General features: G+C 47.0%; 1 protein-coding gene and 1 pseudogene across 1 annotated transcript; both read right to left on the reverse strand.

Moving 5' to 3' along the window:
- Positions 1–18,294: 18,294 nt before the first annotated feature.
- LOC110321963 lies at positions 18,295–19,099 on the reverse strand (annotated as a pseudogene).
- Positions 19,100–27,394: 8,295 nt separating this feature from the next.
- Ndufa10 (NADH:ubiquinone oxidoreductase subunit A10) lies at positions 27,395–59,382 on the reverse strand. Its single transcript, XM_021198206.2, has 10 exons — positions 59,237–59,382; positions 56,650–56,818; positions 55,717–55,932; positions 53,248–53,334; positions 50,326–50,447; positions 49,009–49,088; positions 48,225–48,279; positions 46,333–46,418; positions 39,884–39,992; positions 27,395–27,800 (listed from the first exon to the last, which is right to left on the reverse strand). The coding sequence occupies exons 1-10, from the start codon at positions 59,309–59,311 to the stop codon at positions 27,732–27,734; spliced, it is 1,068 nt and encodes a 355-aa protein (XP_021053865.1). The 5' UTR covers positions 59,312–59,382; the 3' UTR covers positions 27,395–27,731.
- Positions 59,383–66,377: the final 6,995 nt, after the last annotated feature.

Raw genomic sequence — 66,377 nt, forward strand, 5'->3', positions numbered from 1 at the left:
AACTCCTCCCAGTAACACCATCTGACTGCAACACTATCAACAGTTTAGTTCATGGTCCAGTCACTTACAAGGCCCCAGCACTGAACAGTACTGAATAAAGAACCCGTGGCCTGATCTCATGGAGGCGCTCCCCAATGAGGCTCCTTCTCCTCAGATGACTCTAGCTGTGCCAAGTTGATATGGAGCTAGCCAGCACGATGCAGCTGATGTCCCTCGGCGGGAGAAGGAAGGAGATGCCACCGCACATGAGACAGAGACTTTGAAAGTCAGAGGCTAGGAACTGAGGCAGTTCTGGGATACAAGGTCTAGAACTAGCAAAATGGCCACTGGTGACAGGGCCATGGCTGATGCTGACAGAGGATCCTGACAACAAGGAACAAGGGCACTTGGAACACAGAGGGAGATGTCTGAGGCTCCACTGGGGCTGCAGCACCTCAGATCTGCTTCAGCCAGAACTCTGTTGTATTGTAAATAACTTTGGCATCCATAAGGTAATGTGAGTAGTTTTAGTCAGGGTTTCTATTCCTGAACAAAACACCATGACCAAGAAGCAAGTTGGGGAGGAAAGGGTTTATTCAGCTTACACTTCCACATTGCTGTTCACCACTAAAGGAAGTCAGGACAGTAACTCACACAGGGCAGGAACCTGGAGGCAGGAGCTGATGCAGGGGCCATGGACGGGACGCTGCTTACTGGCTTGATTCCCCTGACTTGCTCAGCCTGCTTTCTTATAGAACCCAAGACTACCAGCACAGGATGGCATCACCCACAAGGGGCCCTGTCCCCTTGATCACTAATTGAGAAAATGCCTTGCAGCTGGATCTCATGGAGGCATTTCCTCAACTGAGGCTCCTTTCTCTGTGATAACTCCAGCCTGTGTCAAGTTGTCACACAAACCCACCAGTACATGAATGTTCCTGTTTTGCTGTCTCATTTTTTTCCCCCAAGTCACCTGTCTCCCAGACTGGCCTCCACTCGCTACATAGCTGCTTTCAGCTTCTGACTCTCCTCTACCTTCCAAGTGCTGAGATTACAGGTGTGTGCCACCACAGCCAGCTACAATCGAAGGGTTTGTTGTTGTTGTTGTTGTTTTTTAAGATAGAGATGGGAATGTAGGGGGATGGGTATTGGTGGCAGTGACCTCGTCTCAGGGTCATGTGACCTGTCCCATGTTATGGTAGTCAGCTGTCTATTGCTAGACAAAAATACTCGAAAGAAAACCGACTAAAGCTCTTAAGCTCCTGCTCTCTCCTTGTCTTTTACCTCTCGATCTTCTCTACTTCCTTCTCCCCTCTCTCCACATGCCATGGCTGCCCTCTGCCCTCTACTTCTCTTCCCTTCTCTCTCTATCTCTACCTTTCTACAATAAATGCCTTCAAACCAAAACAAAAATAAAAACAACAACAACAACAACAACAAAAAAAAACAACTACCAGGAAGAAAGGTGTAGTATTTGGGCTCACGGTTTCAGAGGTTTCAGCCCACGGTCACTTGGCTCTGTTGTTTCTGGGCCATAGTGAAGCAGAGCATCATGGGAGGAACGTGTAAAAGAACACAGCTGTTTGGCTCATGATGTCCAGGAAACAGAGAGACCACTGGAGCAAATATACCCTTCAAATTCACATTCCTGGTGACCTCCTTTCTCCAACTGCGGCCCTACATCCTGGTAGTCCATTTGGCTATCAACTCATCTGTGGGTTGATCCATTGATGGAATCAGAGCCCTCCTCATCACCTTTCAAGAGCCTTTAACACATGAGTGTGTTAAATCTCTTGTGTAATGTATGGAAGCTTCACCTGTCAATAAAAAAAGCCTATGGCCAATGAGCTGAGGCAGGATGAGAAGGTGGGACATCCAGGGGGAAGAGAGAGAGGTGGGAGAGGAGGATTCTGAGAGGCATAGTCGGGCACAGGGGATTGGCTCCAGACACAGAAGAAGATGGTCACATGAAACTGAGGGCCAAGTACCCAGCCCCACGGCATGACTTAGGATAAAATAGATGGGTAATTAAGTTATGAGAGAGTCGGGGAACAAGCAAAGCCTTTGGCATAAGCATATAATCATGAAATACTAAGTCTCAGAGTTGTTATTTCTGGGAACAAAATGGATGGAAGAAAAACCACGAGGTTACAGACGGCTTTGACTACACATGAGCCTTGGGGGCTATCCAGACAAACTGCTTATGGAGTGTGGCTATTTTGGACTGTATGGTACCAGTCGGAGGTTAGGAATGAGTGGATGGTCTATGACAAGCTGAGAGCAACAATTCCTTATTGAGGAACTATTGTATGCCAGGCAGTCTCTCCTGGGCAAGAGAATACACGATGGGCAAGGCCACATCATTTATTGCAGCCAACGATAAACAAAAGAAACAAACACTTGACTTGTCAAGTTAGGACACAGGCTGGGCAGAAAAGTAAAGCTGGAAACAGGAAGGAGACATGGGTGAAGCCATCATTGCCACACCTCTCAGGGAAGGCTCTGGTAAGGGAATATTTGTGTTGAATTCTGACAGTGGAGAGAACAGAGAGGAGGCCACACCAATGGTTCTCATGTAGAAGAGGTGCTCCCAGGTGGAGCAGAACCAGACAGGCCCCACAGCAAGTGTGTCTCAGTTGCAGAAGACAGGAGTAACAAGCTGGTAGGGTGGGTGAAATGTGGCTGGAGGACCTGAGTCAGTATGGGAAGAGGCGAGGCCTAGTACCATGTCCTCAGCCTGGGAGGGTCTCGTCCTCACCGTAGGACAGCAGTGCGGGTGAGACGAGGCTTTCACAGATGATCCCATGCTCCAGGACATGTGCACCTGCTCACAGACTCCAAGCGCACAGTCATTTCAGGCAGAATTGCCTGGACCAGAATTGCCATCACCCAGGGCAAAGGCCACGATCACTCAGCAATAAGTAAAAGATGTCTTCCAAATTATTGGCTGTCACGTTGGGCAAATGTCATGTGATGTGAAGGGAGGGTGACATGGGGTGGGGTGTCGGAGTGGACCTGGTTGGACTGCAGACCACACATCTTCACAGAAATTCTGCTTCTCCATGCCAAAGAAGGTGCAGGGGCAGGCATAGTGCTGCTCTGGGGCAAGGGCCCTGGAGGAGCTGGCAGTGCAGGGCCAATCAGAACCTACAGCCACTGGAGCTACCGAGGCACAAGGTGCACAATTGCATTGTTGATTGCTCTGCTCTCTTGCTGGCTTGAAACATAATTGTTATCTCCACACGGCATTGCAGCTTGTCACAACTGAAGGAGGGAAGATATGTGGGGCTGCAGTATGGCAAGCACAGAGGGGAAAGGCCCAGGCCTGAGGATCCTTCGCTGCTTTAGCGGAATGCAGGGCTGTGAGCTGACAGACAGGAGTCTCTCAGCCTTGCGGACATGTCAGCTTCCTGTGGTGATGGGAGATGGGGCTGCACCTGAGCAACAGGCACATTCTCAAGTCATACACAGGACACACCCACCAGATGATAGTAGGGAATCCTGCAGTGACAGGTGCACCCAGGAAGGCCACAAACTTATGTGATGGCAAGAGACTGCTCACCCTTGGTGAGCAATAACTCCACAGAGTAGGGTGATGTGGACACCCAGGAACTCTCCATCGCAGCTTAGCACATGCCCTTGTGCACGCTCCACCACTTCTGTCAGTACAGAGTGGGGAGTATATAGATGCTTTATGAGTAGGTATAGGGGAACCTCATGTGGCCAAAATTCAATTACAGAGCTGTGCCCAGCAGCATGGGATATGGGGGACAATCCAGCTGTGAAGTGAGGCTCATGTGAGCTTAATGGTCACTTCCCAGAGCAACCGGACAGGGATGGGGAGAAGGAAAATCCACAGCCTACAGATTTCTGAAGCCATGTGAGCATGATCTGACCCAGAGGGAGGACAGGGTCTGGGCCAAGCCACAGGGAACCAGCCATAAAGTCAGGCAGGAGTCTTGCTGTCCAAGCTCACAGGTCACAAAGAGGTCTGTGCCTGATGGGGTCAGAATCCCATAAAGCATCACTCTCAGTGGGGAAGGGACTGGGGTGGATCTGGTCAAAACATGTATGAAATTCTCAAACAGACAAGTGAACAGAGATGCTGACAAGGACCCAGGGAAGAAACAGGAACTGTAGAGCCATACAGACTGGACCTAGAAGCCAAGGGCCACAGGAAAGGGATATCTTGCCACAGTGACACCTTCTTCCTTCCTTTTTTAGGCCATCTCTTGCCCTTTCTGATGGCCTGTTGAAGCTAGCACACAGCTTTCATTAACTCCTGGCTTCTTCAGCTTCTGTAATTCTTCATCAGTTATGGAATAATGGATGAGTGGTTACTAACGGACTTCTGCTTCCTTCCTTCACACGGCAAGAACAAAGCCGGGCCCTGTGGTTTAACATGAAAAACTTACATTAGCACTTGTGAGGTGTTGTCCTATAGTCAAACCTGGGTGGGAACAGGAGTCTGGGGACAGCGGGGTGACTGCACACTCATTATGAGCACAACTCCTAGAGGTCCTGCGTTCTGATAATCCCACCACCTGTTCATCAGACTGGCGGACAGGGCTGTTCACCACATATAAAGTGAGACATCCCTTTCCTGTGGCCCTCAGCTGCTACATGTGGCTCTACGGTTCCTGCCTCCTCCTCCCTGGGTCCATGTTAGCATCTCTGTTTGCCGTTTGAGAATTTCACACATGTTTTGATCAAACTCACCCCGTTCCCTTCCCTACAGTTTCTCCACTGCTCCCCTCTCTACTTTTCCCTCCCACCTCCACATGCTCTTGTTTTAAATCACCTGCTGAGTTCAATTTGTGCTGCTTGTGTGTGCATGGGGCAGGACTGTTTTTTCCCTAGAGTGTGGGTGTCACCTCTTGGGGTTGGCATCCCTGAAAAAAGTTGACTCTTCTTCACACAATGCATGCCAGCCATAAAGTGAGAAGACCACAGCAGTCCTCCTACCAGCTGGATTTGAACCAGTGCTTTGTCCCAGGCTGACCTTGAACTCAGAGATCTGCTTGCCTCAGTCTCCTAGGATTAAAGGCATAATACCACCTTGCCTGAGCCTAAGCTTTTCATAACCACTATGACTCAAGATCTCCAGGTCAAGATCTGGGTCAAAAGCCTGTGTCTTCTTGCCTCAAGATCTGGTGTGCCCTCCATGTCTGGACTGTACTTCATTCCAGATGTAGTCAGGTTGACAACCAGGAATAGCCATTACACAGTATTAAACATGGTAGGAGACACGAGGTTCTTGTGCTCACAGATAAGCACTAGGCAAACCTGGAGTGTGAAACGCGCAGGATTGTTCCTTCAGAGGAAGGAATGCACAGCCTGTTACCCACACAGAAGGCTGGGATGCCATGAGAATTTTTGTTTTTGTTTTTGTTTTTTTAAAATAAAACCAGTTATGTCATGGGAATGCTTTTCTTTTAATCCTAGGTGTGGGATATGGGATTTTTTTTTTCAGATTGTCCACAGCCTCTAACTATGATTTGTCTCATGCTCTAGGAGGGGTGTGATTGTGCGAGCTACAGACAGTTTACATTTGGAAGTCTGGGGACTCTCAAGAGAGTGTAAACAAGAGAGCCCCAAGGGTGCCTGTGGCAGCTGCTGCTGCTGGTTCCTGCTGCTGCTGCTGCTGGTTCCTGCTGGTTCCTGCTGCTGGTTCCTGCTGCTGCTGCTGCTGGTTCCTGCTGCTGATTCCTGCTGCTGCTGCTGGTTCCTGCTGCTCCTGCTGGTTCCTGCTGCTCCTGCTGGTTCCTATTGCTGGTTCCTGCTGCTGCTGCTGGTTCCTGCTGCTCCTGCTGGTTCCTATTGCTGGTTCCTGCTGCTGCTGCTGGTTCCTGCTGCTCCTGCTGGTTCCTGCTGCTGCTGCTGCTGCTGGTTCCTGCTGCTCCTGCTGGTTCCTGCTGCTGCTGCTGCTGGTTCCTGCTGCTGCTGCTGCTGGTTCCTGCTGCTGCTGCTGGTTCCTGCTGCTCCTGCTGGTTCCTGCTGCTGCTTTTGCTGTTGCTGAACTGCTGAATTGTTGAATTGCTAGTTAGAGATATTCTGACAACAAGACTAGGCTTCTCCCAAGGAACTCGATGTCCCTAACCATCAGGAAGTAGTCTAAAGAGGTCTACATCCCCCCCATCACCTTTAATATTCTGTCTCTTCTACGTAGTGTTAGGGGATTGGAAATGATTGAGGTGGAGAAGGGTAGTAGATATAGGAACTCAATAGAGTATCCAAAAAGTATGGTTACACTGAGAGCAGATGTGGTTAATAGCTTGGTAACCTTTGTGCTAACCACAGGGTCAGGGATCACACCGGATCCTCCCCAGACCCTTATTCTAAGTTTGTTTTTCTCATTCAATCTCTAAAAGCCATATTTATGGAAGGTTTCACATGTACTTTACAAAGAATTTCAATATAGTCAAGTCCAGTCTTTATCTAGCTCACTTTGTTCCTTAAGGAGATGTATGTGTGCTTTACTCTGTACACAGGATTAAGTTAATTATCACCAGGAAAGTTTTCATCAAATTGTGCTATGCTTAAATATGTCTAAATAAACTACTCGGGTCAGATTACCAAAGTTTGAACCAACACCAGGCACTTAGTCATGTTGAATCAAACTACTTTCTTGTCTCTCCTGGCCACGGTGGGCACAGAAAACTTGCAAAACATCATGTGGGCAGTGGTCTTCTTGGCTGGTATTGGGAGTGTCCCACTCGGGATGCCCTGTGCTCACCTTCGGCTCCAGCTGCCCAGGCACCTCTGATTGTTACTGCAAGCCCTGCCCTCTAATTCCAAGATCCTGTACACTGGGTGTAAGTATGTTTTTAAAATCAATGGCAAAATCTTCTGGATCCTAGAGAATATCACGTCTTCTTCACACTCGCGAGTCTCAGAGCCTGGATGCCTGTGGGTGTGGCAAGAAAGAAACTATTATGCCAACTTCTCTTAAGGAATGTACTGCTGTCTTAGGGTTTCTATTCCTGCACAAACATCATGACCAAGCAGCAAGGTGGGGAGGAAAGGGTTTATTCAGTTGATACTTCCACACTGCTGTTCATCACCAAAGGAAGTCAGGACCGGAACTCACACAGGGCAGGAACTGGAGGCAGGATCTGATGCAGAGGCCACAGACCGGTGCTGCTTACTGGCTTGCTTCCCCTGGCTTGCTCAGCTTGCTTTTTTATAGAACCCAGGACCACTAGCCCAGGGATAGCACCACCCACAATGGGCCCTCCCCACTTGATCACTAATTGAGAAAATGCCTTATAGCTGTATCTCATGGAGGCATTTCCTCAACTGAGGCTCCTTTCTCTGTGATAACCAGCTTGTGTCAAGATGACACACAAAACCAGCCAGTACAAAATACCTTTCAAGATGCCAAATGAGCCCACCATGCAGGACATTAGGCTGCCTGTGCAGCCCACCATGAGCTGAACTCAGGTTACAATAGACATCTGGGAAATATCACCTATGGTCAGTCCACAGTCACTTTTAAATGTCAATTATCTTCTTCGTTCCCATGGCTTTCTTGACAGTGTATCTGGACTCATAATAAAGTTTTCCTACTTTACTGTGTTGTTTTTCATGCCAAAGGCCATTCACTCCTTTCTTATCCCTGCAGAGTCGTAAGAATAAGTTTCAAGTGCCAAGCAGTGTCACTGGAGACTTGTGAGGAAACCAGATGTCTTATCACACCCAACAGTGACAAGGACCCTCACCAAGGTTATTAATGGAGGATAAGGAGGGAGCATGGATTTCTGTTCACACCAGAAGTAATGGGGCAATCGGTCTCCTGTTTAAGGAGTTAATCAGTACCGGATCTGAGTGAGAGCCAGAGTTCAATAACGCAATGGAAACACACATGGGTTTCATTGATAGTCACTTGTTATTCCAAGACCCAGGAGGATTTGAAACTGAGTGAAAACCAGAACATGACAGCAGTGAAGTGACAAAGAAGTCAGAATCCCACCAAGGTTGCAAAGGCAATTGTCACGACTACGCATCAACAAGCAAATGTAAATGCACTTGACGTAAATTCAAAACAAAGGCAAAACTAGGGCATTCCTGCAGACTAAACAGAACATCCCGACTGAAGATGCTGTGAATCGCCAGCTGTATCGAGAACAGGGAGGACTAACGGGACACACACTTCACCTGAAATAAAGATGCGCAGAGACCATGACAAGTGCTGTGTGTGCCGTGTAACATCTGAAGCAAATCCTAAAATTGCTGGAGCAAGACACAGGCAATACTGCACAGCAGTCAAGATGGAATGCTGGACATGTCCAGGGGCCAACAGACACTGGAGGAAGAAAAATTAAACAAGCAACAAAAACAAATGCATAAAACATTGTGTCCACATAACTGTGACTATCCTACAGCACAGCCAAAGGCTCTAAACACACCAACCAAAGATAGGAAACGACAAGCCAACTAGAGCAGAGCTTAAGCCACAGGAGATGTTCTTCACATGGTGTGCTGATTTGAATGAGAATGGCCGCCATGGATTTATATATTTGAATTCTTGGTCACCAGTTGGCAGAAGTGTTTGGGAAGGATTAGGAGGCATGGCCTTGTTGGTGGAGGTGTGTCACTGTGGATAGACTTGAGGTTTCAAAATCGGTCGCTCTTTCTAGTTAGTGCTTCTCTGCCAATGTGTTGATCAGGATGTGAGCCCTCAGCTTCAGCACCATGTCTATCTGCCTGCTGCTGTGCTTCCAACCATGATAGCTATGGACTCTAACCCTCTGTAACCACAAGCCCCAAATAAACTCTTTCTTCTATAAGTTGCCTGTGTCAGGGTGTCTCATCCCAGCAATAGAAAAGTAACTGAGACACATGGTGATGTAGAGAAGATAAAATAGACACATTAAGAGTAAGATACACAGAAGATTAAAAATAGATACATTGAACTGAAAAGCAACATATTAAAATTCATGTGTGAGATCTAGAGCCACAGAAAGATGGGGGACAGAGGGAGGGATGAAGACACAAAGAGAGAAGGAGAGAGAGAGAGAGAGAGAGAGAGAGAGAGAGAGAGAGAGAGAGAGAGAGAGAGAGAGATCATAAAATACACTCAGTAGATGAGAGGTCTTGAGACCTATACTATAGCTCAACAGTAGATCATTTTTACCTAGCATGTGTGTGACCTTGGGCTTTATCTCCAATACTAAGAAAGACATGGAGGGAAGGGAAAGAGAGAAAGGAAAAAGGGAGAGAAAGGAGTTGGGGCAAGAGAAAAAGAACAAAATTAAACACATCACAGTAAAGATAAAAAAAAAAATCTAAACTTGAAACAAAAAGTGGAAATGATCAAATTGAATCTTAAGATGCCCAAATACATTCTGGTAAAAGAAAAGGACAGGAAAGTCACACCAGGTAAATATTATTTTCAAAAGCTGAGCTGAAGGGATGAGGTTACTATTACACAGAGAAGATCTGTGGGGAGAAAGACTGCTATTGGAAATGGGAGTGTGAGCCTGGAGAGGTGGCTCAGTGATTAAGAACAGTGGACACTCTTGTAGAGGACCTGGTTTGGTTCTTAGCACCCTCATGGTGGCTTGCATTTTCTGTTAACTCCAGTTCCAGGGGATCCCACACTATCTTCTGGCCTTCAGGTGTATTGCAGGCATGTGGTTCAGAGATATCTGTGCAGCCAAAATACCTATAAACATTACTTATTCTTTTCTTAATTTATGAGGAATATGTCAAAGCCCTAATTTTGTAAGCACTAAGCCAAGAGACAAGTTTTTTTTATAGACATTCTTAGAACGGGGCTTCAGAACACACAAAGACAACTGATAAAGCAAAAATGTGAAAGCATATGAACCCACATCTCACTCAGAGCTAACATGTCTCTCCCCATAATTAATGTCACAGCCGTAAGGAAATAGATAAGGGTAAAAAGATGGATAAACAAATGCACCACCATGAGCTTCAAGTTTACAGGACCCTTAAGGGCACAGCCACACTTCTATTAGCTGAGGAATACTGGACAATTCCCAAATATTTAGAAGCGACATGAAATCTTTTAGCCAATTGTCAGGTGAACTAAAAAAAATAGTCACTAGGAAATCCAACACAAGACCCCAGTGTTCCAAGCAGAGCTCTGACTGTGGAGAGGGGGATCTGAGGCACAGTCTGTCAATAAGGTAGGTGACCTCCAGAATCTTCAGAATAATAGCGTGCATCCTCAAACAAGCATCAGGAATTAGATAAATATAAAACCAAAACTCAACAAAACTGTAACAGAAATAGAAAAAAAAATAGAAACCAATATGCAGGTTATGAATGTCCTTCTGCCTGAGTGAGGAGGGAGGCCCCCCGCTATTTACTTCAGGTGATATGCTCAGGCTCTAGAAGCAGCTGACACCAAGGTCAGTGGTGAATACACTGTGTTGCCATGGTGAGAAGGGCAAGGGGTCCCAACCTGAGGTCAGGGAGCAGGTAGACTCCAGCACGCAGGCTGGCGGGCGTTGGATGTCAGCATCAAAGACTGGCGTGCTTGCTACTGTAGGAAGCACACCCTGGGGTTTCCAGAGAGGCCCAGGGAGACCTGCTCTGAGTGTGAAAGGCACCATCCCACAGTCTGGAGGCCTGGGTGTGTTGACGAGGGAGAGGCGAGGAAGTCCCATAGTACCGGTCTTTCCTTCTCTGCTGTCTGGGCACATGTGTCAATGGCTTACTCCGTCATGCCCTCTCAACCACCACAGCCTGAAGACTCTGAAAATGTGAGCCAAGGCAAACTTCTCCTCCTTTTAACATGGCCTCTTTCTGTGCTCTGGTGCTGGAAAACTGGCCGGCAGTCAGCTTTTCCAAAGACGAATGCCAAAGACCATGTCCAGGCCTGTGAGAAGGTTCCATCTAAACCAGAAGGTAAATGGCCGGGCAGCTTCCTCCAAACTCTCTCTGGGCTTCACCATAGAAGATCTTGGGGAGTCCCAGAAGCAGGAGGACCAGAGTCTCCCATTGGGAAGACAAATGAGAAGGTTTTCCGGGACTTCCAGAGGCTACTACACCACATGCTAAGTCTGCAGCGCACAGTGGGACATTCCAGGGACCTTGCAGACATCCCAAGATTTCAGCTTCACCTCTGCCCCACCCTCCTCCCCTGCGCAGAGGGCTGCCTGGTGCCTGGTACTGGTTTGACTCCGGGTGAAGTGTCTCCATGGTGGCCAGCAGGGTCCTGAGAGATTGCGTAGGCTTCAGGACCTCGGGGGAGTCAATGATTCTATACAATGTTCTAAGTCAGACTGGTCCTGGGGTATGGTATCAGGGACCAGAGATCTCTGGCAGCCTTGGGATTTGGTGGCTGTGTAGAACAGGATTGTGGACACCTACTCTGGGCTTTTGTGTCCCTGAGGTGAGGTCATCTTGGTTCATGCCGAGGAGGCAAAGTGTCCCCGAAGTACCTGCAGTCTTTAGAAGCTCAGCTTAATTTGAAACAAATTTCCATAATACTAGTTTCCTTGTGGGAAAATCAGCTTCAGAAATGCAAAAATAAGAGGCCAGCGAGGGCCTGGAAGGATCCACCTCCGGGCACAATGTGAACACTTTCTGCAAAGGAACTGAAGGGGACAGTTCTCAGCATCTGAAACAAAGTGTGCTGGTGGGTGATAGTTCCTGAAAGACCCAGGCTGCTGCTACCCAGGGGACAAATAAAGCAGCTGGCACATGCTCCCTCGGGGCTCATCTGAGGGACAAGGAACAGCCCCAAGCACAGGCACTGCCAGGGCTCCGAGGGAAAATTCCTGTCCTCAGGGGAACCAAGGAGAGGAGCAGAGTGTATGCTCTGAAAAGCAGAGAGAGCAACAGAGGCCTATGGAGAGGGGAGCTTCCCGTGCCTGGATCCCAGGGAGGGCAGGGGTGCTGGGGGGTGAAGCTGCTAATTATATAGGACAAATTCATCAGAAAAACACGAAACAGGGCTCTGAGAAAAATGGATTGGTGTGGTACCTACATGTACATGAAGGGGTGGGGGTGGGGGAGGTGGAGAATCAGCTGCTGAAAATGGATGCAAATGGATTGGGGGGGGGGAGTGCCCTTAATGCTCACAGGAGGAATCCCAAACCATGAAAGCCCTGTTCCAGTCAGAAAGGGGGAATGTCACATGTCCTGTCTCCAGTCTGCTCCAAGAAGGAAGCATGCCTACCCAACCATTGATGCAGATCCTGTGTCCCACAGAAGCTAAGGATGCCCCCCACCCCCACCCCTACATCACAGAGCAGAGGAGCCTCCATGCCACAGAGCTGAACACCTGAAGGACACAGGCCAAGGTCCCTTCCGTCCTGGCTATGATAGAAGAACAGCCCCTGATAGCGGGCTGGATGGGAGAGGTTTGCTTTGAGACCAGCACGGGTTCTGAGAGAGAGGCTCTGGGGGTGGTGCACACAGTCTTGAGTGGGCTGTGTCCTCCTTTGTGCTTCTGGACTGGCGAGGACAGCAAGGTACCTAGGACTGTCATCTTTGGGTTGTTTGTGTCTTGGCTTGGTAACAGTTCTTCCGCTTATCCCCGGACAGGATGTTTGTCTGGTCACTGGATGTCCTCTCTTTTAGGTGGATGAAGACTGCTGCAGTGAGCAGTGTGCAGTGCCCCACAGTGAACTGTGGTGGCGGTCATCTGTATCACCCGCTGTGTTAGTCATGCTGCGCCTGAGCCCTCCTCCTCGAGCCCACTCACTCCTCTGCCCCTGGAACCCTTTTTCCCCTTTCAACTCTCCTCAACTTGCCAACTGCTTCCAAAAGTTTAAAGTACGATATCTGGCAACAAAAATCAACTTTAAGAAGAAGGGTTCATTTTGGCTCACAGTCCGAGGGTACAACAGTCCATCTCGGCGGGTAAGGCCTGGCTGCAGGAGCAGGCAGCCTCTGGCCACCTGTATCCAGTCAGGAAGCAGAGAGGCGATTGCTGGCGCTTAGCTCTCTTTCTCCATCTTTTTTCAGTCTAGGACCCCAACCCACGTGATGGTGCCACCCACAATAGGTACTCACAGGTGTGCCCGATCCTCATTTCCCAGTGACATTAGTTTGTCAGGTTAACAGTATCAAGTGTCACATTAGCTTAGCACTTGAGAGCCAGAAGTTCAGCCCGGCCAGGCTGGGCTCGCTTCAGGGTCGTAGGAGGCAGGAATCGGGATGTGGTCCACTCCTGTCCCAGGAGATGTTCCCAAGAAGACCGTGTGTCCAGGTCATCAGGTTGTGGCCTTGTTCATCTCCTTGTGTCTGTGTGATGGAGGACACTATTTCTTGCTGTCCATAAGCTGGGGCTGCTCTTTCCTTGAAGTTCCTGACACCCCGACCCCTGAGATTTGCTGGCAGTTTACAGTATGGTTCCAAGTAGGTCAGTGGGAGAGGAACAAGTGACCCTGGTATATTATATAATATATTGTTTTAAAGTGCTACTCTTAACACACACACACACACACACACATACACACACACACACACAAACACACACACACACAGAGACAGAGACAGACAGACAGACAGACACACACACACACACACACACACACACACACACAGAGGCAGAGGAAGAGAAGAAGGGACGGTGGCATCACCTCAGGCAGCAACACAGCCCAGGGGAGCTGAACCTCAGCTAGAACTCGAGAACACTGAGATTCTGATCAATCTGAGCAGAGAGCACGACTGCCTGGTTCCTGATCACTGACAGGACCAGGCTCATTCAAGCTTGGTAAACCCTGTTCATAAAGGTAGGCCCGGAACTCCCTTCTGCTCCGGAGTCCTCTCGTGGGCCTGCAGATATCCTGGGGATCACAAACAGCAGAACAAAAGCTTACCATCTTTGCAGCTTAGATGCTGGGTCAGAGTCCTGCTCAACTCTGCATGGATAAATCAAACATGCCTGGGGTGTTCACGTAGAGGGTGTTCACACCAAGCCAGTAATCCTCCAATTCAAGGTCAAAGACACCAAGGGGCCCCGTCCCATGGTGTCTGGTGCTGATGGTTCTCAGCTGTCTGCTAAGTCAGTAACCTACTCACTGCCTGAGGTTTGCCTGACTCCAGCACAGCACAGTACACAGGGGATACTCAGGTTCTGCATCTGGCCCCACTGCCAATAGCCCCCGGTATGTGAGGCCGGGATGGTGGGCAGGCTCAGTGTGTGTGGCTCTTTCTCCCTGTGCCCACTCTGCTGACTTTCAAAAAACTCTAAATTCCAGGATAAAAGTCGCATGATGCAAAGCAGGAAATGGCAAGCAGATGAATCAGTGTGAAGCTCTTGAGAACCTGCAGCTGCACACCTGTCCTACTGTGTGCCTGGGGAGCAGGGGAGAGCCTGCCGGTGCTCTAGAAGGAACCGGCATGGCTCTCGTGGAGCACTTGAGTGGATGGTACATGTGACAGAGTACAGCTGCCGAGGGGATCAGGATGCTGTGAAGGGGATGCTGTAGGTCTCTGAGGCTGGACACCTGCTACCCCCCACAGCCAAGTTTCTCCCCGTCAAAGTCCCTGAGCACAGCCTGCTCCGCTCAGGACAAACCCACTTGCTTGGACTGACCTGAGAAGGGTCTCTGACCTGTTCACTGTTGGCTTCCCCCCCCCCCCCCCNCCCCCCCCCGCTCAACTCCGCTCTCCCTCCTGTGGTACCCATGAGACTGGACTCCTGGCTTTTGTATACCTCAGGCCTGTAACTGAAGATCCCACCCCTCCTCCCACTCAGAACCCTGAAACTCACATCCTGATCTGACTGCGGAGTGCTGTGCTCACAGCTGCCTGTTTGCATCAGGAGCCATCAAATCCACATGCCGCCGAGTCTTTCTCCCCCTCTCCATCTCTCTGACCCCTGGCTTTCTGGAGAGCCTGGGACAATGTCTACAGCATCCCCAACTTGGGCGAGGTGGACCATATCCTGTGAACCTTCATCTAGGTGCTGTGTCCTCTAGGAGTTCTGGGAGCTTCTTTTTCCCACCCACTCCAGGACTTCTCATCTCACATCCAGCACTGCCAGAATCCTCAGCAAAACCAATTGTCTCAAATACATACATAAATACATAAATAAATAAGGCTTCCATATGTCTGTCCATTCCACCATCCATCCTCTATTCACTGACCATTTAACCATCTATCCTGTATCTAGCTACTTATCTTTGGAGGTAGGGCCTTACTTACTATGTGCTCCAGGCTGGCCTCAAGGTTTCTATACTCCTTCTTCAGTCTCCCGAATGCTTCACTTACAGGTGTATGCCAACAGTCACCATAGCCTGCTTGAACTGTTCTTCTCTAAACTCATTGACAAGAACAACAGCCTCTTGCTGCACATGACAGGGTCCAGGAAAAGAGGAACCCAGTTGGAACGTTCACAGAGAATGGCTCGCCTCACCCAAGTTGTAAATGCTGCAGACTATGTCCCTGGCTCTCCAGCAAGCTGTTGGCAGGATCAGAGGGGGGGAGGGAAAGGAGACTGGGTGGCATGTGAGCGTGATGGCCCCTGATGCAAACACTCAGTCCTATTTGGATGTGAACTTGGGTTTATGCTACAAGGGTAAATAGCTGCTTCTGGTTCCAGGTGATGAGGGGAAAGGCCTCGCTATGGAAAGGTACAGCTCTTGTGCCAGCAGCCAGGTGACAAGCTGTTTGCTTTAGCACACTTTATAACAAAGGGACTGGCTTATCCCACTGAAGTTGGGGATGCTGCAGACAGTGTCTCCAGCAAGGTGAAGTTGAAACAGGATTGGAAAACATCTTTCCCCTTCTTTTCAATACTAGGGACAGATCCCAGGGCTTCATAAATGCTTGGCCAGAACTCTACCACTCAGCTACATATAAGCTTCAGAGATGTTTGAATATGGATGAAAGGTCAATCACACACACACACACACACACACACACACACACACACACACACACGGACAGAACTTTGTAGGATCACTGATCCCCGCAGAACAAAATATTTGCTTAAAGAATATTCTGTAATTATGTCTCAGTCTCTTGGCTATTGTCAAGTGAGGACTATTCTTTGTTTTGGTCTTTCGAGACAGGGTTTCTCTGTGTTGCCCTGGCTGTCCTGGNACTCATTCAGTAGACCAGGCTGGCCTCGAACTCAGAAATCCACCTACCTCTTCCTCCCAAGTGCTGGGATTAAAGGCGTGCTCCACCACTGCCCAGCAGTGAGGACTATTCTTTAGATAGTTTGTTTTTCTTTTAAATGATAAGGAATAGTGTTTTCTTCTTTTAAAAATAAAAAAAGAATGTTCTTTATTTGTATAAAAAATTATGTTTTTTAACAGTCTCCAGTCACTTTCAACAAACTCTTCAGTGTATTCCCTCATCTGTTTAACATTATCTAACTGTTACATCACCTGTCAGCCTCCAGGGCTCTGCTAAGACAGAGACGGTGCCTGCAGCACAGAGTGGTGAGAAGCAAAGGCCTCAGACATTGTCAAAACTCCAGCAGCTGTCAATTCCTGAGCATCATTACACTTCCCTGAAGGTTCTGAGGTATTTTCAAATTCTTTTTAAGGGGCAGGAGATGAGGACTAAGAATCCTAGGAACTTATGTAGGTTATCAAAGTCCGTAGACTGGAAGATGAAGTTGGGTAAAAGGAGGAGAAAGTGGGGCTGGGAAGCAGAGACCAGAGAGATGGGGAGGAGAAAGGCTGCACCTGGAGGAGATGAAGTCTCTGGAACTTGTCAGGGAGTCAGGGCATGAAAAACTATAGCTACAAGTCTGGGAGATGGACTAGAGGAGAGGAAACCTGGGATTTTATACCTCCCAGGAGATGGCACTAAATCCTACTGTGGCAGGCGCTGAGTTACCTCTAAGACTAAGCTACCTGCTTTCAAGAATTCGCACTATTCCTTGACAGATTCTAACACTGAGAATTTAAGTGTGTATGTTACAGGATTGCAGCTGAAAGATCCACAAAGTAAGGACTCCCCCATGTTCTGACTAAGGAGAGGCAACACCCCAAATCACACACAAGAAACGGCCTTGATGCAAACTGCAAGAGGACATTTTATTCCAGGTGCGCTCTGGGACCCACAGTCATATACCACACAGGGGTAGAGGACTGTGGACTCCCAGTAGCTGGGGAAGGGGGTATTTAAGGGAAAAAAGCACAACCCAAGGGGGTGAGAAGGGCATTATTGGAAAATACCAAAAATACCAGTTAAGAGTCACAAAGTGGGAAGTGAAGGAAAATACCTGATAATTTTGTGTTTATTTCTCAAGACAGTTTCTATGAGCCTCTAACAATAGCGCATTTGCATAGCGGGCTCCAGGAACGGTCAGGGTGACTTTTTTTTATTTGAACAAACACTCCCTGAACCCAGGAAGCGGGTGGGTGGAGGAATGTCGCTACCTGTTTTATGATTAGTATGCCTTGGAGCATTGAGTCACAAAGGTCACATTTTCAAGCCTGGGCCTAAAGGTCCAGTCTTTTTGTTTTTATGTTACACTTTTTCACAGCCACCCCGGAAGACTGGGCATCTATATTCAATAAAGCACTACAAGCTAATTAAGTCTAGAAAGCAAGAAACCAAGCAAGTAATGCTACCATCAAGTGAAGAGATTTCCTTCACTTAGGGCTTCTTATTTGTTTCCTAAAGAGCAACCATTCTGACCGTTAATATTGTCCATTACTGTACAATCAAACAATTTGTCAATTACTGCACAAACAATTTGCCAATTACTGTACAGCCAGATGGGTGATGATGATAAAAGCCCAATTTTTCCCCCTGAGCCTTTATTGCCTCTGTGACTTGGAACATAGCAGGCAACATGGAAGTTATTACTTATTTTTGAAGGGCCAGGGAAATGGGATCAAAAGCTAGGTAAACAACTGATACCAAACTATTCAGTCATTCAGAATCTCTCATACTAAAAAGTCATAACCTCCAGGCTGATGAAGCAAAGCCAGTATGATGATTTGCATTGCTCGGCCCAGGGAGTGGCACTATTAGGAGGTGTGGCCTTGTTGGAGTAGGTGTGTCAGTATGGGTGTTGACTTTAAGACCCTTATCCTAGCTGCCTGGAAGCCAGTATTCTGCTAGCAGTCTGCAGATGAAGATGTAGAACTCTCAGCTCCTCCTGCACCATAACTACCTGGACGCTGCCATGTTCCTGCCTTGATGATAATGGACTGTACCTCTGAACGCATAAGTCAGCCCCAATTAAATGTTGTTCTTTATAAGACTTGCATTGGTCATGGTGTCTGTTCACAGCAGTAAAACCCTAAGACAGCAGGTTTCTGTAACTCGGACACTCTGAGTCTGGGAAGAGCTGGTTTGGATCTTTCTGTCCAGGTTTTAGTTTGATCTCAGGCATCTTGCAGGGAGAGGCTTCACATTAACTCAGGATCTCAGGGTCCCTTCCACCGTGCCACAGTCTGCCCACTCTCTCCACACAGTTGCCTCCTCCTCTTCATTCTGTCTTTCCTCGTGCAGTCCTTCCTCATCCTCCCTCCTCCTCCTTCTCCTCCCTGCTTTTGTCTTGCTCCTCTTTCCTCTCCCCCCCTCTTTTGTCTTTGTCCTTCTTTTACTCAGAAGCTTCCTTCTTGCCTCTCTGCTCTGTCTGTTCTCTTCTAGAGTGTCTCTCAATGGTGTAATGAACCACGGGAACGCCATCTCTTCCATGGCTGATAGCACATCACTGGCATTGATTGAGACTTGCGCTTCCCTTTCATTGTGAAGTTATCCACACACCATGATGTGACATACAGAAGGAAAACCCTGGTAGTGCAGAAGGTGGCACTTTGGCCTCCTTGGAGATGCTAATGCCATCCAGGAATGCCTCCTTGATGATCCTGGTAATGATGGTGGTGTTGGGCAGGTTTAGGTCCTCAGGCCTCTGCTCAGATCTGAGCTTCCTCCGTCTCAGGCCTCCTCTTCACAGTTCTGCTGTCTGGACTTCCCATGTTGCTAAGATCTCAGGAATTTTGTTCTTAATGCTGATTTAAAAAACAAACAAACAAACAAAAAACAACAACAACAAATTACAGGGTAGCCGACAAAGTTCTGTGTTCTATTTGACAATATTGCTTGACTATATATATGGCTAATTATGTGAGTTTCTACCAAAGACAAATTCAAGAGAAATCTAATTTTTATTAAAAATTCTGTCCCTAACATGTTTGGTGATAAGTTAATTACCTTCCATGGCACATAAAAAATAAACAAAATGTTCTAGGTCATATTTTTTTCCTTTTTTCCCCCAATTTTTATTAGGTATTTACTTCATTTACATTTTAAATGCTATCCCCAAAGTCCCCTATACCCCCCTCCCGGCTCTCCTTCCCACCCACTCCCCCTTCTTGGCCCTGGTGTTCCCCTGTATTGGGGCATATAAAGTTTGTAAGACCAAGGGACCACTCTTCCCAATGATGGCTGACTAGGCCATCTTCTGCTACATATGCAGCTAGAGACACGAGCTCTGGGGGTGCTGGTTAGTTCATATTGTTGATATTTTTTTCTTAAAATGGAAGAAAAAATAAACAGGCCCAGACAATAAACAAATGAGAGACAAGTTTCAATATGAGAGTAGATTGGATTCAGCCAACCATGGCCTCTAGTTCACAAAAACAAAGGGTGAAACTGACTGTGGGTACTGTTAAATGCCCACTATGTGATTCTGAAAACCATCCATATTTGTTGCAGACACTGGAAAAAGTACTTAAAGCAGGCATAGTTTCAAAAGCCTTATCCTTGTTGTTTGGTTTTGGACCCCAGGACAAGGGACTGAGGTGCATATTTTACATACCAAAGCAGACCTGGCCTCTAGGTTCTCCCAGCATCCCTCAGACTCTACCTAGCATACCTTACCCCCAACCCTAAACTTTCCAGCCCAGGGGCTGGCTGCCTTCCCAGAGGCTCTTCCCTATATAATCTAGACATTTTGGTCTACTGACATCGTTTATTAGTGGTGATGTTTGAAGATGCTTCAGTGCTGAATCAGGGGTGTGTAGGCTGAGCATCCAAACCCAGGCAGGGATGGGGAGTGGTCGGTCATTCAACAGTGAGAGAGTTCATCCTCTGCATCACCTGGTCAGCTCCTTAGGTTCCAGAGGGCAGCTCAGCAGACGGACAGGGAGGATCTTAGCCCCAGGAGCAAGGCTGTGAATGGAGATTCAGACCTTACAGCAACCAAGAAGGCAGCGCTTAGGAAGGACAGGCTGGGGCTGGGGGAGGCAAGTGGGCTCTGCGTGCTGTGTCAGGGCCAGTTGTTATAGCCCTAACCTTGGAGCTGAGCACACAGGAGGAGACACCTTCAGAGAACCCTATAAAAGTAATTTTAGGCGGTTTTCTTCCCCCTTGCTCCTACATAACTGCTGAGTGTTCCTATGCCCACTCTAGCCCAGCTATTGAGCCCTACTGGCATCTTTGCAGGATACCACTTTAGCTCCCAAATGAACAACACTGAGACCTAATAGATTTATTAAGAAGCTGGCAGCCCTAACTGGGCAGATATTCATTTATTCTAACCCTACAAGGTCCCAGCCTCATGGTCCTTGACCTGTAATCTGAGTCTTGCTCAGACTCGATCTACTCCATGTGTCCCCTCATTGTGACTCCCCCTGGTCCCTTCACCCGGTCTCTGCACATCTTCTCTTCCTCAGTTCTCTCACTTGGGACCCCCATCACTAGGATCGGAGATTCTGCCTCCCCTCTTCCCTCTGCCCAGTTATCAGCTGAGTCAGCTCTTTATTAACCAATCAGAGGTGATGGAAAACAATTTTTACATAACAGTAAGACTGGAGATGCTTGACTGGGACCAGATGTCTGGGCATAGAAATCAGCATCTGAATACACAGTGCACAAAACCATCCCCCAGCAGAGCCCAAATGGAGGGACTAGCCTCACAGGATACTTCCTTAAGCTCCTGTCATCAGCTCATGAGGTTAAGGGGTGGTAGCCAGTCAGAGTCCAGGTCTGGATCCAAAGATGGCACGCCAGTGGCCTCCTGGGTGTCCCCTCAGCCAAACGCATGTCAGCTATGGCCTTGAGCCCTACTGGCATCTTTGCAGGATACCCTGGGCTCTAAGGTTCTGTTAGGTCACAGAGAGCTGTCATCTGATCTCCCAGGTTCTGTGCAGGGCAGGAGGACAAGAAGGCATGTGACTCACATCAGTGGCTCTAGCAAGGTCTAGTGTAGTGAAAATATTTTTAAAAATCCCTGCGCAGGTTTTTTTTTCTCCTGATTTTGACCATATATGTTTCCAGATGAAAGACGTATACAGCCTTATATTTTTAAATATGCCTTAGGCAGCACAAAGCTGGGCAACTGCCTACCCTCCATGCTGCTAGAATCCACTTCCCTTCTGAGAACTCCGAGTGACTGCTTACTAATTTCTATGTTCTGTCGGGGCTGCTCTTAACTCCAATGTGGCCAGCCCACACGTCCCTGTTTGTACGGCTCAGCAACCCTATTGTGGCTCTCCTCCCTCCTGCACGTTCTTCCTCTTCCATGGTGGCTCCTTTCTCTCTCCTCCGTGCCCTTTCTCATGGTCTCAAGCTGGGGAAACCTAAACCCCACCTATGACTCTTCTCTCCAGCTCTTGGCTGCTGGCATCTTTATTTACCAATCAGAATTTACTGGGGGCAGGGTCCCCCAGTGTCTTTTGTCTATGTGCAAACTTTCTTGTCTTTGGGGCAGGTTTATTTTTGGGGTGGGGGGGCAAATTAGCATTAGAATATAAGCAGCATAGGGCCAACCTACTACATTCCCCTCCCACATACACTTTGTCCAAGTAAAAAGGCTCTTGAAAGGTCAGTCTAGTAGGAACCCTTAACGAAATCTTACATCTGGGGCGCAGACTTGAGGCAACAGGCAGGCTAGGAGTCTGGAATCCAACCATGGACCTAGGACACCTGCCTGCTCTTTGCTGAAGCCTCCTGGACCCCTTCCATCTTGGTAACAGCAGGAAGTGACACACAGGTGGTTCCAGAGTAAGAGAGAGGGAGGGGGCCGAGGCGTCTGAGGTTCTAGGCCTTTTCCTCTCCCTCTTCCTCTGTGCATAGCCTAATCCCCAGCCTCAGGCTGTTGGGAGGGATCCTAAGACTGGAGACCACTTCAGGCTTCAAACTAACACCAGCACCAAGACTTCACAAGTCAGAGCTGCAGTGGGAGGGGGAGGCCAAGCATCACAGCCCAGCCCCCCATGCAGCTTAGTGCACACAGCACCTTGCCCATGCCCCATCTCCCAGGGTCCCTCTTCTTTTGGCTTCCCTGAAAGGGAGCCAATAGCTGCCAAGTAAAATAGGAAATACTCAGACTTGTTGTATCAGCTGCTTTTCTTGTTCTTCTGATTAAACAAATACAACTAAGCCAAAGAGGAAGGGTTTTCTTTGGCTCCAGTTCCATTACGGTCTGTCATGGCGGGGAAGGTGTAGTGGCGACAGCTTGGGGCTACCGTTCACATTGCACCTGCAGTCAGGAAGCCAGGAAGCCTGAGACCAGTAACGTTAGGACCTCAGGTAGGTCATTTCATCCCATGCCTTTCTGTCTGGTTAGGCGCATGTTTAATCAATGAGGAGACTTAGATTGGGCATCTGAATGGCTGGACAAGGGTAGGTGGGATTCAAGAGTCCCTCTTGCCTGGCCTAGGTCCTGACCACCTGATTGTCAGACTGGTGATACTGCCCAGTCCGTAAGGCTTCGCAGGTCAAAGCTGGACTCAGAAGAGACAATCAGCACTCTGGTCTCTCTCACTAAGACATCACTAACTAGAAAACCACACTTTTCACATGCCTTCAACCTGACACACCTGCAGGCACATAACCATATAACTAGATGGTGGCCTGGAGACAAGTGCCAGGTCTTCCCTGGAGGTAGCTGGGAAAGACAGTAGCTCTGCCGGCCCAGCACCCGCCAGAAGCATCTATAGTTGTAGCAATCCTAAGGCTGTTCTCTTGGCTTCCCACGGGCCCTGCCTGGATGCTTCTGGGAGCCCCTAAGGCTGGAGAAGAGGCCTGAGTACTGCTGACAAGAGGGTGGGATGCTGGCCAGTTTATAAAAAGGGAAAAGATGATCTGGAAGTGTTTAAAGGAAGAGAAGTAATTATACCTGTTATATGTATATTCAAAAAGCTTGGCAGCTTGGAAATAGAGCCCGGATCTGCCATTTCTTCCTATTTCCTGTAATTTCCCCTACTATTGTCCTGGGTTCCCTGAGCCAGCTCGCCCTTCTCCCAGATGGTCCCTTCTCCTCAACAGCTGCTGGTTCCCAACCAGCCCTGCCAAAAGACTCACTTTAGGCCAAGGAGACTAGAAAAGGGGGTGGCTCCTAGTCTTAGGGAACACTGACATTAGGGGTGACCAGGGTCACCACAAGGCACCCCAGGGCTGCAGAGACTTGACAACAGGCAGCTGGTAGCTGGGTAGCTGCATGGGGAATCCTGAGGGCAGAGGTGACTGCCACATGAGATCCAGGGCTGTGGGAAAAGAGAGCATCAGGGGCCAATTCATTGTATGGACCTTGACATTCTCTTTGCCCAGAGACCATCTCCAGGTTAAGCAGCTGGGACATCTCGACCTCCTCAGGGTCTGTCCTCGGACTCTGAACATGCCGTGTGGAAGCAAAAGCCCCTGAAGAGATGGATTCAAGGGCTGGGCTCCAGCAGGATTCCCACTGGGCAATAACCAGAGCGGATTGTTTGGACATTGGCTGTTCATCCTTAGTCGCGGCTATGTTCACCTCCCAGAGTGGCAATATGACTCTCGTGGCCTTTAAAAAAAAATGTATCTGAGCCAGTGGTGGTCCATGCCTTTGATCCCAGCACTAAGGGGAGGCAGAGGCAGTTGTATCTCTGGGTTTGAAGACAGCCTGGTTTATAGAATGAGTCCCAGGATAGCCAAGGCCACACAGGGAAACCTTGTCTCAAAAAACATCACCACTACCAAAAAAAAAAAAAAAAAAAAAACCAGACCCTGGAGAATGGCCCTAGGTGGGAGGCCTGTGCTCAGGCACCATGGCTGATCTGAACCGGCTGATGGGGTATCTTCTTACCTCCCACTGACAACTCTTAAGAGCTCAGTTATAAGATATGTGAGCACTAAGGAGCCAGGAATATCAGCAGTGACTCCCGGTCCCTCCCAAGGCACAGCATGCAGAGCACAGTGAAGACAGCATATCCACATTCGGGTTTCTACAGAAATCACACAGGACCTCTGTGTGCCTGGGGTGGGGGTGGGGTGGGGATCTAAGAATGCTGGGGCTTCCTTCTTTTTGTGGCTACAGTTCCTCAATAGATTACTCCTGTCTTGTGACAAGAGTGAGCTCAGGGCCTGAAGGTTGGCTGTGATGCTGATCAGTAAGGCTTCTCTCCCACTCTCCCAAGGAAGGAAGAGTCCTTCATTACCTGGGTTTCATCAGTAACAGGGTCTGGGGACAGCCACTCTCTCCAGCCCAGTCACTGAGAACGTTGGAGGTGAACCAGCCAGTGGATTGGTAGGTTGACAACACAATGACCCTTGTCAAAAATAACTGTTTTGACAAGGGGGCCTTGTAGGATGAGGTGATTAAGGGCAGGTGCACACATCTGGCCATACCTGCGGGCCCCCTACCAGCCGTGACCCATTTCCTGTATAACCTCTCCTGCATCCATTTCCAGGCAAGAGGGTCCTTCAAACCAGTGCAGTTTATTCCACTGGCCAGCTCTTACCCACCATGAAGCTTTCTCTAGCTTTGCCTCATCCCTCACCTCTCCACTGTTCCGTTTGTGCTCCGGGCAACCTGAGCCTCTAAAGGTCAGACTAAAGGATGGGGCCAGGCAGATCTGTGCAGCTGCATGCAGGGACTGCCAACCTCGTGGACTCCCTGTGCCTCCTGCAGGCAAAGCGTGGCCCACAAGCAGAAAGCTTCAATTTGAAGCTGATCTTGCACTTCCCTGCTGCAGGCTGTGGAGAGGACTGATGGGTGCAGGGAGTGCTAGGGGTGTCTGAGATGGGGGATCCCCACATTTGGATCTTACCATCTGCTGGGCTGTGCTCCCTGGGGCTGTGAGGAGAGAAGCCAGTGGGGGTCTTTGTCTCAGTCTGGCTCCCAGGTTGGCTCCAAGGTGGCACACTTCCTTTCTTGCCATTGATCTGCTGGCTGAGCCCCGTTCACAGCCCACTGGACTATGCTCCTGCCCCTGGAATACCCTGGCTCTGGGCAAGTCCATTCACTTTGCCCGGAGGCTACTGAGTTTGGCAGGAACACAGGGACACTCTGCTTTCAATCCGCACAGCATGAAAAAGATCCTGCTGCTGCTGGCACCACCCCATCCTAGGAAAATGCAGGTGTAAAAGATTTGTTTGACATCCTGTCAGGATACTAAAAAAATGCAGTAAAAGCCAAGCGCTTTTGAGTGCCAGTTATACTGCTTTGAAGACCCCTTGCGGTAAGCCTATACTGCAAATCTCTGGTCCTAGGGTGTCTGGTGAGAATTCCGGAGAGAACAGGACACACCAAAACTCACAGCTTGGGCCTCCTGACAAGTCCAGGGCCATGCATCTGAAAAGGGTAATTTCCCTCAAATTCCAGTCATCTCTTCACACCGTCCCTCTAAAGAAGCCCAACAGGAAGAAAGGACCTGAGGGTCAGGCCCTGGCAGAAGCACTGCCCTCGGGGCTGGCTTTATATTAGATGAAGAGGCCAGTGTGCCTCAGGCTCTTCCCCCCCCACCCCCCCATTCACCCAGCTCTGAGCTGTCTCCTTTCAAAGCCCTCGTAGCCTGGTGCTACAGCCCTAACCTTGCTCATAAGCCCCAGGGCAGGCCTGCCTGGCTCCTTGGCGCCAGCACATACTGTGCATAGCCAATCCAGAAGTCCGTTTTGGTAAACAGAACACAGGATGTTTCCAAGCAATTAGGAGCCAGCAGGCTTTAGAAGAGGGGCCTGGGTAAAGCAAGAGAACATTGTTCATTCCTGTTGCATTGGTCAGGCACCCACTTATAGAGTGTAGACTGACTGCTGGTCCTTTCTGGTACCCTTCATCCGGAAGTGGCCACCTAGTCACATGCTGCCCTTACTGAATTGCTCTGCCTGGTGAGCGGCTAGTTGCCATAGCCCCACTGCTGTGGGGGGGTTACAACTGGCAGCAGCCAGATACCTGGGGAACATGCCAGCTGCCACCAGGCTGCAGGCTGAGCCTAGCACTACTGAAGACCGAGGAAACCACGAGAGCTTTAGGTCCGTGAGGACTTCCTCTGTCAACAGAAAACACACAGAACCAGCGTTGAGACAGTGCCCTGTGCCTGATCCTCAAAGTGCAGAGGCTGCCAATGTGGGCTACTCAAAGTGCATGGTTATATCTCAGCCCTGGCCCAAGTTCTAAAGGGCAGTAGATATTTGGTGAGACTGACGAGGTACTGCATCAAGACCATACCAGAGTATTTACTAGAATCCTCTCAGGGCTTCGTCCTGGAGACTGGAAAAGAACCCTCATCTTCTGCCTGACAGGGCGAACACAGGAAATGGGCAGATGGACTTCTGTAGCAACACAAATCACAAGTGTCACACGACACCCAGGGATAGAGTCATCAGGGGAGGAAACAAGCACCTGGAAGGACTCCGAATCTGTACTGACATGCTAGCCACATGGCTGAGGTCTCTGGACAGTGACCCAGCACCTACTGCTGACAACACTGCATGCCTGCTATGCGGGCCTTCAGGGGCAGCAGTGCCACCTAGCCAGGGACAGTAGGCAGAGCCAAGATAAAGATGCATTCTTTCTCTTTGACCCTCTCAGGGGGCTCACAAGCAATTCATACCACAGAATTCCAAGGCTGGCCCATTACAGGAGGGAAGGAGGAGGGGCAGCAGGCAGGTAGGTGGCTACAGCAGTAAGGCCAGCTTTTCTGGAAGATCCAAGTGTTCTCTTCTGTACTAATATTGACCTGCTCTCCAACCGTGTTCTGTGTGTGCCTGAATGGAGCCCAGTGCTACTAGGGAACTGAGTGCTAAATTTCATTAAGTTTTAATTAAGTTAAATGTAAGTTATATGTGCTCAGAGCAGCCACAGCAGGGTCCCAGTACTAACTCACAGCTTAGGACAACTTAAAGGAACTCCTGAACAGCAATGCAGATTGACACCAGCTCATAAGGACTCTCCCTTCAGGTTCCCATACAGGTGAACAATAAGATGCTACTGCTCTTTCACCTGGAACTGGCACCCTCATTTTGGATAACAGCATCGGTATCCACACTCTATGCTCAGCTTGCTCTTCAGAGATAAGAGCATGGAGGCCCCGAGGGCGGCAGAGAAAGGGAGCCTGCTCTAAGTCTCGTTCTGCTAGTCTGTGGCCATTCTTTCTCCTTTTGCTCTAATGTGCAGTTAAAAGAACAAAAGCTTTAGAAAAAAAAAAAAAACGCTTCAACAGTGTGTGAGAGACCCAAAGTGCAGGTGAAGGCTGGGGAAGCAGGGCCAAGTACCCTCAGGCACCAGGCACAAGTGTGCCAAGCAGACACAGGAGGAGGGGCTACAGAGCCAGCTTTATTTCTTCTTCAAGTTGGAAGGGCTCAAGGGAACAGCACTGGGCACAGGGCTTCAAGTGGGAGCTGGGCTTTCAGCAGACCAGCTCTGTTCTGGTTTTTCTCCAGATGATTCCAAAACATCACTAGAAGGTTCCAAACCTTTTCAATAGAAGCTGATTCTTTCAATTCTGACTAGGCATGGGCCAGACTCTTTTTTTTTTCTGGCAATTTCTTGATCATTTGCTTTTTTCCTGTTGTCTTGTAAAGCTCTGGAGTTCATAGAGTTGGGCAGAGCAGACATCTCCATGGCTGTGACACCGCTGGGCAGAGGGGACCATTCACTTCAGCCAGATCCACTTGTCACCCACTTCGGCATTGTACCCAGGGGCGTACTTGCGGCCTGGCAGCTGTTGGGGGGAGGCATTAAACACTGTTTAGAGTAAAGACCACTTTTCCAACCCTCACTACTGCCCATCCAGTACCAGGGATACCCGAGAACCGGGATCCATTGTAATGAAGCAGCCTTGCCCACAGAAGTCCTGTCCAGGACAGAGATCCAAATGGAGACAGAGCCCTAGCTAGGTTTTCTACTTTGTATGATGAGCAGGAGGGACAAGAAACCAGTGGCACTCAGTGATAACTGGCAGAGGAGGCTGGGCTTAGAAAATGCATTGTTCTCAGCGCCAACTGCCTGCTTGACTAGTATGAATGGAGACAGTAGCTTAGCTGGGAGCCAGTGATGGACTCATTACTAAGAGGCCACAGTCCGAGCTCTCTGGCTTCTGTGACACCATCAGTATTGACTCATTAGGACTCCTCCTGGTTATCCTGCTGTTGCCCTGCGTCATGGAGACCTTGCAGCTTCAGAACAGCAGGGCTAGCCTTTTCATGCACCCCAACCAATCGCAAGTGATATAGATTTTGGGGTGGGCAAATTCAGAGCCTGAATCTGGGCTTGGGTAGCAGCTGAGCTGGTCAGCCCATCTACTCTCCTTTATCCACACCACCCGAGCGAGCGCTCCAGTTTTCATGCCCTTGGGGCTAGCTCACCAGCACAGCCAGCTCTACAGAACTGCCCAGTCAAGGCTCAACTCTCCCAAGTGCTGCAGCCTGTGAGGGGCTGGCTCACCAGTGCCTTTGTCATCAGGGCCAGCTCACTGTACAGTCCAAGGAAGTGACAGTTTAATTCCTTCCTCCCCCAGTGATATACCCAGTCCTACTCTCTCGTGACCCCAGGGTCAGCTCTCCCCACTGCTGCAGATGGTGAGGGGCAAAAGGGACCAGGCATCACCCCCACCCCCACATCATCTCATGGCAGACGAGTGGCAAAACCAGCTCTCCTGAGACCACTGACTCACTGCAATGGACATTACAAGTGAAGATGTGTTGACAGAGAGACATACTGTGGGACACACTACAGCTTCCATCAGATGTTTTCTATGCTTGTTGTTTTTGTTTGTTTGTATGTTTTATTTTTGGGGGAGGAGATGAGTGGGACTGGGGTGCACCATGCGAAACTCACAAAGAATCAGTAAAAAGTTAAAAAAGAAAAAAGTTATTGACTTACTCATAAATTTCCTATACTTATTAACTGATGGCTCTGACTGGATCATCGATACTCAAAATATTTGAGGAACTAACTTTTTTTGGTATCTTAGGAACCTAAGAAAAATTTTGAAAAGTTTTTCAGGTGATGGCGTATTTTGAAATATACTGATTTGAACCTTGGGAGATTTTTTTTTTTTTTTTTTTCAGAATCCACTGTTGTAACTACTTCAGATCATTGTCCTGAGTTTCAGTAGTTTGTTGTGTAGGTAACAATGTATTCAGAGATGTGTACTGTAGTTTCCTGTTCTGCACTATTTTTTCCCTTTGTAGAAAAAAACCCAAAAAACAAAAGAGGCCGTGCTCTCCAGGGCTTTGGTTTGGAAGGAGTGCATAAAGGGAGCGTGAATTAACACACCTGGAAGTGCAGGCAGGTACAGGAGTCAGCACAGGGCTGGGGGCAGGGAGGATTCGGACAAAGTTAGTTAGGCCTTGGGAAGCCACTGAAACACCCAGGCCTGAAGAACATTGGCAAAGAACTACTTTGGAAGCAAGGAAGCCATGGGAGAGGTCCCTGGAGCTGTCACTGGGCTGAAAGGATGGAGAACTCAGCCTCCCTCTGCCAGCAGCTTTGTCCTTCCCTAGCCGGTGGCACAGACAAGAACCCAGGTCAGAGAGAACTCTGGACAGACAAGGTGAGAGAGGGACCCGCCTAGCATAGCAGGAGGATGCACCACACAGCCACAAGAGCAGCTGATCAGTACATGAGCAGCACGAGGGCAGCAGAGGCTGGAAGCACCCCTCCCCTCACTTCCCCAGAGCTAGCAGAAAGAGTCCTGTGGAGAGAAGACAGTGCGGCTGGAATGGCCTCAGGCAAGGCGCACAGGTACAGTGTGTAGGGAAGACCTGGCAGAACAGCCACTGAGACACAGAGCTTCTCCAACTACCATCCAGCTGAAGAGTTCACTTCTCATTTGTTGAACCAATCCTACAATTATGCTTGGTGAACAAAACACATACACACCCTACCCACTGTGTGCAAGCTGGCTACGGTGGCTTCACCAAGGTGCAGTTGGGAGCTTGAGAGGCAGTGGCAACTGTCATCTTGTGCCTACCAAGTGAAGTGACTGAAGTTTGTATTACACCATGGCCAGTTGGCCAGCATGTCCAGGAACTTTCAACCACCACTGTCCTGAATTTTAAACTAGAGCAAGTAAAACCTAGCTGGAAACCACCAGCCTGAGGCCTCACCAATGTCCATGAACTGCTTCACAAAAGCCACTCTCTGGAATTCCTAGGGGTATTTAACTGGCCTATAAAATCTAGTGAGGGAAGCTCTGTGCCAGGTTCTGGGGAGAAAGTACAGCACTTGAACACACATACATACATAATACATACATACATACATACATACATAAAAACACCCCTACGTTCCCAGTATCTAACTGTGTGCTCGTCTGTGGGCTGGAGGCCATGCTGAATTAAGTTCTTTGGGAGGTTGCAAAGGAAGCTCAAGACCCCACTTCCCCTGGGGAGGGCCATTCGATGCTACAGGATGCACAGGTACTTCTGTTTTCATACAAAGTAAGTCACTTGCCTGGGGCACACAGCTATTCCATCCACAGAGCAAGAACTAGCCCCCCTTACACACATGCACAAGAGGGATCTATCTCCCAACTCAGGAGTGGGTCCTGCGCCCAAGTCACTAGACAACTCATCTACTCACCCCAGTGAGGGTGGACCCGTGCTGCTGTGCCCTACTGTTTCCAGCCCCCATTCCACCGTACAATGCTTCCCCTTGCTATGTGCTTAGGATAAACTCCCAGAAACAGAACTGCTTGCTGAAGCAAAACAGCCTGAACAGCAGGTGTGGGTTTAACTCGACAGTGTGGAAGAGCTGGTCTGGAGTACTGTGCGGAGGCTTAGGCAAGGCTGTAGACTCAGCACTGTCTCTCCGTAAAAATCTAACCATGCTCTTGGTCTTTTAGGACCTTCACCAAGATCAGCAAGCTGGCTTCACTCAGTCCTGACCCACGGACTGCCACTGCACACAAGGTACCTCCTACCCACTGTGTGCAAGTTGGCTGTGATTCGCTTCACCAAGGTCCCACTGGGAGATTGAGATGTGGTGGCAAGTGTCATCTTGTGTATACCAAGTGAAGCTACAAGCAACATGAAGGAATGGGGTTCTGAGAGTTGTAAAAGGTGCCCCCTCTACATGCCACAGCCTGCTTGAGTGTATACTTCAGTCTTCAGCGTGGACTCCCACCCCCTGCCCAACCATATACTGGACTTGGGTCCACTTGTAACACAGCAGCCTCCAGGCCCTGGACTCCAGTATTGGGGCCTGAGCACTTTAGACCTCCCAGACTATCTGTCATCAAGTAACAGTAGCTTCCCAACTGGAAAGCTGAGACCCACACCCTGATTCTGAGCAAGCCAAAGTATAGAAGGTAGGGGCTTAGGGTCTAGGCAGAGAAAGAGCTCCAGAATTTGTTACAGGGCCACTGGTCTTTGGCTGAAGACAATGTCTATGTGAAGCTGGCCAAAGAGCCTCCAGGAGCTGTGAGCAGAATGAATCCATGGCTACTCACAGAAGGCTGTGGGTCAGATGGGTTCCCATCAGCTCCTCCTCACACACAAGCACAAGCGAGATCTCAGGCCATATTGTACCCCAAACAGGCTATGCTAGAGGCACTGGAAGGCTGGAACTCAGTGCTAGCAGGCTTAATGCTGATGTGCATGTAACTGCACTGCAGCCAGAAAACTTCTAACACTTGTCTCAGAATAGAACAAAATCTAGCATTCCAAACCATGAAACTCACAATGTATTGCTGCTAGTGTTACATTTTCAGACACGTGCAAGTGGAAAATATGACCCTAAACCAGAGGGAAAATCGGACTCTGAAATGACGAAGACGATGGATTAGTGAACAGGGCTATTAAAGCATCTGCTACAAAAGTGCTTCACATGTTCTGGGAACAAATGACAGATGACAGAAATAAGGGAGAACTGGAAAACAGAAAGGACCAGGCAGGAGTTCTGAATATAAAAGTAAGACTCCTGAGGTACAATTCTGTTGGCTGGGTGTAGGGGTCATGCACATGTGCTATGTGGGGCTATGACGGACGAGTCCTAGGATTTGCGTGCTGCCCATGGCAGGCCACACCCTTACTGTCATTGCTGGGTGTACAGGAGCAGTGCCAGTCTACTCTGTGGCCATGGGCTCTTCTCAGAGGCACCCTCTCTAACCTGGATCACATCTGGATCTGTCCTCCCTGCTGCCTGTCAGGCATGCCTCCAGCTCTTTGCCCCATCCAGTCTACCTTTCTCCCTGTATTTCCTTGTTGTTGCATCGACACTCATGTTTTCTGTTTCTTTGAAGAGCCAAATGAACACAATGGAACACCAGCACATTTCTTTTTTTTCTTTTCTTTTTTCTTTTGTTTTTTTTTCGAGACAGACAGGGTTTCTCTGTATAGCCCTGGCTGTCCTGGAACTCTGTAGACCAAGTTGGCCTCGAACTCAGAAATCTGCCTGCCTCTGCCTCCCGAGTGCTGGGATTAAAGGTGTGCGCCACCACGCCCGGCTACCAGCACATTTCTTAACAGCATAGAAAAGAGCATGAAGACCTAAGAGAACCGACTCCAAATAAAGCAAAAAGAAAAAGGTCAAAACAGTTCCAGTGACCCATGGAAACCTCCATCTAGTGCATGTATAAATAGAGTCCCCCAAATCCTCAAAAATAATGGCTAAACTTTTTCCAAATGCTTTGAAAAATACAGCTACTACACCGAGAAACTCAGTGAACCTCCGCAGAATACAGAGACAACCACAGAGGCACATCACAATGAAACCGCGAGAGCAAGCAGGAAAGGGGCTGAGAAATCCTGAGAGCAGCCAGAGATAGAAGGCTACCTACTGGGGCACCAAGACCAGGAATGACCAGATTTCTCACTAGAAACAATGCAGGTATGAGGTACAGAGAACCTGCCATGTGTTGTGAGTATGAATGATCAAGCTAGAATCTTTTAGCAATTGAAAATACCTCTCAGATTGAGTTGAAGTGAATACTTTTTTTTAGAAAGCCAGCCACTGGAATTTGTCACCATCAGACCCATATGTAAAAACTGTTCAGTTAGTCAGGCAAAACCTGGGTCCAAACCAAAGAATGGAGTACACCCAACATGACAGCTTAGAAAGAAGACAGAATCAGAACCTTAAAGGGTAAACAGTTTACTGTATCTTTTCATATAATCCACCGCTTTCACACTGCTTCTAAAATGGCTTCTAGAAACAACATTATAGCCATGGAGATCTCCTCTTTTCCCCTTTAAAACATGCTTTCTAATTGGTTTACACAATAGGAGGTCTTGATTTCTTTCCATTAAACCCACTGCCTTTGTTAACTCTCTCATCCCATACCCTGTCTTCCTTGTTCTGGCTGGAGTCAATCCGTGCACAGCATCATCTTTTTCTACGTTCACATCACCGGTGCTCTACCAGATATCCTCCCTTATGGGGTCACTGACAGCTCCTTTCTAGTTCCTGGCTTCTACATATGCTCCAAGTTAAGCACACAGCTCTAAGAGTCTAAGCTGGATCCATAGATGAGAGAGAACATGTGGTGTTTGCCTTCTTGGCCCTGGGCCATCTCAGTTTTCTAGTTCTATCCATTTACCTGCAATCTTTCCCCATATCTGAGTACAGTTCCATTTTGTATGTATCACATTTTTTAAGCCATTCAACTGTTGACAAGACATTTAGAAGGCTGGTTTCCTTTCCTGGCCACTGTGAAAAGAGCAGCAGTGAACGCTGAGGGCCAGTGTCTCTGCAGTAGAATGTAATGTCCTTTGGGTCTATCCCCAGGGTGGTAGAGCTGGGTCATATGGTTAGTCTATGTGTTGCTTTTTTGTGGAACCTTCACACTGATTTCCATAGTGATGTACCAGTCCACACTCCCACCAACAGTGAATAAGAGTTCTTTCCCCATAACCTCGACAGAATCTGCTATCATTTTATTTCTGGATAACAGCCATTCTGGTTGGGGTGAGACAGAATTTCAAAGTGGTTTCAGTTTGCATTTCCCTAATGGCCTAATTATATTGAATACTTTCTAAAGTATTTATTAGCCATTAATATTTATTTTGAGAATTCTCTATTTTCCAAAGCCCATTTTTAAATCGAATTATTTTCTTGAAGTTTCTTTCCTTTTCTTCCTTTTTTGTTTTTTTTTTAGTTCTTTGCCCTAAATGTTAGTCCTGTCAGATGTATAGTTGCCAGATATTTTCTTCCATTCCACAGGCAGCCTAAACAAAAATCCCAGTGCCAAATGTAAACTCTCTCCTTAAAAGCTATTAGTCATGGAGGCCCCAGTATAGATTTCCAGCATTCTTCTTGGTTACCCACCAGAACTAAACAATGAGGCTCCACACACCTTGGTTGTAAAATACAGAGATCAAGCTGGAACTTGGACAGTCGCTTTTTCCCTGCTGGATAGCTTTCACAGCGAGAAGGTGCTATACAGACTAAAGGGTGAGAAAAGGCATGAGCTCTTATCAACTGTGAACCCAACAACTATAAACTCAACTTGTGAGACAAGGTGTGCTTACAAGTGCAATAGTGGCACTACTATTATAAGTAACCTACAACTCTTGGAATAGATTTGAGGCCTGCTCCATAGGAGGTAATACATGGGTGTACACACACACACACACACACACACACACACACACACACACACACACCCCTTTGCTCCTAAACTTATGGCAGGGACACTATAGGTCTTAGAAGGACCTGACTACTGTTGTCTGACAGGACACTAAACTGCTCTCTAAATACTTAAGGCTTATACTCATAGATAAATGCCACTATTGACTCAGAGGAGCTTCTCTGTGAGTGACTAACAATGAATGCAGAGACTCAAGTCTGTTCAAGGTGCTAAGAATAAGTGATAGCTAAGTGCTCATCCCTCAAAGGATATTTATACACCTCCTCTAAGGCTTAATTAGACAGCATTATGGAAGAGGGAACTCAAAGAATATAAAAGTGGGAAGAAAGGAAAAGGGCTGCAAAATGCTATCTTGAGGGCATGAGCGGAAGCATGCTCTCATGAGAGCTGTGGTTGCCTGAACTGAGCTTTACAAGAGTAGTCCTGTCAGCAGTCAACCATGGGTAGCGGAGGGACTCGTGGGGGCCTACTCAATTATTGGATACTGACAGATTCTGGAAGTTACCGACTTCAGGTGCATACCCAATGGTGATAGATCTGAACCCTTGCACCCACAGTGAGACCCACCACCTGACAAGGCCCCTCTGAAGGCAGCTGCTAACAGATGTCAAGGCTTTGCTAGGGACAAATGCAGAGGCCATGAGTGCAGAGATAGCCTCTAGCTCTCTATCACCAGACCTGTCGTCATGCAGAATTAAGTGATGAAAGTAGCACCGGTAAGCACGTGTATGGACAGAGTCGTGAGCATAATGGACGTTTAGAGCAACTGGGTACCAGGCCAGAGGGTGGACGTGTGATAATGAGTCTGGATTGGGAATAACCTCTGGGGTGCCTGTGTTCTCAGAGACAATGAGAGCTGGAGGGCTCTGACTGTGCGTGGCTGCATCCCTGGATGGACATGTAGGATGACAAGATGCTTGGGAGGTGGTGAAAAGTAGGAGCTGGGGAAGCAGGAAGCAGTGACCACTGTAAGCCAAGTCTATTTTCACTCCGTCCTCAGCTTCTTAACTACCTACCTCATCTGCCTTGCCTGGATGGACTGCCACCCCTGAAATGCCCAGGAAATAAGTTATTCTTCCCATATTGTTCTTGTCAAGTATTTAGTTGCAGCTACAAAAAAGCAACTACTAGAAAGTCTTCTGAAATGACAGTGACAGTCTAAGCCTCACGGCCCCAGTCTGTGCAGTGTGGTCCGGTCAGCTGCTGACCCTGCCTTAGTCCCCATTCTGTCCTTTGCCTAAGTCTCCTGTGACTCCTCTTCCCACTGCCAGTGGCATTCACCTTTGCCTATCGATTCACATAAACTCTTGTCTTTAACAACACTTCCTCACGGTTCGCTGCAGACCCCATGCAGTCGTAAGAAGCATCCTGAATGTCCCTCCTTGACCTTCCCAGAGTACCCAAGGTGCGCAGCTCCTGCACCACCATCTTAAACAGCCAGTTTGCTGCTTCTCACTAGCCTCCTTGTTCCTCCAGACATGAAGTGTCCTGACATCCTCCTCAGAAGTGCTGGGGTGGACCCACTAGCTGGCTGCTGACATTCCTGCACTTCCCAGGAGTGGCATGAGGCAGTGTTGGCTCCCAAACAGCAGTGACAGCAGTGCTTGCGAGTGAGTGTAAGCAGATCACTAAGTCACAGTTGTCTGAGGTTTGAGCAGAGTGTCTGGCCAACAGTTCTGCTTCCCAGGGAGTGCCTTGGTGAAAGCCGCAGATTCCCAGGCTGTCAATAGCTGGTAGGAAATGGACTGAAGGACTTCATGCATTCATCTCTGAATCATCCATAAAGCAATTTCCAGTGGGAAATTTTGTGATAATTGTTGCTGTCTTTAATAGCAAAGAAAATCCTGTTCCTGGGAAGAAAGTCCTTGTACTTACTGCCATGCGCCATTTCAAGCCATCTTTTAAAATGAAAGCAACTCAGTTTCCTTAAAAGACAAATAAACAAAACTAACATTCCTCTAAATGGTCACACAGTTCTTGTCAACAAAGAGGAAGCCTGAAGAATACACAGTACTTCTGAAAGAAAGAGATAAAGCAGCTCTGCAAATAAAGGCTGCAGGCAATCAGGGTTAGGGTCTTCAATGGCAATGCTGACCATTCACTCCCTCATCAATGCCCACCTGAGACTGCACTGTGAGTCTTTACACTGTGACTACGAACAGGGGGATGCACATCACTGCAGAGAGGAGCCTGCACAGATAGTTTGTGCCATAAGGTCTGGATGGGGTCCTGGCAGAGAAGTGACATGCTAAGGAGATCTAGGTGACAGATTCAGTTAGCACCCAGAGTCCATGCTAGTATGAACTGAAAGCTGGTGATATGAAAACCCTATGAGGGTACGGGAGACCTCCACCAGCCTCACAGCACCCTATACATCCTATAAAACTTGAGTAACTAAACTTGTTTTTTAAAAAACACTCAGAAATTAAAAGGAAAAAAAGATTCCTCCAATTATTTGTCTAAAATCTTTATCCTTTCTAACACTTAATTAAATCCCCATGTCCAGTGCTATGGACTCTCTCTGATATTCAGTATTAAGGTCTCTATTGCTCTGATAAAGCACTATGACCAAAAGCAACTCATGGAGTGAGGAGTTTATTTTATCTTACAGTTTGTGTCCGTCATTGGGGGAAGCTATAGGGAATGGCGGAATCTTGCTGACTGGCTTGCTCCCCATGGCTTCCTCAGGCTGCTCTCTTACACCATCCAGGACCACTTGGCTAGGGGTAGTACCACTCACAGTGGGCTGGGCCCTTCCATATTAATGTTAATCAAGAAAATGCCCCACAGACTTGCCTAAAGAGCAATCTGGTAGGGTCATTTTTTAGTTGAGGTTCCTTCTTCGCAAAGCTTGTGTCAAGTTGACAAGACACCGTCCAGAAGATTATTAGAACACAGAAAGCCTTAAAAACACAATGATGGTGATGGTATCAAGCGCACTGTAAAACCACTTCCCTATGTGTGGCTCACTAGCTGGCTCAGACCAACTCTGCCCTCCCATGTAAGCAGAGACAGATGGCACATAAAGCTCCCCACTCACAGGAATCAAGGCAGGCAGCGGCTGTGTTTTATGGTGCTAGTGCACAGAGCAGGTGGGCTTACAGTCAGCATTCAGCCTTCTGGGGTATCCCTAAGTCTCACGAGCAGCAGCAGAGAGGCACCAAACAGAGCTTCTGGAAGCAGTGCACACAGCAGGGATGGAATCTAAAGGAAGCAGGAAGGCTGGAAATACATCAGACTTCATGGAACCCACACACAGCTAGCACATCAGCTTGGTATTAGAATGGATTCTGCCTTCACTTTAATGCTGACCAGAGATCTCCTTAATAAAATACTTACTTTATTATTATTTAATATTTATTCTTAATAAAATACTATCAAAAGTGGCAAATATTAGGCATAGTAAGAGAAGACGTGAGACAAAACACAGGGAGTGCCTGCCAGGGGGCACAGAGAGATGACCAAACAGCAGAAGGGAGACAGGCTGTCCAAGCAGACCCAAAAGATACACACTGCAGATATCAGATTGCTCTATCACAGATTAAGGCTCAGCAGGGTAAGTGTTAGGGCGCCTTCCCTATCTTGAGTCAATACTGTCCCCACAGTCCCCATCATAACTCGAGGGACTTAAAAGTATGGAGAATGAAGACACATTATCACAACAGCCCACCGGGTGAGTTGAGCAAACAGGGCTCAAAAGTCTCTGACTTTGCATTGCTTGCAACATGAAAACTACCAATATTAGACTCAAATATATCAAAGATGACCATTTTCATTACCAGGTTAATCACTACAGTAGTCAACTAGTAACAGAATGATGACTAGTTGGCAAGCAGAAGGACATACATAAAAGCCAGAAAAAACTCATAATCCCCAAAAGGTAAAATAATCAGAACAGGTCAGAAAACACCATGAGACAACCCATGTAAGTACTTTTTCCAATGTAACTGGATAAATATTACAAATACTCTGAATAACTAGAGGTTTTTGTTTGTTTGTTTTAATACCTTCAGATAACCAGAGAAAGGCTGACTTGAAAGGGAACAGAAAATAAATCCTGGGCAAATACTAGCTGAAGACAGTCTAAGGGGCTGGAGCAACACTCATGAGAAGAAACTTGAAGGCAAGCTCTGTTGATATGGGTACAGACAGTAATGTCAAAGGCACAAGATGCAAAGTACTAACCACCTTGTCAACCGTACACCCACTACCAGTGAGGCCAAGGCTGACAGAGAGAGGCAGGTTCAGCAATGCTGTAGACCATCCTCCTGCAGCTGGCAGAGGGCAAGCTGGCCCTGAATGAGGCTACTCATCGTATAGTATGGTACTATATGGCAGAGGGAGGCAGGGAGTGTGCAGACCTGGAGGCCATAGGGAGCAGCTGTATCCACTCAGGTAAGATGTCAGTCCAGACACAGACCGTGGTAAGGAGATACCTTATGGCTGGGCTCCCAAATGTATACGGTGAATATAATTATTTTCAAAAAGGCTCAAAGAACGTGTTTAAAAGAAAATGTTGAGTCCTTCAAGCAAGGGAGGGGGAGGGGAAAGGCCACATTGAACCCCCTAATCAAAGCTCCAGTGGTCTGTAGCCTCTGCTGCTCAACTGACAGGAGTCCAGGCAGCTGGCTCCGGATGCACACTCATGTGTTTCCTTCCAGGCAACGATTTCACTCTTCCAATAACCAACTTGCCACAGCAGACGATGGGCAGAGGGCGCTCTTCCTACTCCAGGATGCTGCTTGGTGCAGGCTACTGGTCTTGTTAGGCCCCTGACTCTGCCTACACAGCTAGAAATAATAGCAATGGAGGAACAAAAGACTTGTGAAGATGTATAAATTAGAGAAAGTCACGAGGAGAGAGAGCTGCTATCTCTATGTCTGCATTACTCAGGCACCCTTGCTGCAATGTACCGCTTGGCTGGAGGACACTCCATAGAAATGTAAGGCCTCACAAAGGGAAGCTTTAGAGATACACCGTGAGGAGTAAGGTGACATCAGATGTAGCTGTGAAGAACTGGAGCTATCAGCTAAAGAATGGAGGATATGTGTCCATCAAGACAATGTACCTAGAAAGGACACTGGATCTGGTGCGTGCCTGAGGACTCGCTGCTTTATCACTAGAAATGAGGGGGACAACAGCTGATCCACTCTTCATGGAGGTGGCTTAGAGGCCACATGTATCCCTGACTTTGCCCCCATAGTAGGGCTCACCTCTCTGAAGCTGTTGTAGATCCGGCTACCCTGATGAGCTCCAATAGTGATTTCTGGGAGGTAGACTGGAATGGTTGTGTAATTCAGCACTTCTGTCTTATCCTGAACCCTGAAAAGTAAGACAAACATGGATTACAACAAGCCATCAAAATAAGTACTATTAGGCAAATATTCTTAACTCTTCACATATCTATAGGGACTGAAGAGATGGCTCAGCAGTTAAAAGCACCAGCTGCTCAGAGGATCTGGGTTCAATTCCCAGCAACTGCACAGCAGCTCACAACTATCTATAACTCCAGTTCCAGGGGATCTGTCACCCTCACAAGACATATATGCAGGCAAAACATCAATGCACATAAAAATAAATAAATCTTAAAAAAAAAACAAAAAACAAAAATCAAACAAACCCCCCCAAAACAACAATAGCACAACCACTACTAACTAAGATAAGCGCTGTTCACAAGCAGGCATGTTCAAAGCACCACTTCTTTTGAAGATCTCTGGGGCCATGTAGCCACTCTGCTCAAACAGCTCCAGAACTGAGGGAGTTCTGTGAAGCCCTGATGCCTTCAGATAGTGGGCTCTCGATGAAGGGTTTGGGAAATGAAAAAATGGAGCCAATGTGTGCTTCACACACAATAGCAGGAGTAATCTGCCAGCAGATGGTGGTCCCCACGGTATGCATACTATGCCCTCATTAGAAAGATGTAGCATGAGTGCCAGTGGGGCAGCACTGTAGTGCCTTTCCATAGGTACTAATGCCTGAAGAAAGCCAAGTGACAATACCACATGGAACTCACTAGGAAGCACACAAGGCCATATTTATCAAGGGTCAGCTTCATTTCTGGTACTAATGATACCAAGTGTAGGTGTCTCCCCTTGCTTTACCATTTCATTCTGCTGATTCAAGAATGTTTATACAATTGTTACAGCTCATTCTCTTCAAAGTTGGGCTCAACATAACCACTGTGCTTGAAGAGACAAACCTTTATTATTTTTTCTTTTCATTTTTTTTTCTTTTGCTTTTTTAATTAAATCTGGGCATAGTCATGCAGGCTTGAAATTCATGAATGCTAGGCACCCTAGTACTTGGGAAGCTAAGGCAAAGGAACTGCCACAAGTTTGAGTCCAGCCTGGGCTACCTGGGGTGACAAATGTCTGAGGGGAAAAGGCACTAAAGTTTTTCTTATTCTTACAGGCTCAGAAAACAAAGTAGTTATTTTCAACAGATACTTAGCTACACCTAAGTTGTAAAGGCAAGAGATGTTTCTTGCCTGCAATTTCTAAGTGTAGATTCTATAACTGTATCTGGTTCCTGGTGGCTGGATGTAGGAAGTATCCAGGCTCACTATATAAACCTGCAGGCAGACAGTCAAGTTCCCACAGAACTAGAACCTAAGAGGAATGCATGGTGCATGGGTCCACGGGTCACACTTCCACAAGAAATCACAGGGAAATGATGACTGTGGCAAGGCTGAACTTTGTTGGTGGCAGGAAGATCATGGCCTATGTCCTAGTGCAAATATGCCACTCCCACAATGATTCAGCGATTCAAATCCCCAAGCAGAGTTGTTCAGGTAGCCCTGCCTGCCCGACCTCCTGCGTGGTTTGCACTGGTTAGGTAAGTGCCCATAATAGATAGATACCATCAGAGATTAAGATTGCTTTTCTTAGCTTTCATATCCTACCCAGTTGTTTTTTTCTGCCAAAAGAAATGAAAACATTTAAAAACAGTTCAAGCATGCCAACAGTAGAGTCTGTAGAGGACACAGTAGCCCTGCTCTGTAAGCTTGCTCTGATTAGCTGTTACATGAAATTCCACAGTGCCAAGGCTTGGCCTCAGCACTACTTCTGAGCACGCCCTCTCCACAGCGACAAGTCACAACCTTCTCATGCTTTTATGACTATGCTAGCAGCACACACACAGCTCTCTACTGTAACACAGGATTATTCTGTACCTGCTAGTGTTAATTCTGTTGAAGTGGTAACAAAATATTTCAACTAAAAATGAAGTACACCATAAATGTTAACAAATATCAAAGGGAGGTGTCCTGGAAGTATGTGAATTATAGAACAACAGCACCATCTATGTTTAATTTGCCAGAATTACAATTTACACATGCCCCAGAAAAAGAACAAGAAGGCTTTAAAACTACTCCGTTGTGTACCTTACTTAAACCTGGAGAAACAACTCTTAGCAGAGCTGACAGGATGAGGAGAGACACAGCACATCTCCAGTAAATACTTGTCAGATAGGCTAAAGATAACATCCTTGATCAGAGATAATGAAAAACTAAAGGCACTGGGAAGCCTCTATGATTCAGAACACAAAGTTGGTAAGGAGCTCTGCTTACACAATAAACACTTGGTTCAATACTGCAGATGGAAAAACCCAGCTGAGAACAATGTTCCTGCCACACCAGTGTCCAACTATGATGTGATGAAGTGTCACAGGCTGGTTAGTACCATGGACAGACAGCTTTAACCAGAAGCACTGAGGCAAGACAACAGAAAAGAACAGAACAGCAATTAAGGTTTTATGGCTGAATATTTCTCCAATAGGAGAGAGTCCACTTTTCTCCCACTTTCCACAGCCTGTTTTTACTTCCTCCTGAACTGTAGTTCTTCCTGAAACCATGTGGAGAACTTGTACCCATCACCACAGTACTAGATCTCTGTCTGAAAACTTCCAGCAGCTGCAATGAGCCTCATGGGCAGGTTGGGCTGGGAGGGTGGGTAGGGGGTGGGGGGATGCACTGAAATGTAGCTGAAATTAAACAGAAATGTTCTAAAGCAATAATTTGGTCAAGTCTGGACCAAATAAGTATAACTGGCAAGTGGCATATTTACAGTAATTGTCTCAGAAACAGGTCATAATTTTCACTCGAGAAATTAAGATCAACACAATTACCATTGAAAACTTATAAAACTAAGGAGAGGACACAACACAGGGAAAGGACAGAGCCACAGTAAATGAAATACAAGCAATTGATTGGATGTTGTAACTCACAAACTCTGGGAAAATTACAGGTCACAGCTCTATACCCTGATAACCATATAACTAAGTAATACCAAAATTATGAATTTTAAGCCCGGGTCAGATCAACATGTGTTTCAGATCACATTTAGAAAATGACATGGTATTATCTGTGGGAGGTCAAAAGCCAGAAATACTCCCTAGTCTCAGTGAGTCTGTTTGGATCTTAGTCCTCTTTCCCTAATGCTAGCTCATACACTCTGCTCAGTAACAACTGATCCTAAAAAGCAAGGATCACAAGGCATTTGCGTGACAGACCCACGGCATTAAGAGGAGGTGTCATGGTGATAACAGACAGCGATAACCTTGCAAGCTGTGAAGAAATAAAGTTCAACGCTGGGATTCAGATCACCAGGTGCTAGGGCAGGAGAGAGGTTGCAGTTTCTGAGCTAATCCAGGAACAGAAATGTCAGTGCTTGAGAGCACTCTTCATAAAGAGGAAACAGGAACTCTCTTAACTTGAAAACAAGCAAACAAAACAGACCAACCTCTGGAGGTGTACTGAAAAACAGTGAGGGCAGTTAGGAACTGACCAGAAGCAGAGATCCAAAATGAGGGCACCAAACCATCACGGCAGAGAACAACAGGGTCAGAAGAGAAACCACAACGGCCTTTAGAGTAGCCTTTGGGGAGAAGTGAGGGTTAGCATGAATGGAGGGGCCCAACAGCCTCAGACTCTACCTCAAGCACATGACAGAGCAGGGCAAGACAGGCACAGGCTCAGAACACTGCAGCAGCTCCACTTCCTGGAGCTCTTCCTGACAGACATCTCAAGGCATCTCCACCATCTGGGCTTTCCACTGCAAACCAGCCTTCACTTTCTCATCTTCATGCAGCAATTTTTTTTTTTTTTTTTTGGTTTTCGAGATAGGGTTTCTCTGTCTAGCCCTGGCTGGAACTCACTTTGTAGACCAGGCTGGCCTCGAACACAGAAATCCGCCTGCCTCTGCCTCCCAAACGCTGGGATTAAAGGCGTGAGCCACCACACCCAGCTCTTCATGCAGCCATCTTATATGGCCTCCTGTCCTCCTTCATGCAGGACTCCCCTGCCACACGCTTCCTGGACTAACAGCTCCCTGAAACTACGGAAGAATTCCTGACTCCTTAATTCTTGTGTACTTCATGCCTCTAGAGCCAATACCATTTAGACAACTAACACTGCCAAGTTCAGCAGCCAGCTTGGGATGGGCCCTCTTTGCCTTTGACCACATTGGTATATTGAAGCTTTCTAGAGAAACCACTAAAGCTTCCTCATAAGGTGGAAGCTTAGCTGTATGAGGTCTTATTTCCTGGGCATCTTATCCTCCAATGAGGAACGGTCTAAGGTGGACTCACCTTTAACTAAACTATTTAAACAATTAAAGCCTCTCTTGACAGAGAGGCCTTGGCTGTAAACATTAAACTTCCTAGTGCTTTTATTTTCCTCCAGATTATATATGTTGTTATTTCTTTCTGTTCCATTTGCTCTTTTTCAGTGTAGAACTATATACAGGTTATCAATAATAACCAAACCACAGACTCAATGCTATACTCTCTTGAAATTTCCTCTGCCAAAGAGATTAGTCTATTACTTAATAGCTTCAGGCAAGTTCTCAGGACAAGGGCAGAAGGCAGCCAGATTCTTTGCCAAGATATCACAGCCTAGTTGTTGGTGAAGTCCATGCATGAGTATGACCCTCAGTTCTACTGACTTTCAAGTTCCTACTAGAAGAGTCCATTACGTTCTGCTTACAAAATTCAACTACTTTACTAATCTAAAGCATCAAAGCCTTCCACATTCTTAAAACAAAACAAATAAATAAAACATGGTCAAGTTCTTCACAGCAACAGCCCATCTCTAGTACTAAAACCTCTAGGACAGCACACTCCTAAATCATTCGTGAGACAGGAAAGTCTCAACAGAATTCTGAAAATATTTTACCTTAGTGAAGCTGAGTGACCCAGGGCTTTGTTAGGCCAGAGGGTCTAAGTCAGCTGTCTACCCTGCGATGCTGAAGAGAGCAGCTGAGATCTAAGGAAGCAGGAGGAATAGTGAAAACCATCACTGAAAACAAAGCCGCCATAAACAGCCAACACCTGGCTCTTTGAAAGTCACCAGCAGGAAAAGGACTCAAAGCACCCAGGAGGAACGTAACTCAACTTTAGAAACTGCATGCCAACTCGACTCTTTTCTCTGAACAAATTGGCAGGTTTCCTTTGATTTTTATTTAATTACACTGCATCATTGTGTATTCAGATGTACACACTCATGTTCCTGTGTGTGTGCAAATACATGTGTGCATGTTTGTGTCTCTAATGTGTACAGAGACCAGAGGGTAATTCTGAGTCTTCCTCATTCTCTTTCAGTCTTACTGTTTGAGGCAGGGTTTCTTACTGAAAGAATTTGGCTGTCTGGCTGGTCAGCAAGCCCCAGGGACCCCTCTGCTTCCACACAAGCACGCACAACTAAACCTAGATTCTTATGGGGTGCCTGGGATCTACTCAGGTCTCTTACTAGTTAACTAGGTTACCTCTCAACCCTAACTGTGCTTCTTTACACATAAAATATTCAATACCATTAGTTCCTACAGAATAATCTTGCCAAAAAAGAAAAAAAAATCCATAGTTGTAAAATGTATTTATCTGTACAGTCTGACCCAGTAACAATTCTTATTCTCAATGAAAGTAACCTGCTGGTACAACTGCATCTCTGGAAGTCTCTTTAAGGATCTAGCATATCCTCTATGGAAATACAAGGCATCCAACTCTTCCTGTGGGCCCCGAGTAGGTGCATCTGCTCAGGATACACACATGGTCCAACAGAGGGCTGCAAGCTCGCTTATAGACACAGGGATAAACAGAAGAACGGGAAGCCTGTCCCCTCTGAAATTCAAAGTTCTTTCCCTGAGGTTATTTTGTTGCAGTAGTTTGTCCCTTGCCGTGAATGTGGCAGGAAGATACTCCGAGCAGCCTTAACTGGAGGGAAGGAAGTGAGTGGCAGGGGCTGAGTGACCAAGGTGTATCTGCCTTTGCATGAAAAGGCTGAGGAAGCAGGACTCGGCCCTGGGTCTGAAGCTTACCAGGAGTCAGACTTGGGAGTGGCCTTTCTAACTCAACAGTTCCAGGCCCTAGTTTGCTTGCAGCTCCCACTAAAATGCGCCTCTGCTGAGAGCACAAGTTTTATTTGATCTTCAAGTCTCTCAAACTAAAACCAAACCTGGCACAGAGTAGAAGCAAAATAATGATGAAATTAATAACAAAAACTACTACGTACGGTGAGTTGCTCAGAAGGAAAGGGGGCAAAGACTGCAGTCCTGGCTGGTGCAGTTGACAACTAATTGAAGCATTGGTCATTTAAAAACTGTCCACTTCTACAGCATGCAGCAGACCCCTGTAGTGTACACCCACCCCAGAAGTTTGCCCAGTGACTCACAGCATCCGCAGGTAGTGAAAGGTCCAATCGTCCTGTTTCAGCCAAGGCCCTTTGTTGTACTCAAGGTATTCAATGTCCTCTATCACCTAAAGCAATAGAAACAGACAACTCCAGCTTAGACTTGTGAACTCGGCAACACTGCACGTTTACAGATCTGGCAGATCATACAAACCAAGAAGACATACAAATCAAGAACAGAATGGTGGGACTTGAGTGGGCCCAGCATGACCCTGCCCCCTCAACATTCCGAAAGAGCAAGGGGACAGAAGCCACCCTGATGATGGGAAGAAAGGTGAGATGAGAGGAAAGCCAATTAAGGAGAGTACCCATATCTTCCTAAACAAGCTCCTTCTGCAAGGGAAGGCAGCCACACAGAGAAGCAGAGGAGTGAACACCAACATACTCCTGGAGAGCCCAGGCCTCTACTCCTGCCCTTCAGAGAGACAATCTTCTCACTCTCACTGCTGATCCACAACATGCCCAGCTCGGACCTCACTTAAAGGCTGGAGGTTCGTAATTCTAAGATATACTATCTAAACACCAATCAAAAGGTACAAAAATAAACTGAATGTGAACAACTTAGTGTTGGTCCAGGAAGGTAGTGAAACCAGCTTTCCAGTCCAAGCAGGTCAAGCCAGGAACTCAAAAGAATGCTTACAGGAAGCAGCAGAACCGCACTAAACACAGCTTCCTTCTGAGAGAATGCTGTTCCCTGGTAGAAGAACTCACCGGGTCCCCTTCCTCCTGCCCTCTGTACAGAGGGGCTGGGCATGCAGGTGGCTCACAGCCATCAGCTCTGCAAGGTCCTTCTGCAGGTCTGAGGAGCCTGAGCTGGCACTTGTATGCTCCTTAGTGTTAACTAACCCTTTCCTGGCCTTTACTTCTGTCTGAGACTGGGTTTTGCCATGCAGCCCTGGCTAGCCTGGAACTCACTATTAGACCAGGCTGCCTCACACTTAAAATAATCTTCCTGCCTCTGCTTCCCAAGTGCTGGCATTACAAACAAGCCTTTCTAGGCCAGGCCTGTCTGCTGGTAATTGAAGCTTTAGATACAATGAATATACAATGAAATACACAGCAGAACTCCAGGCTGGGGGTGGGGGCAGTATTAGTTTTTGTTGTTGTTAACAGGGTCTTATTATGCAGCCCAAGCTGGTCTTGACTTTACTATGTAGTTCAGGCTGGCCTCGAACTTGTTTCTGTTTTTTCACCAAATGTCTATCTATTTACCTTAATACCATTTAAGTAATTACTTTTCCCCTCTTACTTCACTTTTTGATTTTTATTATCTTGAAGAGTCTTTCTGTGCTGTTCCTGGAGTCTGGTGAACCAAAGCCAACTCACACTAACCGAATGGCCTGTTACTCTTGTACTGACGACCCAATCTCTCCCTTACTGTGCATACACTTTTGTACTTGGGAGAGCAGGTGTCCTGAATTACTCCTTTTCAGAATTTTCTTAGTTGTTACTCATTAAGTTCCCTGAAAACTCCATCAAGACTAACTGGGATTTCATAAAATGTACTTATTAACTGGAATTTCACACAATGCAGACTTAAGGAAAACAGTTCTCTTAAAATGACTAACTTTTCCTTTGAACTAAGGCAAGGTTCTGTCATGTTTTTTGATACAAGTCCCATTTGATTCTGCATCTTTGCATTTGATTCTGCGTCTCTGCATTTAGTTTTAAGCTCACACATACAAAGCTATTTTTTGAAGAGTCAAAAGCTTCACAGCTCAGGGTGGCTGACGAGCAGTGTGCGTTGGGTGGATTTTGCCATTTGATTATGACATGCCAGTGCTCTAAACTAGCAGGAATCAACCTCGTCAGGATGCCTGGGGACCCTGAGCATCAAGCTGAAGAGTGTCTGCCGCTGGCTGGCATAGCCCCACCTTGGTTGGGTCTTCAGCTTCCCAGGAACTGTACACCAACACCTCGCACATCTCACTGTAAGACAGAATGAAAGGCACAGGGTCAGCATTTCCAGGGAGCAGGTCTGTGCAAATGCCCAGTAGCCCAGCCACCAGAGCCCCTTGTTCTGACATAAGCATCCCCCACCATCTGGGACCTGAGTGTCCTGGAATTCATGCCACCACAGTGTGACTGTGGAAGGCAAAGATCACTCACTTCATTTTGTTTTTATTCATAGTTTTAAGTACCCTGAAGATTTTCAGTATCAAACAATCTGTTATACACAATATGCCAAGGACTGGAGAGCCACGTGGAGTGAGGAAAGCACACTTCTCTCATGCTTCAACATAACAGGAATAGAAGACAACCCAGCTGGTGGTGCTGGCCAAGGATGCCCACTCAAAGGACCCATGTGGCTGTGTATTCATGGATTTACTCTTCAGTCATGCTGAGTGGTTTTTCTAGATATCTACTCACTACCTGAATAGAATGCACAGGACCTTTAGTGCTAAGATTTGCCATGGACTTGAGAATAGATTTATTTTTAGAATCAAGAATTTTAAGGACATAACAGGAGAGGAAAAATTGAAAACAAAACCAAAAAAAACCAAAAAGCCTACCCAAACAAATGTACAAAACCTGAATTGAAAAGGCTCCCATTGGCTCTGCAGCTTGAGGCTGAGAGTGGAGAGAAAGCACTCTGGGCTGTGTGGCTCCAGCCTCTGCAAGGCAATGTCTTACATGGGAGCGCTAGGCTGGGCTTACCTCATTTGGGGGAGGAAGGTTTTCTTGTAGGCATTCTCAATGTCCTGGAGATAGGCAGAGGTGACCTTCATTTCATGTGGCTAAACAAAAGCAGAAAAAACATCCCGGGAGGTGTTCAGACTCATTTTTTAAAAAAAGTTGTATGTATGTATGTATGTATGTATGTAAAATGTGACCACAACTGGAGGTACTCCTTCTTCTAAAGAACTACCAACTTCAGGGGAAAGGCAGTGAGAATGATTGCTGACTACAGAGGAACCTGTGTCATGACCACCCCATCCCCCTTTTATAAAGCGACTGTTTTTGTGTTGGTGAGACTAAGACTTGACTTAGAAAACACATAGGTGACAGCTCAAACTTGGACTCACAAGTATTTGAAACATTTCAAATATGTTATCTAGCTTAACACAATTTCTTCCTACAGCTATGGAATATGACTTGGGTTTTCTCACTGACTGCTATGGCAGTTTTGCTGAAAGTTATTTTATGAAGGAGATTAAATGTTTGCAGTTCCCTCTGTAATTCCATGGCAAGTCCTGAATTATTCATCAACTTAGAGTGAGCTCTTACACAGCCCGAGGGACAAGCACAAACAAAATGGTTCACTTGTCCTTGTCAGGGCAGGGAAGAGCTGGTTCACCTGGAGGGTAAGCAAGATGTCTCAGTGGGTTAAGGTGCTCGCCACACAGCCTAGCCACCTGGGACCAATCTCTGGAACCCATGTGAAAGGGGAAGAGAGAATGTCACAAAGTGGTCCTCACACTTCTGTGTGCGTGCTGGGATACATGCACCTCTTGACAATTTACAATACATGGTAGTACATACAATAATAGTAATCAGTACACGTTTTAAAAAACACTTGATGCCTGCACTAGGAATGATGCCCCAGAGCCCCTGCGAGGACACAGCACTGAGGATGGCCACTCTAAGCTCACTGCCTCAACCCATGTCTCCACCACAGCATGCAAAGGCCATGTCTTCCCCACGACCAGCATCTATTCATCTCTCAGAGGTCAACTAAAGGGCAGCTGGATACGGAGCACATGGCTCTCTATAGAGTCAGGGCATGGGAAGGACATCCAAGTCACTTTCATTTCCAGGACAGAGGACATGAGACTCTGAGAAGAAAAAGGTCCAGGCAGAGTAGATGGGGTGCTCTCTGTCTCCCCACAAGAATGACTCGGGGACAGATGTGTGTTCATGGCTGGGATCTCCTGCACATGTGTGCTGACCTATAAAGGCCACTGGGAACTGGCACCTGTCACATGCTGATCATAAAAATATGTAGACACCTGGTTCTTATGGGTAATGACTTACATCTCCTTTCTTCTGGATCCTGCTCTGTATCTCTGGCACGGGCACATCAATATAGATGACTGCATGTGGTGGCAGGTACTCCGGAAGAGTGAGCCGCTTAATTTCATTATAGTGGTCGACACCTACAAGAGAGCCCATCACCATCAGAGTCCAAATGGCTCCAGGCTTCTCCTGGCACATGAGGATCTATACCAAGACTTAACCTAACCACTGCCCACAGGACAGACCCTGAGTGTGTCTACCTCACTTCCTGGGCAAGCTGGAGGCACACCTGCATTCTCCTCATATGTTTCTTGAGCTGGGATTCATAGTACACCCAGATATGTGTATCTGTTTCTTTACAATAAAGGGAGTTCTAAGTATTTCAGATTCAGCTGAAAAACGTAGGCTACACCTGGGTTCAGAATGTCTCAGAGACTTTGATGCAAGCATCTAGTGAATCAGATTTACACAGAAGTGAAGCAGAGCACAGAGACTGCCACAGTCATCTCACCTCGGCACCCAACAGACACCACAGTCCTGATGATCACTCTGTTATTAGAAAGAACAACAGCCCAGGGTCATCACGCACAACCTACCCACACTAGCCCCAATAGGGAGAATGCACTAGGTTCACAGTGGGATATCCACACTTGGGAACTTCTACACAGTGTTGAGAAACACTGTTTCCATGGTAAATCATTCAGAAGTGATATGTGGGGGCTTGCACTAAGCCCATGGAAAGACACTTCACTTCTGAACATTCCAGTGACCCTCGAGGTCACTGTGTTGAAGGCTATCTTGGACTGACTGCTCTGTGACCAAGACCACGGAGCAAGAAAAGTGTGATGGAAGCATGCCCATGGGCTAAGGCACCTGCCCCAACTGCCCTGACCACACCTACTCAAGGAGAAAGCTATGCGTTGCCCTGCTTGCTAGACTTGCAATGTACCAGCCCAGGCCCTCTTCTTGCTTCCTCTGTCCCATCTCCATTTGCCTACTTGTTTATATCCCATTCCTTAGGCCATTTTTCCCTTGGTGGATGCCAGACATTAACTAATGTGCTTTTCCCTATTCTGGTACTAACATGACTGACTACAGTCACTAACCCTATACAGGTGAAATCCAATGGTGGTATGGCCAACCCCTCCCTCCCTCCCTCCTTGTGCACACAAAACCATGGAGCTTTACCCCTTGGGGTTTCTGCCTCCTCAGAATTGTACCCAGGACCTGGCTGCCTCTCCATTGTCACTCATGGGCATTATCGAATCAAAGCAGGCCCACTGTCACTCCTGACATCTATTCCTCAGGCCTTAGCAGCAGGAATCTGTCTGTAGGTGTATCTTGAGCCCATCTCAGAGAATTTCACATCCAAGATTAGCAAAGAGAAGCCACCATGCAGCCTACTGATTCCACTTCATTCTAGAACGTGATCTTGCATTTCACTCCTGCTGTGCTTCTGCAAGAGTGACCACTGAATCCTTCTTGTCAACTTTAGCCTTGGGAGTAGATAGCTCCTGCTACCAGTGTCCTCCAACCTAGGCCACCTGTTCCCTTCCCACTTCCCCCCAACCGGCCTCCTTCCCTTGGACTTTTCCCTCACCACACATGTTCTCTCCAGACATTCCTGTGACCACCTAACTATCACCTTCTTCCTTCTCACCTACATGCTCAGTGGTCCCTCGGTCCTTCCAGAAGCTATCCGAACTTCCCGCCCTAATAAGGTGCCAGTCCTTGCTTGTCCATGCCCTGACTGCCACTCCAACACCACACTGGCCAGCCCCCAGCCTTTCTACAACAGCACTCGCCTAATACTGACGAATCAGCCGTCCTCACTCCCTCCTGTACTCGGTGGATAATCCCTGAAGACCAGTTACCACAGGAGCTGTCCCTGGTCATGACTCTGACCACCACCACATTAGGTGGATTGCAGGGTGCTTCTCCACAGCACTCTGGATCAGCTGAGGGGTGGATGCCAGGGATGCTGTTCGGCCACTCCTCATTTCTGCTGTCTTAAGGTCCCTTCCCTAGGACAGCAAAAGCCTTGCTTGGTGTGCCTGCACATCCAGCCAGAACTATGCTCACAGTGCCTCAGAAATCCCTGTTGACCAACCTCAACTGCTGCTTGGCATGTATAGGGCAGGCTTCCCCTCAGACTGAAGCAGCATGTTTCTGCTCACTCTTCCTGCTCCTCACACACAGGTGCACGACCTCTAGCCACCCAAAAGGAAACAGCAGGGCCAGAGCCAAAACCTCAGATTGCAATCATTCCTTTGTTTGCCTCAGTTTCCCTGATCAAGTACACGTGCACTGACCTCCAGATTTCAGTGCCCACTGCTGCAGCCATCAAGCACACAGGCAAGAACCTGACACAGGCCAAGCACAGCATGTGCAAACTCTTTACAGATACGCCAACCTCCTTGGGGTTCCCAGGCCAGCCTACTTCAACTAACAGCCTTTAATTCTTTCTCCTTTGTTATCTGCCAATGATGTAACCAACGCCAATGTTCCTAAAATAGAGTCATCAATTGGAGGGAAGCAAGGACGCTGGCAACTGTGCAGGGACAGAGGGGGAAGTAAAACAACCCAAGTCCATAAACCCATATGCTAGAAACTGGAGAGTTCAGCACAATTAGTTACACAGGCCACAGAAAACTAGTGAGGCCGTAGGACTGAACTGAGGGTCACGGGTCTCCTAGGGAATGGCTACGGGAGCTGTGGGATGCCTGAGTATTCCTGAGCACCAAGGATGCCACTTTGCTTACAGGGTAAGTAAAGGGACAAAAGATAGCTATTTAGGGTGAAGAAGACAATGGGGACTTGGTGAGCTCCCTCCTAACCTGGGGAAAACAGTATACCACAGCACTTATTTAATTCGAAATACTCCCCCCTCACCCTATCAGCAGAGGCACACGCACACCACGGGTATGTTAAACAACTTACACTGCTTTCGGATATAGCCCTGGTTGTACATTGCCTCCAGGAAGACAAAGTCACTGTAGATGGAGCGCTCCAAGACCACACCTTGTCCTGTCAAAAACACGTAAACAAAAAATATGAACCAAACAGATTAAAAAGTACTTCTCACTAGAAATTTCATTTTAGAAATAGAAAGCCAAGAACAACAAAATTGCAGTGACTTACGATTCCAGTTCTTACTATATACACTCAAAGACCACACTACCTACAAACAGGGTACACTTTAAACCACAGTGCTCTTTTGGACTGGGACAACTCTGTCTTCTCCATCACCTGTGACAGATCCTTGAGGATCACTGGGACCTCTCTGATCCTGGCCTCCTCCTCCAATCCACGCCCTACTTCTCACAGTCATCAGGGCCTCTAAAGCATCTGAATATAAAGAATTAATATACAAATGTTTCAAGTTCAGGATAATTTCATAACTCTTAGTTATCTCATGTGTCTGGAAATGGGACAAACTCATGGGCTTGTCACAAGAGGTGCCATTGCAGCATTTGGTACAATGCTAGACCATGGGGCCAATGCACCATTCCTTTTTCTCTTGAGACCATCTCCATCAGTAAAGAAAACTATTTGTTCTCTTTCAACAGCTGTTTCAGATTACGGTCTCAGAGCAATCATGGCCCAAACAACACCCTGGTTCGGAGCATTGTTCTGTTGACAGACAACTGCTTTACACTCCAATCAAATATGCTTTCTAGACCAGCGGTCAGGTAACAATCTCAGATCACTTCTTTCTCTAGGTCCAGTGTCTTGTACATCTTTTAGCATGCTCTGAGAGACACACAGCTCCCCGGGGATACTCCTGTCTTTGAGGTGGTCATGCTGAAGAAGCCAAAGGTGAGTGTTCCCATCGTACTCGGTGAGAAGGCAAACTGGAGGCTCACAGAAGATGCCATCTCGCAATTATATCATGATCCTTCCTTCTCAGCAGCAGGACACTTCCAAATTCAGTCTGATGAAGTTGTGCTAAAACCTCCTCTCTCCTTCAGAGAAAAGACTTCCAAGTTTAAAACTCTCAGCTGGCAACTTCTCGCCTTTATTACCAGCATCACCAGCTCCATGCAATATAACCACTCAAGATCTTTAAAAGTCCCTGCGATCCACCCTGCGAGGCCCAGGCAGAACTTTTCCCTCAGGAGAATTGGCCCCGAGGCACCACTTACCACAGAGAGAAAACTGGTTGTTCTGTAACTTCACCTAGGACCAGCTCTCCAGAGCAGCTCCCAAGAGGGAGACTCCAGACCACATAAGTTTCTAGCAATAACACTAAGACCAGAGCTTCCATCCATGGAAAGAAATAATCATTAATACAATTGGAAAATAAAAACCAGACACTTCTGTGGCAACTTCAGCATGACTTGGGGTCTGTGGACACGTGCCGTGTGCTCCAGAACCCAGAGTCCCAGTCAATGAGTCCCAAATGCGAGTTTGGGAAGCAGCTTTATCAGCTATCTTGAGGCCTTGTTTACATTCTTGTTCTCACAGCTCAGAATCACTGAGCCAACTTCCTGGGGGCAGCTGAACTTGTTTCTAAACCCACCATCAACCACAAGGAAACCACTGCTACAGGAAGTAGACACAGCCTTAAATATAAGCTACCCAGTCTTTCTCACACAATCTGTCCATCAATCATGGGCGGTCATACAAAGTAACACACAGCTTTACACGCCAGCTACCCCTTCTCCCACACAATTCACTCATCAACCACAGGGCAGCCACTGCTCTAAGGGGTAGAATAGCCTTAAATACCGACCACATCCTTTCTCCCTCCCCACAACATAGCACTGTGAATACAGTTCCTGGCACACAGCTTCGACTACAGGTTCAGCAGGATGTCTACTGTTCGTTCTCAGGGCATTCTGTGTTCAGGGCAGGAAGGGCTATACTCTGACCTTATCTACACACTCTGGTTCTATCATCAGCTCTCCTCTCACGTCCTAACTGCTTCCTGGTCCCTGATGCCAGTCTCCCACTCTATACATTGTCTGTTCAAACATTTACTTGGATAACATCTGGGGACACAGTTTCTTTTAACTGAATGGGCACCAGGACCCCCACCTCTGCCACCTTTTCAAGGTTTAACTTTTAAACTGACCACTGTCCCTCCAGAAAACCCAATGGCTGTCATCCATGTCTCTCTCCATGGGACATGCAGTCCATCCTCATAAATGTGACTTCACATTTTCCCAGTTACCTGTATGCTGTCCTCCAAACGCAGTGTCATACCATCAACAAGCTGCAGATCTCCCTGTCATGGGCAGCAACAATAAGGCTACACTATTTTGAGCCTGCATCAACAGGGATTTCGAGGACTTAGGATCTTACTGGATACACAGAACTTACCTAAAAGTACCTTTTCAGAAAACCTCTCCTCAGAAAGGAATCAAAGAGAATGCCCTCCACCCCTGACCAAGGACACAACCATACCTGTGCTCAGCAGGTGCTCCAGGGCATCTGAGTACTGAAGGAGGCGGTTGGCATACAGCCAGGACTGCAGGCGGTAGCTGTTGCCATCGTTGCTCTTGGGGTCATCATAAAATTTCTCTAAACTACAGCTGCCACTAAACTCTATGTCGAGGGGCCTTCCATCGCCTGTGGTGGTGCTTGAGTACTGTATCCCTGCTTCTGGGTAGTGCTTCATGCCTAAGGAGAGAAGACCTGGATGAAGCACGGGTAGACCACTCACTCCTACTGCAAGTGTGTGGTGGGACAGAAACCCAAAGACAACTTGAATGTTATTGCCATCAGAACCCAAGGAAAAGTCCCCTGTGTGCCCACACTTCATCACATACTCAAGAAGCACATTCTATGCTGTGGACTACAGCTAAAGAACATGCTTCTCCATTCTCTAAAACCAAGTAGATCAGCATACCCCTTCCAACCCTCACCCCACTGCTGCAGTCCAATATTCCCAAAGGCAAGCAGGCAGATGGCTGCATGATGGGCATGTCCCATCGCCCCAATGTAGTGACAGCTCCTCTGGCAGGGCAACTCAGACAAGGACTCTGTTGCACTCCCAGGTAAAGTCCAATTCCAACTGGTAACTGCCAGGGATGTTTTAATGTTCTCTTTGAAAGATTAACACCCTTCCTGATTTGATCTTTTTGAGACAGGGTCTCCCCATGAAGCTATGGTTGGCCTAGTACTCACTACATAGCCCAAGCTTGCCTTAATCTCATGGCGATCCTCTTGCTGTAGCCTTGCAAACACTAAGATTATAATCATATACTCAACAAGCAATTAAAAACTGTAAAAGACCTACCTTAGGCCTAAATCTACCTAGTCAATAGCCAAGCAAATTCTAGGTGGGATAAGCAGCCACATGCCTGACAGGCCAGGGCCACTCTGCCCGGTGCATACCTAGTTGCTCTGCGATCTCCCTTGCGAGCTTGCTTTTCCCAGAGCATATGTTCCCATCTACTGTTATCACTCGGCTGTACTCATGCAGCTTTTTGGTTGTCTTATCACCAAGAATGGAGGCCAAAAGCCCATACCTCAGCTTGCAGTGCACACTGGTATGAATTCTTCCCTGGAAAACACAACATCACATCACCGCTCTGGTTACTGCAGGCATTAGCAGCTATTGTATAAAACACTAAGAGGCGCCTCTTGTTTAATAACCTGACTCCCTTCTTCCTCAGTGTTAGCTCTCTGAGAACTGGCTGTTCACTTCCTTAGGTCTCAGAACAGAGCAGGAAACAAGGATGCTTGCTATGTTAATGGAAACTGGATGGATGGATGGACGGACGGACAGAAGGATGGATATGCACACATGGTAGCAGGGAGGGGGACCTGACAAAATAAAAGGACATCTCTGATCTAGGCTTCTGCCTTCCACCCGTTACCTAATTCCCTTACCTCCGAGTAAACACTTTAAGCACGAGAAAGCAAGAAGACTTAAGCTTAAGTAGACTTTCCATGCTCCAACCCGAGGATGATGCACGCAATGGTGGGAACTGCCCACGATCCACAGAGCTACATAAGCATTATTGTTCCCTTTCTTTAATTCTGTAGCCACCCGCAGAAGCTGAACGCCCAGGCTCCGTGGAGGAGCATCATCCCCCTCTCCTGCGGCACGGATGCAAAGGTCCTCCTCACGCCCCTCCTCCACAAGGCAAGGGACATCCTCATCAGCAGTCTCCCAGTCTACTCCTCAAACTGAGCAAAAATAATCCACTTTCCCCAAATAAAAATCACCAAGCTGGGGACAGTGGAGGATATAGAATTAAAAGGTAACTGAAAGGGCAGCGAATTTTAAAATAAGCAAACTGATCTTACAAAGATCACACAGGTAGCATGTAAGTGCCAAAGAGCGCCCCCCCCCCCCGGGACCAGGAGATGTGCTGTGTATGTGTGCTCACTGGATACTCATAAATGCAATGACTTCCAGCACTCATGTCGGCACCTACACAGCAGGATGCTCTGTACTGCTAAGGAGTGCACATGGGACAGTTGGTGGAAGACAGATGGTTATAAAACTACAGCCTCACTAACAACCCAGCAAACACATCACCCAGTGATAAGAAACATTCCCACAAGAAATGTGCACGCATGCATACTTAAATCAGCTTTTTCACAATCGCCTTATGGGGAAACTACCAAGATGGTCTTCAATAGGTAAGTGGATAAACGGCAGTATAACCAAACAATGGAATTAAAGGGAATGACTAAAGGCCATAAAGACACAGTGAGTCTTTTTTTTTTTTCCTTGCTGTTTTGGGGGGCTGGATTTGAGACAAGAGTCTCACTATGTAGCCCTGGCTGGTCTGGAACTCCCTGTATACCAAGCTGCCCTAGAATTCATAGATCTGCCTGTCTCATGCTGGGATTAAAAGTGTGCACCATAACATCTGGCTTAAGAATTATTGTCTAGATTATGTATGTGTATGTGTGTGTGTGTGTTAAAAGAGAAACAAGTACTCTTAAGAGCGGTGCAGCCCCACAAATGAATTCTAAGTATAACTGTAAAAGTCTATGTAAACAAAGAAAGCACTGGTAGTATGTGTGACTGATTACACGAGCCTAGAAAAGGCAAAATGACAAAAATCATCAAAAGCGCAGTGGCTGTCAGGAGTTGACAGGGTGGAGAATAAATGAATATTAAGGACAATAGATTTTTTTAGGGCTGTGAACTACTCTGTGTGTACTGTAAAGGCCAAAATATAATATTGCTCATTGTGCAAAACAGTAAAACTTCACACTGTGACTGAACTCCTGACATACAAATATGTGAAAGGACCTCACTGAAGGGGGTGGTGTGAAGATACAGGGGAAGGAGTGTAGTCTCTGAGGGTCAAGGTCACGAGTGCATTGTGAATATGCTGTGCTCTAGCGGCTGTGATCCTAATAGTGCTTAAGCTGACAGTGCTAATTCATAGTGGGGCTTAGGCTGACAGTGCCGATCCAGGCTCACATTCACACACACCTCGTCTCTCTCTAATTCACATTCATCTCTTTCACACACGGATCACTCCTGCTCAAAATAAAAATCCTCAGCACGATTGCCAACCCCTTTCCCATTTACCACCTATGTAGTTCTAGCTACTATAAAGCAAAGAAGTTATGATGCCGTCATAAGACGTGTCCTGTTTCCAGTCACGGTCCCCTAGGCACCTACAGTCAGTCACCCGCTATTCTGCATGCACCTTAGGAAGTCCTAACCCTCCCCAATCTACCCCAAATTTCTGTTGCTGCTCCACATCACGCCACCCCAGAGTCTACAAGGCGTTCGACAAAGCAGCTTCTGAACGGATGAGCGTGCTGGCCCAGGCTCCAGAGCTCCGGCATCTCGGCTCTCCGTGTGCAGCCCGGAAAGTGAGTCCCACTGCACCGGAGCTGTGAGTGGAGGCCTCGGGAGCTCGCGGCTCACGGGTCTGACACCGCCGGAGCTTCAGGGCTCGGAGCCGACAGGCCGAGATCCAAGCAAGGGGAGCCACCCGCCGCTCACCACGCGCTGGGCTCCGGCCGCGAGGCCGCGCGCGGGAGCCGACGCCGGGACGAGTCTCAGCAACCTCAAGGCCATGACTTCGCCGTCTGCGCCGGCTCAAGGACCAGAGGGACAGGAACGCGACGGGGTCCTAGCTTGTCCGTGGCGCGCTGCCATGACGTCACCGTCGAGTGTTCGCGGCGCCTGTCAAAAAAAGAAAATCTTCCGGAGTGGGACGGGGCGGGGCCAGAGAGAAGGGGCGGAGCTTAGGTCTTATCGACGCTCTGGGGCGTGGACTTAGGTTGTTTGGGCAAGGAGCGCGGTTAAATCCTAGACAAGTTACCCTACGAGTGTGTTGAAGGGCTAGAAGTCCTGGCTGGGCCTTGTGAATTGCGACGGAGGCTCCCAGCTTTGAGCTCGGGTTCTCGCAGATGCTTGAGTTGTGCGACAAAAGTGTGACACACACACACACACACACACCCGGGTATTCTGTGGGGTGAATCCGCTCTCTCCCCAGAGTCTGTGCTGCCTCCCTGCTCCACGCCCAAGCGTGGACCCACTTTCTGTCTGAGTTCTGTAGGGAGGATCCGCTCCCTGCCCTCCTGGTCGCTGAGGAGAGATCTGAGTTCTAGGGGCGTCACATTCTCCTTGCCTAGGTTTCTGAGAGAAGGACCTGTCACCAGCTTGAGCCCTGTGGGGGCGACCAACTCAGGACCTACCGGTTCTGAGCTTTTGTAGTGCTAAGAGCTGAGGTGACCTGGTACCACCATATAACCCCAGTGCAGAGCTCCCTTCCTCATTTCCACAGCTGCCGACTTTATAGTCACCTCCTAGAAAGCTTTTCACCTCCAAGAGCCTCTGAGGTGGAAGAATGTGCAGAAGCCAGGAAAGTGCTGATAGAGAGGAGATCCCCAAGACAATGAGGAGTTCTGGTCTGGGTGTGGACCACCTTCCATGTAGTTAACACAAAACCTCCTCCGCGTTTCTGGATTTCCAGAAAGTCCTTTGTCCTTATCAGTACATTGAGAACGGGAGGGGGAACCCTCTCCACATTTCTTTTGAATCCTGATCCCTATCTCATTTTCCTACTCCCCTCCAGTGCACTAGATGTTGAGCTCAGGCTCACCCTTAAGGAAAGACATTATCCTTCCTTCCAAGATAAGGTCTCTGTGTTTGGCAACTTCTACAGGTGGCATAATGAAGAAACGGTGCATGTAATTAGCTTTCAGGTCTTCATGGTGCTCCCTAAGCCGCAGTCAGTCCACCTGCCCCGAGTTTGCTGCAAGTTTTTGTTGTGAGTAAACTGTGAGGTTTTTAAAAATATAGACTATTGGGTGAGCTTTGAATCTCTGGATTAGCCCCACCTCCATTTGATTACATGCTATTCTTATAGTAATGAGTTCTACTTGAACTTTTAAAAAGAATACTTTACATGTTCATGAAGAATAATGGCCTGTGACTATTAATTAGGGACATGTTTGATCTCACCTTAATATCAAGATACTATAGGCTCCAACAAAGTGACCTGGGGAGCGTTTCCACCCTTTTATTTTCCCTGGATGCTTGTGACCAGTGGGTTTCTTGATAAGGATTGAGATTCTCCTGGAGCTGTTGGAGGAACTCTTCATCCATTCAGAGGGAGCAGAAGCCACTTGGGTGGCTGCTCTCATCCCCATCAAGACTTTTCTATAAAGTAGTTGGGTGAGGGAAGCTTTCCAAATGACAGCAGAGGTCTGGGGACTTGATCAGAGAGAATAATGGAGAATGGAAGTTTTATATCTAGTCCACAGTGAATGGGTTTTTTAAAAATAACATTTGGTGGTGGAAACAAAACTGTACCATCATTAGTGTAGTGCCCCAAGTGTATATAGGAAATACTCAGAATAATCATATTTAGAAAATGGGGGATAACTAGAAGAACCTAAATGAGAGTAATGTTTAGTCCAGCATGAGGAATGGTGAATCAGCCCTACACGTCGTTGTAAATTTATCTGAATACTGTAATGCCTAGATTCAACCTGAAAAATACTGCAAATTCTTGGTCCCCAAACATACACAAATAATGATGGAATTCTTTTAAAGATGTACACAGGTGTCCATTGGAAGGTAGAAGACAAGCAGAGGATGACACACACAGAAAACAGTGATTTCATGAAAGTAAAAATCTTCTGCATAGCAAGAGAAACAACTAAAAGAAGTGATAGCCTACATAACGGGAGAAAATCTGCTTGCTGCGCACCCATCATACAATTGGTGTTTAGAACTCACCAAACACCAAACAGCCCCTTCAATAAGCAGACCAATAAAATGAACAGGTAGTTCTCAAATGATGAAACACTGGTGGCTAATAAACATATCAAAAAATTAAAGACATTAATGATCAAAGCAATGCAATAAAAAGTACATTAAGATTCCACCTCAACCCAGTCAGCTTGGCAGTCATAAAGAAAATGAAGAACAACAAATTCTGATGAGGATGTAGACTTAAAAAAGACACACACACACACACACACACACACAATACTGGTGTTAATGTAAACTAGGCTAGCCTGTATGGAAATCAGTATTGAGATTTTTTTTTTTCAAAAACACGAGCTAGAGCTACCGTATGACTAAGCTATACCACACACATCTGGTGCTTACCCAAAATTTCCAAGTCAACATGCCACAAAAATACTTGTGCCACAATGTTTACTGCAACATTGCTCACAATAGCTAAGTTATGGAGCCAACGTAAGTGTCCAGCATCAAAGGAATGAAGAAAATGTGCTGGATATACAAATGAAATTTTGTTTAGCCATAAAGGATCTTGAAGTTGTGTTATTTGGAGGGGGGGTGCTAACAACATAGAAGTCAAAGGTGAATAGCAGATGAATTCAATTTATATTTGGTGTAAGTAAACTTGGAATACTTGCATTTAAACATGACATATCTGTAGGAGGTAACATTTAAAACACTGATATAAGAAATCAAAGAAGACTTGAATATATATATTATATATGTATATATGCATATGTATATATATTATATATATAATATATATCACAGATCAGAAGAAGAAACAGGCAATGTCAAGTTTTCCAAGTTTAATGGAGTTCCAACTAAAACCTCCACAAGGATGTCTTAATGGTCAGAGACAAGCTTTATTAAGTTGAAGAAATGTAAAGGTGCTAGAATAGCCACAGTGAATTTAAAAAGAAGAATAAAGTCAGAGGAGTTACTCTTCTGTTAATGAGCTTTATTACATGTTGATACAAATCAAGGACATGTAGTGGTCAGGAGGGCTGTGATGTTCATAGAACAAGAACCAATGAAACAAAGAGAGCTTCCCCAGATGAATCAGCACAAATATTCTCAGCTGTGTCTACAACGGTGCAAACACAGTCCCATGGTAGGCAATGCGAGCGAGCGGCCCTTGGCGAGCTGTGGGGAGGCACATGAGCCTTCAATAACCTCACCACAAGAAACAACAGTGAAGCCTCCAGCAACAGCAAAGCCAAGCTTAGCATCACAAAGTGGACCTTGTATATGAATGTGATATGCAAAACTACAAAGCTTTTAGGAAAAAAAATAGGAGAAACATTTTGTGCCTAGGAGAAGGGAAATATTTTTAAACTTGATATCAGAAGCATCATTCAAAAAAAGAAACAGGTTAACTAGACTTATCAAACCCTGAAATTCCTGCTCTGGGAGAGACATTATTAAGAGGTTGAGAAGACAAACTACAGGCGGAGAAAATATTTACAAAATACATATTTGATAACAGACCAGTGTCTAGAATACATAAACAGTTTTCTTAAATTCAGTTTGAAATAATCCAGGGTTGGGCATGGTGGCTGGCACACTCCAAAAGTCAAGTAAAGTGCTTCCACTTGTATTATATTGTGTGTTGCAATAAAATTACAGGAAGAACAAGTTAGGTGCTTCTGGAGGATACAGTATGAGGATGTGCGTGCAAGTCAGCAACCCAGACATCTTCCAATGATGGAAATGTTCTGTTCCCCTGACTACACTGTGTCCACAATCGTCACAAATGTGCACATTCTGTGACACATGAATCTGTGTAGCTGATGGAACTTGAACAAGTCCAGCAGGGTGTGCCAGAGTCAGTGCCCTGCCACTGAGCTGTACCTTAGTCATGCAAGGCAGCACTAGTGGGAAGGCCAAGCCAGGGATACACGGGACTAGTACCCGGCATGTTTCTTTACAACTTCCTGTAAATCTGCCATTATCACTAAGAGAAAACTTGAAACTATTCTGAGTGTGATATAATAAACTAATACAGGATTTTAAAGTGTAAACTTAAGAGATACTTTTTGTGTTATAATTTTTAGAAATCCAAGCACAGGAAAGAAGGACTGCTAACCAAAGCTACAAGGTAGTTCTAGGAAACTGAAACTGTGCCAGAAGATAGATGCTCATTATTTTCTGGTAAAAAAAATCTCAAAATTGTGAATATAACACTTATCTTCAAAATTAACACAATCCCACATATACGTTCCCACAAGCTTTTCTTTTGTTGATGTTGACAAGCAGATTCTAAGATGTGTAACTCTTCCTTTCTGGAAGACTTAGGAGAAAAAAGGCAATCTAGACTAGAAGCAGATGAATGGAAGACATGCTAACGGACCTCATGGTACATGAAAGGTCACATTCCAGAAAGTCCTGTAGTACTGGTCCAGGAAGAGACAGATTGGCATGAACCAGGTCTGTCTTCAGTAAAAGGGTCTGGGGAGAGAGGTGCCAGGGGGAGGGAAGGAGAGAGAGAGGGAAGGAGGGATAACAAGAGGGAGGGAGGGAGCCACAGAGAGATGAAGGGAGGAAGAGGGAGAAAGAGAGAACAAGAATAGAAAAGATAGAGAAAATAAAAGCTTGAACCAAGAGGTCTTACATAAGCTGATGACTTATGCCAAACAAATTTATTAAGAAGTGTAGCATTTGTATTAGCTGGTTTGGTGTGTCAACTTGACACAAGCAGGAGTTATCACAGAGGAAGGCACCTTCCTTGAGGAAATGCCTCCATGAGATCCAGCTGTAAGGTATTTTCTCAATTAGTGATCAAGGGTGGGAGGGCCCATTCGGGTGGTGCCTTCCTTGGGCTGGTAGTCTTGGGTTCTATAAAAAACAAGCTGAGCAAGCCAGGGGAAGCAAGCCAGTAAGTGACATCCCTCCATGGCCTCTGCATCAGCTCCTGATTCCTGACCTGTTTGAGTTCTAGTCCTGACTTCCTTTGGTGATAAAACAGTAGTGTGGAAATGTAAGCTGAATAAACCCTTTCCTCACCAACTTGCTTCTTGGTCATGATGTTTGTGCAGGAATAGGAACCCTGACTAATACATCTTATATATTATTGGCAGAGGACATTTGGCCAAGGTCTACAGAGAGCTAAATCAGACCATGTTGGCATGAGAACATAGGATCCTCAGACACAACTGCTTTAGGACTGATAGCCACAGCCCAGGGAGAAGAGAAACCACTGCCCAACTCCCTCAAGGCACTGGCTTGAGTGCTTGCTAAAGTCCGCTCCTTGCAGACAAGCCTTGCTAAGTCCACTCCTGGACATGGACACAGGACTAATGTTCCCTTTGGTCTTTCATGAGAGCCTGTGATAGAATCTCTGGTCCATCTGGCTCCCAACGAGTAGACAAAAAGAGCTGGCTGGGTGATGGGTCATGTTTGCAGTGATTTGATTTATGAAGGGGTGAGACTTCCTAGAGTGTGATCTTCCAAACAATGGGTGAGCTCTAGAACAATTTCCCATCCGAAAAAATGGATTCAATTTCAGATAGATTATAGATTTAAAAGACAAAGCCTCTAGAATATTACAAGAGAACACCTCCATGAGCTTAGCAGAGGCAAATGTTTCGTAAATGGAAACTCTCTATAAGGTGAAATGTACACATTAGACATTAAAATAAAGAACCTTTCTTCATTATAAGACCCATGAGGACACAGCATTTAACTAATTTGAAGATCTTTGCATCAGAGGGCTCAGACCTGACAGGGGGCTCAGATTCAGACAATGTAAGAAGTCCTGTGTGTGAAGAGACCCCATATGAACACGGGCAGAAGATGCTCATCAGAGAGTGGATATCCAAATGGACAGGGGGAGACTATATTGATGTCAGCAGAAAAGCATTTGCATTTGGAAAATGCAGATTTAAGTGAGAGTGAGATACCTTTGGAGCCCAGAAGAAAGGCTGATGGAAACATAAGGTCTGGGACCACTGAGATTCTCCTATACCACCAACAGGAGCTAAACTGGCACATGCAGTTTGAAAAACAGTTGTGCAGTTTCTATTAAACCTGGCCATACACACACCGTGTGCTGCAGTAGTTACAGACACATAAGCCTTATATATACCTAGGTCCAGCCTAGACACAGTTCTGTGTAACTCAACAAACTGCACAGATATCAGTTAGAAAAAGAATACTACCCGATTCCATATAGCAGCATTACACATCCTAGAGAGTATCCATGATACAGTCAGCCAATAGCAAAGCACAGAACTGCATGCTGATGTACATATGAATATAACCAAGAAATAATGCATGGATTGCTACATGCAAAGACAGGGAGATACCCAGACATGGCTGAGCCAAAGCAGAACATGAAACTCTAAGAGCTTCATGATTACATTAATGAAACTCAACACACTCAAGTTACTCTGTGGCATTAGAAAGCAGCATAGTTGTTCTCTCTCTCTCTCTCTCTCTCTCTCTCTCTCTCTCTCTCTCTCTTTTTTTATTTACATTTCAAATGCTATCCCGAAAGTTCCCTATACCCTCCCCCTGCCCCTGCTCCCCAACCCACCCACTCCCACTTCTTGGCCCGGGCATTCCCCTGTGCTGGGTCATATAAAGTTTGCAAGACCAAGGGGCCTCTCTTCCCAGTGATGGTTGACTAGGCCATCTTCTGCTACATATGTAGCTAGAGACAGGAGCTCAGGGGGCACTGGTTAGTTCATATTGTTATTCCACCTATAGGGTTGCAACCCCCTTCAGCTCCTGGGTACTTTCTCTAGCTGCTCCACTGGGGGTCCTGTGTTCCACCCAATAGCTGACTGTGAGCATCCACTTCTGTGTTTGCCAGGCACTGGCATAGCCTCACAAGAGGCCGCTATATCAGGGTTCCTTCAGCAGAATCTTGCTGGCATGTGCA

The sequence above is a fragment of the Mus pahari genome, chromosome 5 (genome assembly GCF_900095145.1).
Source record: "Mus pahari chromosome 5, PAHARI_EIJ_v1.1, whole genome shotgun sequence".
Lineage (NCBI taxonomy): Eukaryota > Metazoa > Chordata > Mammalia > Rodentia > Muridae > Mus > Mus pahari.

Coding starts and splice junctions, on each gene's coding strand:
- Ndufa10 (XM_021198206.2), bottom strand. CDS start 59,311: ATGGCCTTGAGGTTGCTGAGACTCGTCCCGGCGTCGGCTCCCGCGCGC. Junction 53,335..55,716: donor GGAGCACCTGCTGAGCACAG/GTATGGTTGTGT, acceptor TGTTTTTGACAG/GACAAGGTGTGGTCTTGGAG. Junction 50,448..53,247: donor GGGCTATATCCGAAAGCAGT/GTAAGTTGTTTA, acceptor GCTCTCTTGTAG/GTGTCGACCACTATAATGAA.